This window comes from Phodopus roborovskii, unplaced genomic scaffold, assembly GCF_943737965.1.
Source record: "Phodopus roborovskii unplaced genomic scaffold, PHOROB, whole genome shotgun sequence".
NCBI classification, from domain to species: Eukaryota; Metazoa; Chordata; class Mammalia; order Rodentia; family Cricetidae; genus Phodopus; species Phodopus roborovskii.
This window is the reverse complement of record NW_026126547.1, coordinates 15,995,615-16,067,703: the sequence shown is the minus strand read 5'-3', so window position 1 is coordinate 16,067,703 and position 72,089 is coordinate 15,995,615. Positions and strand designations below refer to the sequence as shown.

The 72,089-nt window shown below is 39.1% G+C and overlaps 1 protein-coding gene across 2 annotated transcripts; it reads left to right on the top strand.

Annotated features, from left to right (window-relative positions):
• The first annotated feature begins 41,773 nt into the window (after positions 1-41,773).
• On the top strand, positions 41,774-71,473 carry Rel (REL proto-oncogene, NF-kB subunit). Of its 2 annotated transcripts, none has more exons than XM_051200592.1 (10): positions 41,774-41,895; positions 52,178-52,320; positions 56,713-56,861; positions 60,860-60,951; positions 64,513-64,653; positions 67,191-67,295; positions 67,400-67,612; positions 68,768-68,836; positions 68,947-69,015; positions 70,353-71,473. In XM_051200592.1, exons 1-10 carry the CDS (start codon positions 41,874-41,876, stop codon positions 71,117-71,119), a joined length of 1,770 nt encoding a protein of 589 aa, XP_051056549.1. In that variant the 5' UTR covers positions 41,774-41,873; the 3' UTR covers positions 71,120-71,473. The 2 variants fall into 2 exon arrangements, with proteins under 2 accessions (XP_051056549.1, XP_051056550.1); XM_051200593.1 differs by having other exon boundaries at positions 41,776-41,883.
• Positions 71,474-72,089: the final 616 nt, after the last annotated feature.

Here is a 72,089-nt window from a genome sequence, read left to right as displayed (position 1 = left end):
CTATGTTGAAATCCAGTTATGCCAACACCATTTATTGAAGATGCTTTCTTTTTTCCATTGTACAATTTTGACTTCTTTGTCAAAAATAAAGTGTTCATAGGTGTGTGGATTAGTATCAGGGTCTTCAATTCTATTCCATTGATCTACATGTCTGTTTTTATGCCAATACCAAGCTGTTTTCATTACTGCAGCTCTATAGTAGAGCTTGAGGTCAGAGATGGTGATGCCTCCAGAAGTTCCTTTATTATACAGGGTTGTTTTGGCTATCCTGGGTTTTTTGTTTTTCCATGTGAAGTTGTGTATTGTTATTTCAATGTCTGTGAAGGATTGTGTTGGGATTTTGATGGGAATTATATTGAGTCTATAGATTGCTTTTGGTAAGATCCTACCTATCAAAGAACACGAGAGATCATTCCATTTTCTGATATCTTCTCCAATTTCTTTCTTTAAAGACTTAAAGTTCTTGTCATACATGTCTTTCAACTCTAAACAAGTTAGAGTTAACCCAACGTATCTTATGTTATTTGTGTTGATATTTCTTTCTCAGCCTATTTATCATCTGTATATAGGAGGGCTACTGATTTTTTTGAGTTAATCTTGTATCTGGCTATATTACTGAAGGTGTTTATTAGCTGTAGAGTTCCCTGGTAGAATTTTTTGGGTCACTTATGTATAGTATCATATCATCTGCAAATAGTGAAAGTTTGACTTCTTCCTTTCCAATTTGCATCCCCTTGATCTCCTTTTGTTGATTTCTTGCTCTAGCTAGAACTTCATGTACTATATTGAATAGATATGAAGAGCATGGACAGCTTTGTCTTGTTCCTGATTTTAGTGGAATCGGTTTGAGTTTCACTTCATTTCATTTGATGTTAGCTGCTGGCTTTCTGTGTATTTTGCTGATGTTTATGATTTAATAAAGATTTCCTGAAGGATCAGAATGCAAAGCCAGCCACACCACAGCCATAGAAGCTGGGCAGTAGTGGTACATACCTTAGTCCCAGGACTCAGGAGACAAAGGCAGATGGATCTCTGTGCATCCAAGACTACAAGACTGAATTAGTCCAAAAAAGTAACAGAGCTCACATCTTTAATCCCAGCACTAGGGAGGTGGAGGCAGGAATTATATGGCTGGGTGGAGAAAGGAATATAAGGTGGGAGGAGATAGGAACTCAGAGCATTTGCCTCTGAGGATTTGTGGAGACAGGATTGCCATTTCAGCTTATAGAGGTATGAGCTACTAACTTGGCTGCTTTGCTTTTCTGACCGTCTGCTTGAACCCCAATATCTGTCTCTAGGTTTTTAATACTCATGCTACAGTATTTTGCCTTTATTATATTTAGCAGTGTTCCTTGTATGGATTTTTCCAAAAACCTTTTCAGCACCTAATGAGATGAGCATGTGTTTTTTTTTTTCCTTTTAGTTTATTTATATAGTGGATTACATTGACAGATTTTCATACGTTGAACCATACCTGCATCTCTGGGATGAAGCCTACTTGATCATAGTGGATGATTTTTTTGATGTGTTCTTGGATCTAGTTTGCCAGTATTTTGTTGAGTATCTTTTCATCAATGATTATGGGGGATACTGGTCCGCAATTCTCTTTCTTAGTTGTGTCTTTGTGTGGCTTGGGTATCAGGGTAACTGTAGCTTCATAAAAAGAGTTTGGCAATGTTCCTTCTGCTTCTATTGTGTGGAACAACTTGAGGAGTAGTATTGGTATTTACTCTTTGAAATTCTGGTAGTATTCTGTGATTAAACCATCTGGCCCTGGGCTTTTTTTGGTTAGGAGACTTTTGATGACTGCTTCTCTTTCTTTGGGGATTATAGGTCTATTTAAATTGTTTATCTGGTCTTGATTTAACTTTGGTATGTGGTACCCATACAGAAAAATTTCCATTTCTTTTAAAGTATCCAATTTTGTGGAGTACAAGTTTTCAAAGTATGACCAGTAATTCTCTGAATTTCCTCATTGTCTGTTGTTATGTTCCCCTTTTCATTTCTGATTTTGTTAATTTGTATATTCTTTCTCTCCCCTTTGGTTAGTTTGGCTAAGGGTTTGTCCATGTTGTTGATTTTCTCAAAGAACCAACTCTTTATTACATTGATTCTTTGTATTGTTCTCTTTGTTTCTCTTTTATTGATTTCAGCCCTCCATTTGATTATTTCCTGATTGATTCTTTTTGTTTTAGGGATTTCAGGTGTGTTGTTAAGTTCTTACTGTGAGATTTCTCCAGGTTATCTATGTAAGCACTTAGTGCCATAAACTTTCCTCTTAGCACTGCTTTCATAGTGTCCAGTAAGTTTAGATACGTTGTGCTTTCATTTTCATTGAATTTTAGGAAATCTTTCGTTTCTTTATTTATTCCTTAACCCAGTGATGACTCAGTTGAACATTATTCAGTTTCCATGAATATAATATAGGCTTTCTGCAATTAGTGTTGTTGCTGAATTCTAACTTTAATCTATGATGACCTGATCAGATATAGGGTGTTATTCCATTTTTTTTAATCTGTTGAGGTTTGCTTTATTACTGAATATGTCGTCAATTTTAGAGAAGATTCCATGAGGTGCTGAGAAAAAGATATATTCTTTTGTTTTTGGGTGTCCTGTCTGATGAATTCATCTGAGTCATAACATCTGTTAGTTCCCCTATTTCTCTGTTAAATTTCCATCTGGCAGACCTATCCAGTGGTGAGAGTAGAGTGTTGAAGTCTCCCACAATTAATGTGTGGAGTTTGATGTGTGATTTAAGCTTTAGTAATGTTTCTTGGAGCATAAATGTTAAGAATTGAGACCTCATCTTGATGTGTTTTCCCTATGATAAATATGGAATGACTTTCTATGTCTCTTTCAATTAATTTATTTTGAAGTCTATTTTTTCTTTTTAGATATTAATATAATACACTAGCCTGTTTCTTATGTCCATTAGATTGGAAAATCTTTCCCAACTCTTTAGTCTGAGGTAACATCTGTCTTTGAGATTGAGGTGTGTTTCTTGTATGCAGCAGAAGGATGGATCTTGTTTTCTGATAGCCTGTGTCTTTTTATAGTTGAATTGAGACCATTAATATTAAGAGATGTTAATGACCAGTGGTTGTTAATTCTTGTTATATTTGGTTTTATTGGTTGTAGTGATAGTGTTTGTGTGTTTCCCTTCTTTGGTGTCTGATGGTGTAAGGTTATCTGTTGCCTGTGTTTTTGTGGATGCAGCTAACTTCCTTTCCCTATAGTAATTTCTGTAGGGCTGGATTTGTGGATAGGTATTGTTTAAATCTGGTTTTATCATGGAATATCTTGTTTTCTTAATCTATGGTGACTTAAAACTTTGCTGGGTAAAATAGACTGGGCTGGCATCTGTGGCCTTGTTTTGTCTGCAGAATGTTTATTCTGGACCGTGTGGCTTTCCATTATTCCCATTGAGAAGTTGAGTATAATTCTAATAAGTCTGCCTTTATATGTTACTTGGCCTTTGTCTTTTGCAGTTGTTATTATATTTTCTTCATTCTGTATGTTTTTATTATTATAATATGGTGAGGGGACTTTTTTTTGGTTCAGTCTATTTGGTGTTCTGTAAGCTTCTTGTATCTTCATAGCATGCCTTTCTTTAGGTTGGAAAATATTTCTTCTATGATTTTGTTGAATATATTTTTGTGCCTTTAAGATGGGCTTCTTCTTCTATCCCTCTTATTCTTAGGTTTAGTCTTTTCATGGTGTCTCAGATTTCCTAGATGTTTTGTGTTAAGAATGTGTTGGACTTAACATTTTATTTGACCAATGAATTTGTTCCCTCTATTGTATCTTCAATGCCTGAGATTCTCTCTTCCATCACTTGCATTCTGTTGGTTATGCTTGCATCTGTATTTCCTGTTCATTTTCTCAGATTTTCCATTTCCAGAATTCCCTCAGTTTGTGTTTTCTTTATTAAACCTATTTCAATTTTCAAGTCTTGGGCTCATTTAATTGTTTTTTCTTGGTTTTCTTTAAGGGATTTATTGATTTAGTCCAATTTCTTGTCTTTTCCTCCATTTCTTTAAGGGAACTTTTCATTTCTTTTTAAGGGCTTCTATCACTTTAATAAAGTTACTTTTAAGATCGTTTCCTTCTGCTTCATCTGTGTTGGGCTGTTCAGGTCTTGCTGCTGTAGAAGCACTGGTTTCTCTTTGTGTTGTTAAATATATTCTTGCACTGTCATCTATCCATCTCTTCCTCCAAACAGTACAGGTGGGGCCTGTAGCTCTGGAGGTCCCTCTTCCTTCATGTGCAGTTGGGGTCTCTTCCTGTGGATACAGTTGAGGACTGTGGCTCTGACAGTCGCTGGTGAGGCTGCACGGGATGATTGGTGGAGCAAGTGCAGATGGTTGCTTGTGAGGCTGTCCATCTCCTTAGACAGAGACAGAAATGAGATAGGTGTAGTACTTTATGGCTATAACAAGGGAAGACTGAATTAGAAGTTCAAGGCTAGCCTCCCTCAAAAACACAAACAACAATTTCAGAATAGTAATAATACATCCCCCACATTCTCAGCTTCCTTTGCAGCTGTGTGATCAAGGCTCAGCTGTAAGATGCCACCTTGATCTTTGAGTCAGGAGCTAGCATTGCACAGATGAAGTTCAATAGAGAATCTTCATGATGGTGAGGATACCTACACAGCTCAGAAGCCAGCAACTGATTCTCCCCAGAACTAGTTCATAGGCCACACCCATTCAAAGTCAGGATTTCCGGTTGTCCCTGTAATTCCTCAACTAACTACCCATTGGGATATGTACAAATTCCTTCTTTGCTTAACTCAGGAATCCTTGGTTTCTGTGGCTCATAACCTAGAATCACAACCAACATAACTGGTTTAACTGCTGTTAACTGAAAGAGTTACACATTTTCTAAGTTTCTTGGGTGTGGGGCTGGCGCTTCAATAATCTTCTGTATCCTGTTAATTCCTTGAGCATGAAAAAGGGAAAGGCTGCCAACTAGACAGTGAAAATGCTTCTTGATTACATGAAATCATCATTTTATACTTAGTTAACAAAACCTTTTATACTTACTTAGCTGTAGATTTTTAAAAGTCATATTGCCCATCTATATCCTTATAAAGAAAAATATATGCAAAATAACAAATTATTAAGAGTTTTCCAAAATCTGAGTCTTCTGAATCATTTTGTTTTCAAAGTTGAAAAAGTTTGTTTTTTGTTTTTTGAAACCAGTTTTCTCTGTGTAGTCCTGGCTGTCCTGGAACTCACTCTGTAGAGCAGGCTGGCCTCAAACTCAGATCCTCCTGCCTCTGACTCCCAATGGGCGGGATTAAAGGTGTGTATTACCATCACCTGGTGAAAAGGAGTTTTGATTATCATTCCCCCCTAAGAGATAGTTTATATACAATAATATATTCCAAATACAGATTTTCTATGTAAAGCCCTAACTTTGACTATTATCCCAAGAAAGCACTTTAAGCTTTTTATATTTAATTAATTTCAGATGTGACTATGTTATAAAAATAGTAAAAAGGTGGAAAGAATACTGTTAAGTACTATACAAGACAGAGACCAAATATCCAGGCAGTACAAAAACAAAATACAAATGCTGAACAAACAGAGGAACCAAAAGCCCTACCTTTAAAATGGCTAACAGAGGAACCTGTCTGGGTAGGACAATGGCCTATGACCTCTGAGAAGTTAGAAGCTTTAAAAAGCCTGGTTCAGGAACAGCTAAATGCTGGACATATTGAGGAATCAACCAGCCCTTGGAATTCTCCTGTATTTGTGATCAAAAAGAAATCTGGTAAATGGAGAATGCTTACAGACCTGAGAGCCATCAATAAAGTTATCCAGCCAATGGGCTCTCTACAGCCTGGAATGCCCTTGCCTTCTTTGATACCCAAAGAATGGCCTATTATAGTTATTGATTTAAAGGATTGCTTCTTCACTATACCTTTACAAGAACAAGACAAAGAGAAATTTGCCTTCACGGTACCTAATTATAATAATTCTCAACCGGTGAAGAGATATCAATGGAAGGTTTTGCCACAGGGAATGATAAATAGCCCCACCCTGTGCCAATATTTCGTACAAAAACCATTAGAAATAATTCGTAAACAGTTTCCACAATCCATAATCTATCATTACATGGATGATATATTGTTAGCTGACTCTAAAGGAGAAATATTAGAAAAAATGTTTGAGAAAGTAAAGGAAGTTTTACCTCGCTGGGGATTACAAATTGCACCTGAAAAAATACAAAAAGAGTCTATCAACTACTTAGGATATAAAATAGGTCTAACACAAAAAGTACAGATCAGAAGAGATCGCTACCAGACTCTTAATGATCTTCAAAAATTACTAGGAGAGATTTCTCAACTGCAAACCATAATTGGAGTAGAAGGGCATGATTTGAAAAACTTAAAAATGGCCCTAAAAGGAGATAAGGACTTGAATAGTCCACGAATACTATCAGCTGAAGCTGAGAAGGAATTAGAATGGGTAGAAAAGAGGATACTAGAAGCACATGTGGACCGTGTGGATCCAAACCTAGACTGTATTCTGGTTATATTACCATCTAGAGAATATCCTTCAGGGATTTTGATGCAGAGAGAAGATATCATATTAGAATGGATATTCCTACCACATAAACAGAATAAAAAACTAAAAACATATATAGAAAAGATCTCTGACTTGATTATAAAAGGTAAATTGAGACTTCGTCAGCTAATAGGAAGGGACCCAGCACAAATTATAGTACCTTTAACTAATGAGGAAATTTCTTCCTTATGGAAAGATAACAAATATTGGCAGAGAGCTTGCAGTAACTTTTTGGGAACAATTAGCAACAACTATCCCAAAACTGAGAGAATCAAATTCATAAAGAAAACGATTTGGATTCTTCCACGCATTGTAAAAAAAACACCTATTTCTGGAGTTCATACATTCTACACTGATGCAAATAAATCAGGTAAGGCAGGATATAAATCAGGAAAAATTAGCAAAGTGGTTCAAAGCCCTTACAATTCTGTACAAAAGGCAGAATTGTATGCCATTCTCATGGTACTTATGGATTTTAAAGAACCCCTCAATATAGTTACTGACTCTCAATACGCAGAGAGAGTCGTTTTACACATTGAGACTGCAGAATTTATTCCTGACAATACAGAATTAACTTCATTGTTTATACAGTTACAAGATACTATCAGAAAGAGGACTCATCCTATATATATAACACACATCAGATCCCATACGGGTCTGCCAGGTCCTCTAGCACAAGGCAATGATGAAATTGATAGTTTATTGATAGGAACTGTGCTAGAAGCCTCAGAGTTTCATAAGAAACACCACGTGAACAGTAAAGGTTTAAAAAAGGATTTTTCTATCACTTGGGAACAAGCCAAGGAAATAGTAAGGAAATGTCCTACTTGCTCATTCTATAACCAAACTTCTTTACCACCAGGCAGTAACCCTAAAGGTATAAATAGGAATGAAATATGGCAAATGGATGTGTTTCATTTTGAAGAATTTGGAAAATTAAAATATGTACATCACACTATAGATACATTTTCAGGGTTTCAATGGGCTACTGCTCTGAGCTCTGAAAAGGCTGATTCTGTTATAACGCACCTTTTAGAGGTAATGGCCATTATGGGCATACCTGCACAAATAAAAACTGACAATGCTCCAGCATATGTCTCCAGCAAATTGAAAGAGTTTTTTGAGTATTACAAGATAAAGCACATAACTGGTATACCACACAATCCTACAGGACAAGCAGTGGTTGAGAGATCCAATCATACTTTAAAAGAAATGCTCCATAAACAGGCAGGAGGAACCAAAACACCCAAACACAGATTACATAATGCTTTATTAACATTAAACTTTCTTAATGCTGATGAAAAAGGAAAAACAGCTGCAGAAAGACACTGGACAATAGAAAAAACTTCTGAACTAAATCAGCCAGTGTATTTCAAGGATGTACTGACCTCAGAATGGAAAGCAGGATATGTGTTACGTTGGGGTAGGGGTTTTGCATTTGTATCTACAGGAGAAGAAAAACTATGGATACCATCTAAGTTAATCAAGATCCGAGTTGAACAAGAGAAACATCTTAATGAAGAGAAATGACAAGTCATCCAACAAACTAGGTCCTATGAGGTGTGTGGAGGCCTCTCAAAGGTAGGGGAAGTGTTCTGTTCTTGTTTTTACAGGAAAACAGAGAAAACCTATCATCAAACAGCCAAAAGACACTGAACATGTAGGTGCCTACAGAAGAGAAGACAGCTCTTCAGAAACAATCACTTAAGGAAGCAGAATCTGATATATGGTAAAAAAAAAAAAAATATTTACTTGTAGTAAACTATTTCTATATAGAAATCTATTTCTCTCTACTATCTAGTATTCCTGAAGTCCCAAATTTTGTAAACCAATTCTGGCTTTGGAGTTGGATTTGGCTTTCCTTCTCTAAATTCAAGCATGTTGTTAAGATTAAATTCATGGTTTCTGCCTTAAATCAAGAAGCCAATTGCTGTAAGGCAGAAGAAAACAAAATCTGGGGACTCATATCTTATATGCAATTTTCTCTCTGAAATCCTAATTTTCTCACTTACTTTTAATGCTTATTGTTGTCTTTTCCTAATGCATACCTTAAAACTTGAAAATTTTACTTTAATATTGATGTGTAACTTTTCCACAAGGAATAATAACGATTCCTAACAACAGTCTTTGAACTTTCCGGAAAGAAGATGGGGCCCCACATCATCGTTTCCACTTGACTCAACCTGATGCATCGGAACTACAAACATCACCCTAAAACCGGTTTGAGACTGTTTTGCTCGAGACAACTCATGACTAGCTAGCTGTAATGGTGCACCTTTTTATTACACCCTGGCCAGTTTCAAATAGAACTACAGTCAAGAATTTTCTGCCACACAGTGACTAACTACATATGTCACAGCCAGTTCTGTTGAAAAATTTGGTTGCTAAAAATTTTCTTCCTACAGGATCCATTGGAGCAATCATCGTCCCATTTCAGCAGGAAGTAATCTTAATATGACTACGCCCCCTTTCCCTACCCTTAGAATTTTGGGATAATAGTCATCGTCTTTGGGTTGGTTTTAGTTATTTGGGATTGGGTGATGCTTACACTCGGGTTTATCTTTTAGACAGGAATAGGGAATGGTTGGTAAAGGTATGGTTTAGATGGGATATAGGTAGATTAGCCTATTTTCTTGAGAATTTGAGTAAAAATGAGATAGTATTTTACAGCTTACATTGTTGTGTATTCTTATGTGGTAAGCTATGTAAAATTAAGTTTATATTTTGTTATATTGTGTTAAATGTTTCCACTTATAATATTTTATGCACATTATTTTTTACCATATTCTATGTATGTATACTTTTCCTGTATTCAAGACATTTTGTATATTGATACAATTTGGGATATTTATCTTGCTGCCCTTTATAGTTCTACCTCTTGTCTTGACACTTATACTCTACCTCTATTTTAGGGATTTACATGTAGGTATATGTAAATAGTTATATTGTTTAAATATTTGTTCCTGCTTTACTCAGGAAAGTTTTAATCAGTCTTTTTAGCTAAGTTCCCGAGTATTACAGATTATCTTCACTCACATTTCCTGTACCTATGAGATTAGTCAGATATAGATGCTTAATCTTCAATCACTTCATAGACATGCAGAACATGGCATTTAAATGTTTTAATATTAGTACTCCATTGACATGAGACACTGTTGCTCCTGACAGCACCGTGCACTTTCCCGAAAATATGTTGGACACTGTTGTTGCTCCTGCTGGAGTTCAATCTCGCCTCAGCTAATGGCCTGTTGGGCCCCCACCTTGACCACTGATTTGGACATGCAGTCCTATGTGCTTGCAGGAGACAAATATAGAAGACTGCTTGACCTTGCCAAGTCAGGGTAAGACAGTCATTCTATTTCCCTGCTGTTGTTGTGGTCTGTCAAGTTCTCTTGGCCTTAGCCAAATCTGGGTGTACCAACGTCACTGTGAGACCTAGGGTGACTGTTCAGGTGGCTTGCTGTTTCTGTCCTTGCTGCACCTTTTGGAAGTTGTCCATCCGCATTTCCTGTCTACTCTAGTATTGTTAATTTCCTTCTCAGGTCTTGATGAGGTTGAAGATTAAACTATCACAACTATTATTCTCTCTTCCTAGTTAGATATATTAGGTACTAGACTTATGTTTTCCAGCTTAGGACAACTCTATTGTAAACTCCATTATGCCCTCACCCTAGGACTAGATATGTAGGTCATTTTGTTCTCAATTTTCCTTTTCTTAGAGCACACTTGTTATTCACTGTTTTGTATATAGTTTTGTATTAAGCCTAAATCTTTTCTTTAGACTAAAAGGGGAATTGTAGTGAGATAGTCCTTCTGTAGCACTGACCATGCCCATTGGGGGGGTGGAGCGATGGGCGGAGGTGACCTGAGGAAGGAGGTCGGAGGGGGCCAGGAAGGCGCTCTCTTTCTGGCGTGACTCAGACAGGAGAGGATCGGGTTGAATTTCCTGGTGTTCATCTGTCTAGGTTGTAAGTTATTTCTCCCTGAATAAACATCTATTCGGCCTATTTGTTTATCCTGATCCTTATTTACCGCAACAGGCAGGCATGATGACATTTATCTGTAAACCAACAGCTTGGGAGGTAGAATTAGGAAAATTATGATTTCAAGGTCATTATTGGCTATATAAGAAGTTAGAGACCAGCCTGAATTACATGAGACCAGTTTTTTTAAAAAAAAAAAAATAGTAACAACACAAAGATTCCAGAACCCATGGTTATTAACAGAAAATCCCAGTGCTGTGTGTGGGATACATCCTCATGAATTGTTGGTCAGGAGGGTGCTGAAGGTAGACATTATTTATCATAAAACAACAAATAGGTTACTGTAGTGCTCTTGACCAACCACTAGAACTGCATAGAAAGACCCTATTGCTGAAGAAAGCACACATATTTTGGTTGCAGGACATAAAAGATTCATGTTGGAACTGAGCTGTCTAGCTTGTGCCAGAAGTTGTTGTGTAGGCTGTCAGAGGAGCAGAGCCATTAGTGGTCTTAAATCGTCTTACCCAGCTGTGGGCCTTTCATACTACAATACCAATAACCGGAAAAGCCTGCCTGTCAGGCCACTGGTGCAATAGTGGTTTGATTGTGGGGATAACCAGCTGCTTTCTAGTAAGATCTGAGACCTACTCCATAGGAGGGAGTTCATATCTTATGCTGTGGACACAATCAAAGCCCAGTGGGTGAAGAAGTCATAGGCCCTAGGGCCAATCCTTTTGTTTTTGTTTTGCTAAATGATCCTGTTATTTTTACAATCAAAGGTAGTTAATGCAAAAGACTCATGGCTGGCCAAAGTACTGAGAATGAGTGACTATTGAGAGGTCATCCCTCAATGGGATGTCCATTTTACTTCCTCCAAAGCTCAGAGAGCATCAGGGAAGAAGGAGTGGGAAGAACATAAGAGCTGGATAATGGGGAGAGAAGTAGATGAGACTGTTTTCTGGGCATACTGTGGCTACTAGTCTCATGTGTAAGGAGTAGGGTTTTTTCGCCCACCCTGGTTTTGACCCGCCGCCGTGCCAGCCCCAATTAATGCACAGAGACTCTGTATTTGATATTATGCTGTTGGCCAGTTACTTGTTTCTTATTGGCTAGCTCTGTCTTGATTATTAACCCATTTTTATGTATTTCCACGTGGTCTTACCAGGGAGAGGCGGCTGGTGGTTCTGCCTCCTCCAGATTCTCCATCTTGACTCCTCCTTTCTACTTTCTCTTCCCTCCTTGTCTCCTAGTCCCTCCTATCTTCCTTTCCTATTGGCCAACAGTGCTTTATTCATTAACCAGTATGAGAAACATATTTACAGAATGACATCTCCCATCTCACAGCAGCTGCAGTTACAAAGCTGGGCCTGTCAACATTCAGTCATAGATGGGAGAGGGGCTTGTGTGGCCTTACCACTCATGAAAAACTACTGACAGGTGATGAGTTCTGGGGGAGAAGAGTCCTTCATTGTCTTCAAAAGTATAATCACTGATAAGTTGCCTATGCCTCCATGCATAGCTCCGTATCCATGCCCACATGGGCAGCCCTGAATAAACTCTGGGTCACAAACAAAAAGACATGAAAGTGGGAAAGAGACTTTCTGGGTAGGGGTAGTGGTTTGAATGTAATTGGCTCCTGTAATCTCTTAGGGAATGACACTATTAGAAGGTGTGGCCTTGTCAGAATAAGTGTGGCCTTTTTGGAGGAAGTGTGTAGTTGACTTCCTGTGGCCTGTATATCAAGTTGTAACTAGCACCACATCTGCCTACACACCACCATGCTTCCTTCCACGATCATAATGGACTGAACCTCTGAAACTGTAAGAAAGCCACCCTAATTACATATTTTCCTTGTAAGAGTCGCACTAAGACAGGGTGGGAGGCAGAGTAAGTGGGGTGGGGTAAGTATGATCAGAGTATATTATATACATGTATAAATTATCAAAGAGAAATTTAAAAATATTTAGGACCAAGAGTTTCTGTGTATGCACACACCACTTAGCTTTCAGAAAGATCTCTGAATTTGAGGCCAGCCTGGTGTACATAGTGAGTCCCAGGCCTGCTAGAGCTACACAGTGAGACCCTGATTTTAAAAAAAAATTGAGGGTCAACAAGATGATACAGTGGATAAAGGTGCTTGCCACCAAGCCTAATGACCTGAGTTTGATCTTTGAGACCCACATGGTGGAAGAAGAGAACTGAGGTACTTTGAATATAATTGGCTCCCATTTTGAGTGTCACTATTAGGAGGTGTGGCTTTGTTGGAGTGGGTGTGTCCTTGTTGGAGGAAGTGGGTCACTGTGGGAATGAACTTTGAGGTTTCCTATGCTCAGGATATACTACCCAGTGTCTCAGTCAATTTCCTGTTGCTGGCAAGATGTAGGACTCTCAACTACTACTCCAGCATCATGTCTGCCTCCATGTCACCATGCTCCCCATCATGATGATAAGGGACTGAACCTCTGAAAATATCAGCAAGCCACCTCTATAAAATGTTTTCTTTATGAGTTGCTGTGATCATGTATCTCTTCGCAGCAATAAAAACCCTAATACAACAAGAACCAATCCCCACACGCTATCTCCTGACTACCTTGACATGTCTACATGTATACACACACAAATAAAATAACAAATAAATAAATCTAAAAAAGTGAGATCTAACTCACAAAATAACTTCATAGTTTTAGTGCACTCACAAAGTTGTGAAACCTTCAATATGACCTATTCCAGAACATTGCTATCAACCTCCAAGAAACCCCATATCCATTAATAGCTGTTCTTGCTCTATATTCTGTAACCTCTACAATCACAAATCAATTTCCTGTCTCTATGATTGAACTTAACTCAAAATGGACTGTGTTTACTTCAGACAGTGTCACTTATTGTATCATCAAAGGCATTGGGGTGCCACCTCTCTTCTGTCTCTAAGACCGTTTTATTCCTGATCCAGTGTGCAAATTTTGATGCACACACACAGACAATGACAACACCATCAGAGTGTCCTTTGGCTGAGATGACAGTTACATTAGCTCCAGTTTCAGAAAAGTTATGATGTGAAAGAAAATAAATCCACATCTTAGTAACAGTGAATACTGTAGTAGAAGGTGATTATTGGGAGTTCTTGGAATTTTATAAAAGATACTATATGATCAGCTGATCTCACTGTGTAACTTCTGATAAGAGAGCTCGACCAATCAACTCGACCAATATGAGACTAGTACATAGGATGGTAAAAAGTTGCCATCTCAAGGTTCAGTGACTATTGGTAATTTAGTTATAGAATCATTCTGCTCCTGTTGCTGAGCCTTCTTGGAGCAAAGACTAAACTACCCATCAGTGATTAGAAGAACTCAAAAGAAGAGGGGTTGGTATGTAGAGGGAATGAAGGCAAACTTCATGAGGTGAGAGCAGCTTGTTCTCAGCTAGCACCTGATGAGAATCAATGTCCAGTTTGCTGACTGTTCTGATGACCCATTCTCCATCCATCCTTCCTTCCCTGTCCTGTGTTGAGCAGCTATAGACACAAAGGCATTTCCTGCTTAGTAGTCTCCTCTGGCTTTTGGAGGGCTTGGTATTTCAGGGAGCTTGGAGGTAGGAAGAGCAAAGATACAAGGCATTTATCTGCTCTCACACAAGTCATCCCTTGCCATCACTCTGCCCAGCAAGGACCAGTTTGGGCACAGGCTTCTTTCTCCTGCCTCTTTCCTGTTAGGCAACGCCTATGCCTTGGCTAAGTTCTGGTAAGAGCTCCCACCTCTTGTTCCTCCCTCCTAGAACTTCCCAGTAACTGATTCCTGGATGCATCTCCTTGTTGGTAGTTTTAGTGTTGTCCACACCTTTGCAAAGAATCCCTTTATAATTCTGTTATGACTCTTAGCCTTTGAGCACACTGTGTGCTTCCTGTTGAGGGTTCCCTCTTACCCTCAGGAGTGACTCATAGTAGCCTGAGCATTTCCTTTCCTCTCTGATCTCCTATATAATGCACTCACACTGAGCCAGGCTGTTTTGCCATAAAAAAGGAAAGTCTGCAATTTTAGACAAATAAGTGAAGTCCAGGGGAAGTTAATAAAAACACAACCTGGTCTACAGATCAAAGTGATGTCTTACAGTGCAATGTCCACTGGCAGAGTTGAGAGTCTGAAAACCCCAAGATCATATTGATTTCTCAGATGGCTTGGAATTCAGAAGGTAAGAGTCATGACTCATTGCTCCCCTCAAACCCCAATGACTACCCCCAGATTTAGATTTCCAACTTCAGGCAATCGTCTTGCCATTTTCAGAGCTTTTCAAATTGAAAACCAAACCCATATTTTTTTCTTTTCCTGCACCCAAACCTGGGTCATTTACAATGTTCCATGTTTCATTTCATTGTGTCATTAGTCACATGGCTGGGCATAGCAGAGACCTAAAAATTGCTCTTTATACTGTCATCTTCACCCTTCTAGAAGAGAATTTTCAAATATTTTATATCTTATCTGTGGACATTATCACTTCCATTTGCTTTCTTTCACCATCATAGCTACAACCTTGTAAAAGCCACCATCAATTCTTGACAAAATGATAAGACCGTTCAGCTACTTGTCTCAGGAACAAGGCAAAATAACTGACAAAAGCATCTTAAGGAAGGAAATGCTTGTCTTAGCTCATAGTCCATGGTAGGAAAGGTATGTGGCAGGAGCCTGAGGTAGCTGGACACAATGCACCCAGAGTCAAGAAGGAAAAAGCAGCAAACAACTATACTCATCTCACTTCCCATATTAATTAACTTATCAATAATCTAGACAATCCCCACAGCTGAGCCCAGAGATTTTTCTTATAGGTGATTGATTCTAGGTTCTGTCAGGCTGACACTCAATATTAACCATCACCATAACCTTTAGAAATAAGGTCTCTCCTACTCTCTAAACCATCTGCCATACAGATTTGTGACAGGTAATCTTCACTGTCAACTTGATTTGATGTAGAATCACCCAAGATAAACCTTTGGGCATGTCTGTGAGGGCATTTCTACAGAGTCAACTGAAGAGAGCAGACTCACACTGCATGTGGGCAGCAGTGTCCCATGGTCTGGGCTTCTGAATTCAACAAAGGATGGGAGAGCAAGCTGAATACCACCATTCACCCCTTCCTGTTTCCTCATTGTATATGCTATGTGTCCAGCTTCCTCAGACTCTTCACCAACTAAACCATTTCCCTAGTTTTCCCACTGGATCACCTCTCCAAGGGGACATCAGTATGCCATTAGGGCTTGATCAGCCCATCCCACATTTCTGGAGACTGGGCACTTCTAGAGAAATAGAGATAATATTTAATTAATAGAGGTTTGGCTACAGATCGTGGGATCAGGGAAATAAAGGAAGGACCACTATCAATTTGAAGAGATTTTTGTTGTTGTTGTTGTTGTTGCTTAGTTTTTTGTTTGTTTGGTTTTCGTTTGGTTTTTTGAGACATGGTTTCTCTGTATTGCTTTGGAGCCTGTCCTGGAACTCGATCTGTAGACCAGGCTAATCTTGAACTCACAGAGATCCTCCTGTCTCTGCCTCACGAGTGCTGGGATTAAAGACATGTGCCACCAATGCCTGACTCCAATTTGAAGAGTTTTGCTTGAGACCAAATCAAGGAATCATGTTAAAGCCCACAACAGATGAATTTACTGTTAATTAAATTAGGGATTGAAGTTCGTCTAAGGCTTCAAGCCATGAAAAGATACTATTTTTGGGCAGAAAAAGTATGACTGCCCTTTATTCTGGTTTTAGCTAGGGATGAGGGTAGGGCTGATTGCTTTGTCTGACATGTTGAAAGCCTAAAGTGGGAGTTAGTGAGCAGACCTTTAAGAACTAAATCATTGTCTCTTTAGGAGAAGTGATGGTGGCCATGGTTGTAGGATTCTGTAAGGAGCTGAAGACCGGCCCCAGGTTTTGTCAGTAGGTCTCATCTCAATAAAGGAAGAGTACACTCAGGCTTCTCTAGGGAAGTCCTCCTAAAGAGTAAATTGTTCCATATACAGACAGGATAAAGGATGCGTGAAATGTTTGTTCATGTCAGTCCACTGAAACTATTAACAAACAACAATCAGAGACCGGTTGTTTAGAATAGCAGGTAAGAACATAATAGAACTCCATATCATGTAGAAATCTTCAAAATTTATCAGAGGTTCTGTGCCACCAATGGTGATATTTACTTGAGAAGTCAGTTGCTACTGAGGGCCTCTTTATTCCAGGAATAAAATTTAGGGATCTGGTGTAAATGTTCTCCACTTGGGGATGTTAGCCCTTCAATGTCCTATCTTGCCATATCGAGGGAAGGGAGTCTTCAGAGAATTCTTAAAATGCAGGCAGTTGTCTTCTACCTGTCTACCAACACATATAGCCTGGAGAAGAGCTGGTGGAAGACCCCACACCACACTGAAAGAAATTCTGTGTGTCTTCTGTTCTCTTTCTAGTGGCTTTGGTCTCCTTTTGTTCCCTCTGGATCTTCCTTAAAGCTCAGTTGTGGAAAGCAAAATTTGCAATATTTAGTAGGCCATCATAGAGTTGGGACTGTCAATGACAATTTTTGTAATTTCCTTCTAATGTCAGGAGCAGATTAAGGATCTGTCCCTGAAAAGGATTTTAGCTCCAGAGAAGACAGTGCATTCTGCATCGCTTTCTGTAGGGCTCTCAGAAGACACTGGGGTTTTTTACTGGGCCCTGGATCAAGAGCTGTCAGCTATTAGTCATTTTCCTTGACATCTAATTGAAATTGTTTGGCTACATTGTTTGTAAAAGGCCAAGTTAATTTCTTCCTCTCTAGAGTTTGGGAATGAAATTCATTTGAATTTGAATGATTGGGGAATCCCTCCCTTTGTCTGGGAGTCTGAGAATTGGGATTATCATGTCCTACCCCATCCTAAAACCTTGGTCAGTGAAAACCAAGTTTCTTGGATGATAGGGGAAAGGTCTAAGTTTCCTCTCCCTCTCTCTCTCTCTCTCTCTCTCTCTCTCTCTCTCTCACTCTCTATTTCTCTCTGTGCTCTCTCTGTCTCTCTGTCTGTCTCTGTGTGTGTGAGAGTGAGAGAGAGAGACAGACAGAGAGACAGAGAGAACACAGAGAAACAGAGAGTGTGTGTGTGAGAGAGAGTGTGTGAGAGAGAGTGTGTGTGTGTGTGTGAGAGAGAGAGAGAGTGTGTGTGTGTGTGTGTGTGTGTGTGTGTGAGAGAGAGAGAGAGAGAGAGAGTGTGTGTGTGTGTGTGCCTGTACTTGAACACACACATACACACATGTGAAGGTATTATTCCACAGAGTCTTTCATTGAGCTGGAGCTCACCAAGTATCTACAACAGCTGACCAGCAAACCAAGGATTCACCTGTGCCCACCTCCTCAGCACTAAGATTACAGTGCGCGCCTCCATGCTCAGCTTTTTTTATGTGGTTCTAGGGGTGAAACTTGCATCCTCATTGATAATTCCTGCATTCAACACCCATGTTACAAATGTGGTTTTTTTTTGTTTGTTTGTTTGTTTTTTGTTTTTTAATAAACCTCAACTCTGCTTCATACTGCTTTGCCCTGAAATTTTGCTTTCTGGGTTAAAGCCGAGAACCTGGCTTGGCCTGAACAGAGGCCCACAGGGAAGAAGGGAACGCTGCAGGCTTCTGCAGGAGGCAGGCAGTGTGGAGAGTGAGTGTGGAGAGTGCTTCCACCCCTGTGGGCTGGTGCTAACAGCCACAGCAGTGGGGCAACCACACTCACCAGCAGGACAGGGAGCCAAACCTGTCTGTCCTCAGCCACATCTGGGCTGCCACATGCTGCCCACTCTTAGGGAGAGATTTCCCCTTCAGTGGATCTTTTCTGGAAATGTCCTCACAGAACAGACCATTCCAGAGGTATATCTCTTAGTTGATACCAGAGCCCATCAAGTTGACCATTAGGATTAACCATCACAGATAGTCACATCTCTCCTTCAGAAGACGACTCTAAATCTGTTCATTCCTTGCATTTGAAGTACTCTTTGATGGCATCTTTGGCCTTAGATTGTCATAGTCCTTAACAAATACACAACTACAAACAAAAACACTTTACATGGGTTCCTCTCTTGATCACTTTTACAGAGGCCTACTCATTCTTCAAGGTTCTTGTTGTCATCAACCTTAATGAGGTTGATTAGAACAAACAACTTCCACAAACTTGACATACATAGGCTCCTCATAGTTGGATGTAACAAAAAGGTAAGCTTGGCCCTTAGCTAAGGCTTTGACAGCTCATAAATTCCACGTACCGGGGCATTGAGGATGAGAGTGGCTTTCAGGCCTCTTTAAAAGAGTGTTAGCATCTCCTCCTCCAGCAGCAGTTTTCCTGCACAATGACTGTGTTAGACGGTCCTCAGCACCTCTTGTGAAGCAGTAATACCCACTACTCCTCTAGCAATGATGCCATCTCCCTCCTTGGCAATGAATTATGGGGAAAGTCTAATTGTGAACTTGTCCAGCTCCTGCCTCTGCCTCTGTCACTGACAGGAGCAGGAGAATGCTGGTTTTTATTTACTTATTTTACTTGTCTTAATTTCCTTCTGTAAATGGAACTGTAAGGTGGTTCTATGAGATGCATTGTTTAGATTTAATGGTGAAAGGAATGAACTAATTATGGTAAAAAAAAAAAGTTCAAGGTTATAAACATTCTGGTTGTGAGTAAGCAGTTTATTTGTTGTCTTTTATGCCCTTGCTTTAAGATGTATTCAGAAAAAGCAGACAGTCTCTTGATGAACCAGCCTCCTCCATCTTGGGCTTGAAAGTCATCTTACAGTAAAGACAAACTATGTTCATTCCTGTTTATGGTAAACCTCTGTTTCTCAAGGGTTAGGCTATGCCCTTCACTAGACATGGCTCTGTACTGCCTGTTTGAGAAATGGCAACCATGCTTTTGTTTCAAAAAGTTATTATGACTACTTTATTATGACCACCTTGCAATTATGTCTTTGTGTTGTGGGATAATCTTTTATACACTGTGAAGATGTGTCTCTGCTAAGGCACCTTCTGATTGGTTTAATAAAGAGCTGAACAACCAATTGCTAGGCAGAAGAGGATAGGCGGGACTTCCAGGGAAAGAGAGAAACTTGGGGGGAAGTATCTGAGAGGCAGGATCCTCCAGTAAGACACAGAGGAAGTTGGACATACAGTTTGGAAGAGAGCTAATAAACCACATGGTAGAATGTAGATTAATATAAAGGGGTTATTTAAGCTTTAAGAGCTAGCTTGGAACAAGCCTAAACTAAGGCCAAGCTTTCATAATTAATTAAAAGTCACTGTGTCATGACTTGGGAGCTTGTGGTCCAAACAAAGACTGTCTACATCTTTGTTTCAAAAGTTTATTATGACCAACTTGTTATGCTTATGTTCTGCTTCTAACCCTACCTATTTGCCTTCCAAACCCTCTATTTAGAAACCCCATGCCCCTGGCCTGATTTTATTCCTTTTGGCCATATCAAGTGACCTTGGCCTGGTTATTAAGTTCAGGTGCTTACAGACATATCCCTTCACAGTGGAAACCCTATGGTCTCCAAAGACATGTGGAAGATGGGAAAAGATGCCTCTACCTGAACTGTAGTAATGCTAACCACTGAGCAAAATTGCCCCATGGCTTGCCTACCACCAGGGCTTTGCTCTAGGTGGGAACACTGCTAGGCTAATTGCCCTACTCTGCTTGGTCAAAGTCAGATAAGTCCCCCAAGTTCCTTCTCCACAGGAAGACCTGGACTGGCAGCCAACAGTCAATGTTGTTCTGTATGGCAGCTCAAGATTAAATGCTGTCCTCTATGACCATTGCCCCAATGAAGCCATCCAGACCATGGGAGCCTAGGGTAACTGTCTAGGTAGTGGGTAAGTCTCTGTCATTTTAATTGATGTCCATTTAGATTGTACCTCCTGCTACAGCTTATCCTTCTCAGATCTCTGATATACAGACTAACTGCAGCTTTGTCCGTTTAACAGCAATGAGCCACCAGCTCTGCCCACAAGGCTATAACTGTCATATGTACTAGTCAGGTCTCAGGCCTTACTGCCCCATAGTACTAGGTCTCCAGCTGAGAAAGACAAACAATTGACTTGGACCAGACTCTGAAAGGAGACTGTTATGTTTCCACCCAAGTCCCCATCCCCCATCTCCCTGAAAACCCTGCTGCATCTCAGAAAGCCCTCCAAATGATGCCCCCCCCCAGAGATACTCAAGACCCACAGGGTATTTAAACTATTCCCCAGGGAACAGACTTGTGATTTTTCTGGTCTTCCTTTCCAGTCTCCTCTCTGGGGGACTGGAAGGCCATCCTGAAGTGTTGTATCCATTAAATGTAAGCACCATAAAGCATGTCAGCTAACTTCTGATTGGTTCCTTACCACATGAGTATCTGACCTCCTTGGGACTAGGAGGAGAGGCAAGTTCAGGCAAGCACATATTGAGTCTCTCTACAGCCTGTCATGGCTGCTAAAGCAGGGGGCTGGTCCCTTCAAACATAGCTAAAACTTTCACCTCTTTTTGTAAACAAACAAACAAACAAACAAAAAATCATGTAAGCTTCAAGGAATCAACTTGGATCCACCTCTCGAAGGTTCCCAGATAAGTATTCTTAAGTTTCCCTACCTGCCTCTTCCTGAGCATGGAATCTCTCCCCCTTTCCCTGATCTTGGGGCTCCTCTCCACCAACTTCCAGGACTGTGGCCTTGAAAGTTTTAAGTGTACACCCAATGTAAAAATGTTCCCCCTAAGCTCCTTAACTTTACTTTCTTTGGACTGCCAGCTCACAAATAACTACACAGAGAATATTTATTAATTTTGAAAGCTCAGCCTCAGCTTAGGCTTGTCCCACTAGCTCTTAAATCAACCTGCTTTTTAAATCTATGTTTTACCATGTTCTTTTACCTTTCTTTAATTCTGTATGTCTGACTCCCTCCATATCCTGTTCATGTTGTCTCCACACCTCATTTATCTCCTCCTCCTTTCTCTCTTTGCCCAGAAGTCCTACCTATACTGCCTATTGGCTATTTAGCTTTTGATTACACCAATCACAGCAATACACCATCACACAGAGTACAAATACCCACAACAAGGGAGGGCCAGCAGAAGACCTAAGTCATTCAGTCTGTCATTGCCACACTCAATAAGGGTTAGGGTCTTAGTCTGGCTAAGTCCAAGGAGAGACTCTGCACCTGGTAATGGGTCATTTGTGAAGGTCAGAAGGCAAGGATGAAAATCAAGCTGGTGAGGCTGGTCTCATCCACAGGAAAGAGTTGGAGAATGGAGTCACAAAAGTCATGAGGGCATAAAGGAGCCATGGGATGATGGGCAGCTCCAAAGGGAAGGTGGGAGAAGAGGGCAGGAAGGGGGTTAATAGCCTTGTTTGTCCTAAGGAAACTACAGGACAGTGGCTCCAAGGGTGAGGGGATGGAGTCAGGTGAAGAGGACCTTAAAGACTGTGGCTGGGGTACCTCCACCTCCAAGAGTACTAGAGTGGTGCTGGACACTCAATGGTCATTTCCTCAGACTCAGAGAAACATTTACACCAACCACAGGGGAAACTTACCTAATTGCCTCTGGTGGATGGGGTGCCAAGCAGTTGGTGAGCCTGTTGTTGGTGGACTGCAAATGAGAGAGGGCCCCAGTGCAGCTTAGACCCTAAGGGGGCCACAGGCATCAGGAGAGCCTATCCAAGTCATAGGGTTACAACAATGGAAGTGTTACAGCTCTGAGGAGAAAAGTACCCTGGCAGTCGGGAGTCAAGGAAAACCACAAAGTCACACAGCACAGAAACGTCACACAAGGTATCTATTGGGAGGGAAGGACCCAGGAGGATGGTTGTCTCTGCTCAGGTGAGAAACAGCACAGAACTGAACAGAAGGCAGCATTTATATAGAGTCTATTGGGGGCCAGAGCTTTCTAGGGTGCAGATTCCAGGGTGAGGATTGGTGGGATATTTGGGGGATAGGATTCGGGTCTAAAGATAAAATTCACTTGTGTTTCATTTTTAGCTTACATACATAGCCTGAAGGTAATTTTATCCAATATTTTTACTGTGCCAGTATTTTTACTGTGACTTTTCACCCTGTAACCATATTAACAGGAACGATGACATTCTAAAGGCACACATGTACTCCTCCCTTTGGCCATAGGACTATTGAAATGGATGCTAAGGGGTTGGAATTTCTCTTAGAGTCTCAAGCTGGGAGAAGAAAAAGACTGAAGTTGGTGCCGGGTTGAGAGGGAGCTCATCTCATAGAAGGAGTCGGCACACCATTCTGACATGTTGGACCACCATGTAGGAAAGGCTGCAGCCCACACAATGATGGTGGGCAAGACTGCACCTTGACTAGAATGGCTTAGTTACAAATACCTCAGACCTCACATTAGAACCCTAAACATGGACTGTGGGAGGAGAGGTTGGTTGTTCTTTTTCCTAATATGGCCACACTGGAAAAAAAAACTGTTTTGCTTTTCACTATTTGTTTATTTATTTGGTCTATTGAAGACAAGTAACCAAGCCTAGGTTTCTGCCAGGGCCCAGGCTGTGACCCTAGTAATTCAACAATACCTGATAGAGAACACTGACAGATAGATAAGGAGATTTCATCCAGATCTAGCTTGTTAGTCAGTGGATTTATTTGGGATACTTACAGGAGTATGGGTGTCTCATGGTATGCAACTGGGAAGTTCCACCCCCCTGCCCAGTCTTACATCTACTACCTACATACCCTAATACTCCATACTATCTACCAAGACCAACTGAGGCAGGAAGCAGTGATTGAAATCTCATGGAAGGATCTTACAACTGTCCTCCCAGGAGGGAATGTTAACAGACATATTACCATTGCCATAGATTAGCTATCAACTATACCGTTCTGCTCATTTTGTTGCCATGACTGTAGGCCAGTTCTGTAGAATTGCAATTCTGCTTTGTGATAGTGATGGCCATGCCACCCATGAAGGAAATAGATACACAACATCAACATTCAAAAGATTTTGGAGCATTTTGGATTTTAGACTTTTGAACTGGTGTTCCCATTCTGTTCATTTAGTTTTGCAACTTTCATCATAATTTTAGAGTACTCTCAGCATCCAATAAAGGAATGCCATATTCATTATATTTGCCAGTAGTCAATTCCTATAAGCCCCAATCCCTAAATAACTACTCATCTACTTTCTGTCTTCATTAACTTGCTACTCCATACATATGAACATGTGAGCATTTCCCATGTCATTTGTCTGCATATGATTTGGTTGGTCTTAATTTTCTTTTCTTTACTCCCATTACATTTATTTATTTGTTGTACATGCGCATATACATGAGAGGGCACAAATGACAGTGTGGTGTGGAGATCAGAGGACAATTGGGGGTGTCAGCTCTCTCCCTCCACCATGTGGATCACGGGACAGAACTCACAGGGTTGGTGTCAGGTGCTTTTAACCACTGGGCTATCTCAGCTGTCTCTTAATTCTCCTTAATGTTCTTTCAGTACTTTGAAACAAGACCAAGAAAATTAATCCAGGAATTTAAAGCCCTTTGACTTCTCTATATCCATCTTACCCACATTGAAATTTAGCTCATAGATATGGCCCAATAGTTTCTTTTCTTTCCTTCTTCTTTTTTTTTCTGGGTTTTCAAGAAAGGGGTTTTCTGTGGCTTTGGAGGCTGTCCTGGAACTAGCTCTTGTAGACCAGGCTGTTCTCGAACTCCCAAGTACTGGGATTAAAGGCGTGTGCCACCACTGCCCAGCCAGCCATTTCTTTTGACTATTCTAAGACCATTAAACTGGTAACTTGTTTATGATATTTTGTTTGTGTTCTCACAAATAAAGCTTACTTGGAGTTAGAGGGCAGAGCTAGCTACTAGTTAACCACAGAGGTTTGGAGAACTATAGACAGAGAGACAGGAAGTGATAAGGTTGGGTGGAGAGAGGACCTCAACCTTTTGGTTGGAAGACCTGGAGAGGTCAGAGGTCTCCGGTGGCTGCTCCTTTGCTTCTCTGATCTTTCAGAGACCTAGGTTTTCATTGATAAGATTAATTAGATTTATGCTTCAGTACCCAGTTTGCAGGGTCCCTAAACTTTCCAGTTTGTGGCTTTTGACTACTAAGTTGTGACATGTTAAGATAACCTGAAATACCTGACACACTTTGTTGATAATATGATAGATAATATGGGAAGACAAAATGACAGAAAGAGAATTATCTATACAACTCCCCCTTGAGAAGTATGGCACACTATGTAAACATTCATTCTATCATTTTTTCCAGAACAATGACTTTTCTTTGGAGTTACTTGGCAACATCAATTATTGGCTTTCATTATTGAAACAGGGCCTGTGACTGGAAACTACCAGTTTGCCTTGCTTGTTGTAGCAATTAGTTATAATGACTTCTAATGAGCCCTTGGTTCTTTCCCTACTTGCTAAAGAACTATAGGATTTAAATCACCTCTTCTATTGTTCTATATCTCTATTGCTGCACAACAAACTACCCCAAAGCTTATTTGCTTAAAACAACAACAGCCATCATGTGATATGCCTTCAGTGGGTCAGGAGTTCAAAAGAGCTCCAGTGCATCGTTTCACTTAGGCTCTGTATCAATTGCTTTTCTTGTTGGGATGAAGGATTTATTCTGGCCCTTGGTCTGAGGCAGTGAGGTACAGTGGTTGGAGGAACAGCTAGAGGCTGTTACTTGTTACCTCCTCACTTTTTAAGGTAACGGGAGCAGAAGGAGGGGGAGAAGCATGACCAAGCTCTAATTCTCAAGCCCTGCCCTCCCCAGACCCACCTCTTCCACATAGGCCCTCCCACCCCCCTAAAACAGCTATGTCAGCTCTGGACCAGAGGTCCAAGTATATGAGCTTTGTGGGGGGCACTTTACATCCAACATAGCAGGACTTGTCATGCAGTCAGACATGGCAGTACATGGAAAAGAAGCACTGGAAAAATGGTTGCTACGGTGACCATCTCTCCTCCTCCACACATGGCTCTCTCCACACGGGTTAGCTGTGTTTCCTTACACACAGCTGAAATAGGTAGTCATACTTCACACACAGGCTTGAGGCTCTCTCTAATGCAGGGCCCAGATGAAGCAGAAAAGAGACAGGGAGATTATGGTAATGTGGGAAGGGAAAGGAGACCCTTATCCTAGAGTCTGGTTGAAGCCTCTTGCCAGCTAGAAGCAAGACTTGCAGCACAATTAACATTAGCTGTGAAGGTTGTTGACATAGAGGCACTATTCCTTTATATACAGATAGCTTATGTCACAACAGTAACAAAGGAGGCTTGAGGCATGGATGCAGGTGATCTTGAGTGAGGCCTCATTCCCCTCACAGACATTTTTTGAGAATCTTAGCCAAGACTTTGATAACAGTGAAGCTACTCACTGCCCTGCTTGGCTGTGTTCTAGGCTGTCACCTCTCAACTGCAAGCAATCCTATCAAGTCTCAGGGACAACCCTGTGATCTCCTTCAGCTTCTCTAGCAGGCCTTTAAAGGAATAGATTGAGAATATGTATTCAACTTTCTGGGTACTGAAGCAGGAAAGAGCCATTTCTGCATTCTAAAACGGTGCAGCCTGTCCTTCCTGAGGGCAGCGACTGTGAAGGCCGGGCTCTCTTTAACTCCATTGACTACTAGCGGAGCAGGAAGCAGACACGACTAGTCACGCACTGTACATCTGGCATATTGGCTGATTTAGAAAAAGTGAATTTAGAAATTTTGTTCTGAGGGAAAGGGTTCTGTAACCTGAAAAAATTCTTTATTTCTTCTGTTTAAAACTATACCACATCATTCTAGAATAGTGTTATTTAATATATAAATTATATTTATATACATAAAATAAATTATGTTTTTTAATTATTTAATAAAGATAATAGTTTCAAACAGGATGGTATTATTGTGAACTTCTTAGAGATGCCCATACCATGCTCTTGGTGTCTCATTTTCTTTTAGAGTGCCTTCTTTCTTTTATCCCTGGTGCATAAAATCTATATTAAAAATATTTTTTTGGTGCCACTTGGCCTTTAAGCCCAACATCTGAGGGCAGAAGCTGATGAATTCAGAGCCATTAGATTTTCATATTAAGTTCCTAGCCAGCCAGTGCTACAGAGTGAGACCCTGTCTCAATAAGTAAATAAATTTAAATGTCTAAATATCTTTTAACAAATTTCAACCCTGCTTCACATTAGATTCTTTTAAAATTACTTTCTGTGTTGAAGCCAAGAATCTGACTTTACCTTAGATAAATCCCTAGAGATTAAAGAGACTCCTCAAGTTACTACAGGTGACAGTATGTGTCTCTACCCCTACTGCCACTGACACACACCACCAGGGAGTGTATAATCTAGCCTGAACCGTGTATAGCATGGCTTATTCTATATTCCAACTGGTCAACCAGTCAATATGATTCAGCCCAGCTTCAAAGAAAGAAGCTATAAGTCTCCTCTTCATGGGAAAATGGTCAAGGAAGTTGCAGAAATATTTTTAAATTATCTTTACTACTACCTCTGCTGACTATGTTCCTTGGCTTGTATAATAATTACTCTGGTAAAAGACCATCTTTCTCTTCCCTGTATTTCCGTATTTTTCCCCACTCCCATGAACTTTTAAATGTTTGAACATTTAAGATTTCAACTTTGAGTATTTTGTTTGGTTCTTACATGTTCTCTACACAGTTCTTATACTAGGTGTGAGTGTTTCCTGCTGTTCTGCCAACTTCCTGTTTGGTTGACTTTTATTTCCGCTACTCTGTCAAAAGGCTTGGTCAAAGTTGTAAACTTCCATTATGACATAGGAACTATGTTCTTTATTCAAATCTGCCAGCAGTCTTGGGCAAGAGCAACTTTTAAACATAATATAGGAAGTGAAAATTTAAATTCTGTCCCTTTTGTTGGCATTGCTTTGTTTGGCTTTGCTTTGTTTTATTTTGTTAATACTCTGTAGCCAAGACTGGCCTGGAATACTGTGCAGCCCCAGCTGGCCTTGAACTCATGGCAATTCTTCTGCTTCAGCTTTCCAACTGCTGGAATTATAGGTGTTAGACACCACCTGGGTCTGTCTTGATATAGATAGAAATTGTCAAGTGTGGTGAATGAGACAGGCTTACAATCTCAGCCCTTGGGATATGGAGGTATGAGGACCTGGAGTTCAGGCCATTCTCAGTCACATAACAAGTCTGAACTAGCTTGTGCTGAGATTCTATCTAAAAAACAAAGCAAAAAATAACAACAACAACAAAAAAAGAAAAGATAGAAAATAGAAAGTGGGGTATGGTAGTACACGCCTTTAATCCCAGCACTCAGGAGGCAAAGGTAGGCAGATCTCCAAGTTCAGGAACAGCCTGGTATACCCTGGTATACAGAGTGAGTTCCAGGACAGTCAGGGATACACAGAGAAACCTTGTCTCAAAAACAAACAAATAAACAAAAAGCAAAAAAAGAAAACAAAAGAAAAAGAAGAAAGAAAGAAAGAAAGAAAGAAAGAAAGAAAGAAAGAAAGAAAGAAAGAAAGAATTTAATGACCAGTGTAAAGAAATATATGTTTTAGAGGAGACCATGTCCTGGGAGTTCAGGGTCTTAGTAAATTACCTGCTCTAGACTATTAGCTAGACCACTGAAGATCCAGCCCAGGTTGTTATCTGACCTCCACATACATGCCATGATATATACATGCATGCAAAATAATAAAGTAAATTTAAATGTAAAAACCCTCAGATTCCTCCCAGATTTTTTTTTCTGCTCTGAAGTTTCAAGCCCACAGGTTTTATTTTTAACTAGTGATCTTAAGATGGCTCTTAGTCTGTGCTGTAATAACAGTATATGAGAATAAGAAATTTAAAAAGAACAAGAAATTGTTTTCTCCCAGTACTGGAGACTGGCCTCTGTGGAGGACTATGTTGTTGTAATCATTGCATGCAGAGGCAGAATGACCTAAGAGAAGCCCCCCTTTAGGCTCAAGCCCTTCCCAAAAGGTTCCAACCCTATCCATGAGAACTTTACCTCATGCCATAATTACCTTTAAAGACCCAACTTGCATTATTTTCATTGCTGTGACAAAATAACTTAACATCAACTTAAGGAATGAAGGCCTTCCTTGGCCCATATGTTGAGGCTAAGGTCCATCATGGCAGTGAGGGTACCAGGGCAGCTGGTCACAGCATCTGTAGTCAGGAAGCAGAGTGAGACAAAGGCTGCTATTTTGCTTGATTTTGCTTTTTCGTTTTATTCAGTCCAGGACCCTGGCCTGCAGAATGGTGCTATTCAGGGTAAATCTTCTCATTTCATTTAAGCCAACCTATTATAGAAACTCCTTCTGTGGAATTGTCTTTCTGTACACTATGAATATGTGTTGCTTATTAGGACCAATTAGAACTCATGCCACAAACTCCCTCACAGACATGCCCAGAGGTAACTTTAGATCCAGTCAAGTCTTAGTATTGTCACATTGGAGATTAGGGTTTTAGCACATTAATTTGGGGGAACACATTTAAACTCGATTCCAAAGTTCCTCATCAAATTTCTCCTGTTGGTGCTGGGCCACAGACAAGACATCTATATCACATCCCTTCTCCAAAGGTTCAGGATGGACTGAAAGGAAACAATGTCTTCTAGACATGGCAGGGCCACTATACTCATGAATTCACAGAAGCTGTGGTTGCCTATAATTTCTGTGCAAAATCGATTCAGTTAACAATTTACTTTGGGGGAGGGAAGCCTCATGAGCCCTCCATCCCTAGCTGGGGAGCTATTAGGAGCTGAGAGCTTCTATGGGTAGAAGAATCCATTTTCTCTCTAAAGGTGTGGCCTCTAGTAGTTTAGCCATGCTCCATGGTCCAGTAGATGGCTTCAGTCATGAGCATATGGGCAGCACAAAGTAGACTTAGTGATATATATAATTTTTTAAGGTCCTGAAGTTGGGTGGGGATGGGGAATGAATCTGGGAGGAGTGAAAAGTGAAAGTGATTAAAAAGCATAATCTGCATGTACAAATTTTTCAATGAATGACTGAAACCATTACATTTAAAAGTCTTCTCATGTTACATTCATTAAAATTTATTATTTGCCCATCCCTAAACCACCCAACCTCTGTATCAACAGTAAGGCTAGCACATGGTAATTGCAATGGGACAAATTACCCAAATGAAATACAGGCTCTTTTAGAAAAGAGGCAGAGAAGAATGGAAGGATGGAAGAGAGCCCTCACATGTCTGGAGGCAATACAGAGGCAGGGCTTCTCTCTCCCAGAATCCTAGACCACCAAATAGTACCAGAGTCAATAAAACTTCTCAAAGAAACCAGAAGTTCACTTTAACATGTCTCCCAAAGTAACAATCTTAACTCAAGAACTTAGTCTCCTAACCCATATGCAGCATGGCTGAAAAGGTAACCAACAGAGTACTTTCACTAGAGTCAGATCCTGAAAAGAATGAAGTTATATGCCATTAGTAGTGCCCATTTTCTCCAACATGAGTGAGCCATGTAGAGAATTCTACAGCTACAGAAGTGTCCAAGAGTTCTTGGTATTAAGAGGCACTGGAGAGTGAGAGAGAGGAAAGTAAGCATACTAGAAGTGCAGTGGTATGCATTGCAACCAGCAGCCCAACCAATGGTCTGGAGCTACAGTGGAGGAAGACACTTGAGCCACAGACTCTAGAAAATGTGTTCACGATGGACTTAGAAAGACTGAGCACAAACAGTACTGTCTGAGATCTACATTATAAAGTGTCATTCACTGTTTGATGGAAGGGAAGGAACTATGCTAAATAAAACAGGAGGAAGACACCATGTTCCACTGCCTTGTGTCCATTCCAGTATTAACCATCTTAGTTGGAATGATACATCCATAATCCTGGTAGAAATAAGATACTTAATGCTGGGACATAATTTCTCTACATGCTCAGCATATGTTTGGTGTGTAGTGGGTCCTTAATCATGGATTGATTTAACAAACATTTGTTTGACTTTCACTTATATTTCATAATCCTATAACCACTTACATAATTAATGTTACTAAGATAAAAATGTATTCATTCCATTCAATAAATCTAGAGATATAAAAGTACACTTTCATCAATTATACTATTACTTTTTTTTCTTTTTCAAGACAGGTTTCTCTGTATAGCTTTGGAGCCTGTCCTGCAACTCACTCTGTAGACCAGGCTGGCGAGGAACTCACAGAGTGCCTGCCACCACGCAATTATACTATTACTTCAAGAAAGCATTAAATAACACTAAAGTATACCTAGGCACAGTGAAACACACAAGTATTTGCAGTACTTAGGAGAACAGAAAGGAGGAGGCAGGATTGAGATTTTGAGGCCAGCTTGAAACACATGAGACACTGGCTTGAATAAATATGTTTACTATGAAAATGAATATACTATCTGGAATATGAAAACATAGATTTTGTTAGATGAAAGTTATACATGACTTCAATTTTAGTTAGATTAGATATCTAAATACAAACTTTTCATTTTTAGCCAGTAATTTAGAAAGCCCAATCTCTAGTTCATGGTTTTCCATTTTTCCAATCTTCTCATTCTGTGGTCATTCAAAATCTTTGACCCAAGAGGACATTCCAGCCTCAGAATATTTCCCAATTTCTAGAAGAGCTACTCTCTAGCCAGCTTCCCTTTTTGAGCTCAGTATAAACTCTCTGTAGCACAACAGCAAGTGTAAAACATAAAATACCATGTGGACAGAATATATACACACTACATTCACAATTATGGTGAACTTTATTATGCAAGTGAACATTATGTTAGAATAATTTTAAATTATTACTTTTGGAAATAATCACCCAGGAATGGGAACAAGGTTGACTCATTTCCTCTGCTCTAATGTTTGATTGGGATCTGGTATCTGAGTTGTATCTGTAGGCCTGGGTGGAAACAGGATATTTTACATTTTGTAAGATTACCAAAAGAAAGATATACTATTGTATTTTCCTTTTTTTTGTCTCTTTATTTTTTTCTTATATGTATGACTGTTTTGTCTGAATGTATATATGTCTATGCACTACTTGTGTGCCTGATGCCCAAGGAAGCCAGAACAAGATGTCAGATTCCCCTGGAACCAGAATTACAGACGTGAGCCACAATGTGGGTGCTAGGAATCAGACCCAGATTCATTGGAAAAGTAGCAAGTGCTACTAACTGCTGAACCATCTCTCCAGAACCACTGCTACCACCTATACCCCACCTTTTTTTTTTCTTTTTGAGACAGGGTCTTGTTTACATAGCCTTGGCATACCTGGATCTCACCACATAGATCAAGCTGGCTTGAGTTTGTAGTTATACACCTGCTTCCGCCTCAATTGGGCTAAGATTAGAGGCAAAAGCCACCAAACCAGGCTATCTGTTCCCTCTCTTAAGAGTCAATCCAAATGGCACTACCAGTCATCTGGACAGGAAAATGCTTCTGAAAAAAAAACCTGTTTGGGTTACTGAGATAGTTCAGTGGGTTAAAGCATGAGGTTAAACCCAGAGACCTGAGTCCCATCCCTGCGAGCTAAACTGTGGAAGGAAGGAAAAGACTCCCAAACGTTGTCTTCTGACCTCCATGTGCACCCTGTAGCATGTATACACCCCTCTCATCCCTACAAAACAAATACACATAATAAAATATTTAAAGTTGGCTGTTCTAGAAACTACAAGAAACATGACACTGAGGCCTGAGAGATGGCTTAACAGCTAAGAGTGCTTACTGTCCTTCAGAGAACCAGGTTTGGTTCCCAGCACCACACAACCACCAGCAACTCCAGTTCTAGGAGACTTAATGCCCTCTTCTGGTCTCTGAAGTCTCCTGTATGCATGTAGCACACACACAGAGTCAGGTTCACACATATAACAAAAAGTAAATAAATCTTAAAAAATTGTGACATATCTGAAACATGTTAAGAACATGGAAAAATAACTACCTCCTTAAGGAGACATATATGTATATATACAGAATCCCCCATGGAGGTCCCATAAAGAAGAAAAGCCATACTTGTGTTAAAGATTCTACCAAAGACTGAATTTAGTAAATGATATCCAGTGAGAATGTTACCAAAAAGAGCCAAGTTATCTTGGAATAATTTTAGTCTTCTTAAAAGATATATTAATTCATTTCCCACACCCGTGTCCAACCTAACATCCTTACAACTATCAAAAATATCAAAATGCATCTTTGGTAGACTTCTAGCTTCTACCAACCCAAAAACTAAGAACTTCATGAGATGGTACCTGACACTTACAAGCTTCCATTCTACAACTAACAGAGTAGATACAGACAAAGCATCTAAAAAGCATGTGTTGTGGGAATTCCAACCTTCAAATTCAATTCTCTTCTATTGACAAATATCAGAGATATTAGTTCTGAAAAAATATTAATTCTAAGTCTAAACATATGACTGGATCTCATGTTTCAGAAACTTCAGATGTTATTCCTGTTACAGAAATCAGCTTAATACCCTGTGCCATACTTGCAAGCAGTGCTATATACACAAAACTGGCTTGATCCTCTAGGACTTACCTACTATAAACACAGGTTGAAAAGGGAGAAGTTTCCAGATGGTTTACGACCGCCTTTGGGAGTTCTCATGTACTCAAGTTTAATTTCTCTGGGACTTAACTAACCTAATGTTTCAGTTCCTTTAACACAGGTGAGTGGAGCAGCTTCCTCTGAGATGCGTCTTACCTTAGGGACTGCCCTTCCCCTACAGTTTATGTTACAATGGTTGTATATGCCCTTCTTGTTGGACAGGAGAAATTACAGACAAAACTGATGGCAGAATTGGGGTGATGCCGCTCTCTGAATTATAATTTTTGAGGTGCATTTTCCTGATGCACCCAGAGCATTTCAGGTTAGAATCCTTGGACTACCGTTCAGTTCCTATCCTTAAATCTCTAAATCCATTTGGTAACCAAGGCGGACAACTTCTTAGAATCTCTCTTAACTATTTTGCTTCCATTTGACTTTGACTTCATCTCCTGGCTGTTTGTGGCTCACTTTGTTTCATGGCACTGACTTTTGAATGGGAACATTTTCTGCTACCTCAGACCCAGCCTCCATTACATCACCCCCTAGTTTAAGAACTTGTCACATTTCTCTCTGTACACAACGTGAACTGTGGGTCTCAACATAAATTTGGCAACAGTAAAAGGTTTCTGAACATGGACCTTCCTAAAATTAATTCAAACAAAACTCATAAAGACTCTGATATGTTTCTGGAGGTACTCACCAGCGTCAGGTCATATGATCTCATTGGAGCCTTGTACCTGGAACACACATGTGCAAGTTTCACTAACACATCCTGTCATACAATGCCAGGCTAAAGTATGCAGCCTGAAATTGTCTCAGATTTGAGATTATTGTGTTTTATAAATTGTGGTATTTTACTTGCACAAATGAGATTTATTGTCTTTATAGAAACAAGGACTTTTAATATTTCCCTAATATCATCCCTCAGCATCTCAGTGTCAAGTTAGTTTATATTTGGAATGTATTGTGCTGGAATGTTTGATTTTTTAGAATGGCTGTTTAACTATACTGGTGGCACATGCCTGTAACTCCAGTCTGTTTAAAAAGTGGAGGCAGGAAGCTCAAGAGCTAAAGGTCACTTTCTGATACTTATTGAGTTTGAGGCCAGTGTGGACTACAAGAACTCTGCTTAAAATCATTTTTATTTTGAGCTGATAACTGGAGTTTCATTTTTAAAGAAGTCATTAAAGTAAGTCTGACCTGGTTTAGGATCAGAATTTCTAACAGTTTATAAAATGGCCCTAAACATGCTTCAGGTATTTTTCTCTCTATGTTTATGGAAAATAGTATTTTCAGCATTAACAACTATAAGAACAAAATGGCTATCAACTTCGAAAAATACTGAAGATATTTTGGTATCAAATACCAATACTTTGCTGTCAAATATTCACCCAAGATTTTTATTTTATCATTTTATTTAGAGACACGGTCTAACACTGTTGCATAGATGGTATGAATTCACTATGTAGCTCACTGTAGCTTCAAACCCTCTGTGCTGAGATTGCAACTGGATAAGAAATAGCTTTATGTAGCAATACAGTCCTCCAGACCTCTATTTAGATAAGGTGGCCTTCAATTATTGAGCCTCCTGCCTCTACCTCCCAAATGCTGAGTATGTGCCACCATGGCAAGCTGCAATTTTTAATACATTATGTGAACATTTAAAAGCCATCTGATATCTCAACAGTATACAAATCTGATTTAATCTTTAGTAAATGGTAAAATTATAAGTATACCAAAAAATTGGTTTATTTGCTTTAGAGACTAAGTCTCATGAAGTCCAAACAACTTCCAGCTCTTTATGTAGCCACAGATGATCTTAGACTCCTGAGCCTCCTGCCTCCACCTCCCAAGTGGTGAGATTACAGATGTGGGCTAACAACAATAGTTAAGGATTATTTTAAAATAAGTTTCCTTGTCATTTGTTGTAAGTAAAATGTTTGATTTATAAACCTCTTTGTATACCTAGAACAATAAGATCCTGTCTTAAAAAGAAAAAAGAAAAGAAAAGAAAAAGAAAGAAAAAGAAAGAAAGGCAGCTCTCCCCTTATGAAACAAACCAAAGTACTCTGTTGTTAATGGATATTTTATCTTCATTTCCCTGATTTTCCTAATATATGCCATAACAATCAATGTCTGCTTGTAGTAGCTTGTTTTGGATTGTCTGGTCTATGCTGTCACTGAGGCCCTCTTTCATCTTGTTTCCCAGCCATGGCCTCTAAGATAATGGAGTTGGAGCTACAACATGGCATCTACATTTTAGCTTATTAGGGTAAAGCAAAACAGAAGCCTATCTGCCATCTAAAAGCCTCTGGCTAAGAGTGTGAAACACATCACTACTGAAGAAATGTTGAATACTTACTTGAGAGGGGAGAGACCATGATGGTGAAGGTGGTTTTCCAGCATTTGACTTTTCCAAATGTGGAAAACTCAGCTGTGCAATTGTTATAGTGAGCAACTGCATTCAAACTTCCCCCTGGTTGATAAAATTAAAATAAAAAGTAAAATGTGAGATACAGAATACAGCAGAGCAACTATCTATTGTTATATGTAGAAATTTTGGAGAATAGAGGGGTTAAGACCTGGTCTCATTATGTAACTCATGATGGCCTCAAACTCACTGTGAAGCCCCATCTGTCCGCAAGGCATGGCAATCCTGCCTAAACCTCTCAAATGCTAGGATTACAAACATGCCACCAGGTCTGGCTTTGAAAAATGGGTTTGGGAACTTGTTAGCATTTCTTCATCCCATTCCACGTGCCAAGCATGTTCCTTAGAGATCTTGTCCAGGTTTCATGGTAAGCCTATGGAGCAGCTTTTATATTACAACCAACCCTGTTTACAGACCCACAGTTAACAATCTCAATCTCACATAGATTCAAAGTGAGTTTGCAAAGCCAGAGCCTTTCATATAGGACAAAGATAACTCAAGAGACCTCTTATCCTCAGCTTCCATTGTGTATTGAATAGTCTTATTTTGCCTGACTTGTATTTACTGAGAAGTGTTGTAACTTATTTGAAAATAATTTGGACCCAGAAAGGAGTGCCTCGGGACTAAGACTAGGACATCAACTACATATTCTGCTCACTTACACACACACACACACACACACACACAGAGAGAGAGAGAGAGAGAGAGAGAGAGAGAGAGAGAGAGAATGAGAGAGAGAGCACTTCTGATCAAACACAAATGCCTTCACCTCTCACCTGATATTGGAAAAGAGATGTTATCTAGTTCAGATGTCAGTATGACCAGAAGTATTTCCTGCTATTTTCTCTCCATTCTTTCATTGGTTTGGACTGTGATAGGCAGCAATTTGCCTGGTGCTCCCCAGTTACCTCCAAGTCCTTTCCCAAACCCCATCTGACCCTACCCTTTCCATTTACCCTCCATTACCACAATTACCAGCTGTGTTTTAAATTTTACGTGCATTCCATACTGGTAAAATAGATAGTATTACTACAATTTTCATTGCTCAAAAAATGTTTGCTTTTGTTTATAATAAAGAGATAGCAAAAAATGTTATTGTCAATACTGCTACTGCAGTTTTTATGGCTTTAAAACATAAAAACACTAATGTTTCTAAACATAAAGATTCTTAGAAGATGGTCTCTGGAGATTTTGCAGAATGACATGTTGACTATTATGCATGCCTCTAGAAGCAAAGCTTCTCAAGGTGAATTCTGAAGGACAAAATTCCTAAGAAGTCAGGAAATGAGCTGTGGACCCTAGGGCTGCTCCCCTATCTACTGACGGAATTTCTGGGAGTGGAAGCAAAGAATCTGTGTGTACAGTAACTTTCCGCAGCGATGTTAAGGACCACCAAAACTGTAAACCAGTTTCAAACCACCGTGGATTATTTGGGAAATCTGTGACCAAGCTGTTGGCTGTCACAGTGGTAAGGGTTATCCTTCCCTTAGAACTGGGGTACCAAAGGCTGCTCTATGCTCTGCAAGGAGCAGTCCAGTGCAGCAAGCACTGTGGAAATCTCCCAACTTTCCAACCTCTTGCCATTCCCGTTCATGAAGGTGGGAAGACTTTTATAACCAAAACAAGCATTGACATAGCCCCCTTTACACACAAAGCAGCATATTTTGTATGTGGGGTTAATATGTATACTGAATTTTCCAGGAATGTGAACACTTCATAAATTGAGGGAGTATTTTTACTTCAGAAAGATTTTTAAGGCATGAAAATTGCAAGTCCAATATAACAACACTCTAATGTCAGGCTGTGATTGCATCAAGGAGGGAGTCACTTGCTTATTTGTGTTGAGACAGGACATCACAATGTAGCCGACCAGCTCAAACTCATGGTGGTAATCCTGCTGAGTGATGGAATTACTGGTGTCAGCCACCATTCCTGACTCAATGTCATTTTTTAATTTATTATTTTTTTTTCCAGACAGGGTTTCTCTGTAGCTTTGGGGTCTGTCCTGGAACTAGCTCTGTAGACCAGACTGGCCTCCAACTCACAGAGATCTGCATACTAAGTGCTGGGATTAAAGGGATGATGCAACCACCATGCCTGCATGCTTGCACAGGTGCGCATGTGCACGCGCACACAGACACATACACACACACCTCATAATTCTTAATAACAGCAGTGAAGACTTTATAATTCAAGAAACTAACAAATCTAAGTAGCAAATGGAGGTCTTTTGGATCTGACTCCAGATAAGATATTAAAAGAATAAAAAGTAAAATTGGTCCATACAATTTTTGTTGAAAGAACAAAAGACATAGCTGCCACCAAACTGAATAGATATATATAGCCACGTTCAGAATAAAATAAATCATAGACACCCATAGGCTCCGAACTGTAGTGCAGACTTTGCTGAAAACAAAAGAGTGTGTGTGTAGGGGTCACAGCTAGGAAGTGATCATTTGGAAATACTGAAATGTCTCTAGAAAGGAGTTATCCAAGAACAAAAGCAGATGCCTAGGAAAAAGCCTTGCTTATACATCTCAGGGGCATAAAGCAGTTCACAGGATAAAATACAAGAAGAGAAGCCAAGGAAGGAGGCAGTGGCTAGATTAGGAAAGAGACTGGAAACTGGGTGTTTGGACCCAACGATGGTTTTAAATCACACATGTGGTGTGACCTGATGTGCATCCACACAGGTGACTCAGGCAGAAATAGATTTGAATAGATTTTTCAAGAGGACAGCCATAAAAATACTTAGAACATTCCAGTTGTTCAGCTGAGACATCACAAAGACTTCCCAATGACGGTGGCAGTCAAAATGAAGAAAAGGGCTACAGCCATAGGTCAGTGGCACACTTGACATTCTTAGCATGTTTCCAGGTGGATCTAACCTAAAGTTCATGGATCACAGGTGCCCCAGGATAGCTATGGTGCAACCAAACACAAAATAATCACGATCACTTAAAACAGTACGAGGTTTTTGTTTGTTTTTCAAGTTTTTTTCTTTGCAACTTAACTATGCTGTTCTCAAGTGTGAACTTTCTATGTGACAATGTGTTATAACAATGTCAAAAGACTGAACATTCCTGCAGGCCTTAAGTGTAATCCCTATCACAGAAGGAAAATACAATGCATCGGATTAGGCTATATGGTGAGTGGATGTTGGACGGTAGGCTGGAGGTGACAGTGAGTCAAACATGGCTCCCAGGCTGAATAGACATGTCAGTGAGTCAAGTGATGACCAAACAAGAATAAGGAGCTGAGTCTAGACCCCCTAAGAACCCATATAAAGGCAGATGTGGTAGTGAAGTCTGAAACTACAGGGCTCCTGGGTGACTTGGCCCTGTGCCTTCAGCCAGAGTAAAGGAACAGACCCCAAACAAAGCTAAGACACCAGTCTTTCATCCTACCTTTAAAGCAGTCATTCTCAACCTGTGGAGCTCAACTCCCTTGGAGTCGCATACCAGATATTGACATTATGATTCCAGATATTTATTCATATCACAGTTATGATTCATAACTGTAGCAAAATAACAGTGAAAATGATGTTATGGTTGGGGTCTCAGTGTTAGGAAGGGTGAGAACCACTGGTCTAAAGCCTTGAGAACCAAGTGAGAGGTCAGTGCTTTCTAGCAAAGGCAGCTCCAAGTCCCTTCCCCATTTCAGCGGAGGTCTGCCTGTCCAGCACCACCGTTACCACCAACCTCCTTCAATGCCCAGTCCACCCTTACATTGAACGATGTCAGGGGAAGAAAATTTCCAGGCCAGAGCCTGACAGAACTTACTGACATCTACTTTCTGTTTGTCTCTCTCTTCCTTTCCTTCACTGTTACTCTGTAGCACAGACTGCCCTCCAATCCACAACCACCCTTCTGTTTCATTCTCCTAAGCATTAGGATTATAGCAATTAGCCCATACTGGTTCTCATTTTCCTTTACCAATATCTGTTTCCTAATTTCTCTGGAATCTAAGATAGTGTGTACTGTACTTGTGTGCAAAATAGGAAGGCAGACTGTGCAGGCCCACATAAATCTTTCTCTTGTGACCCTCATCTCTCCCCTTGCAAGGCAACCTTAAAAGTGTTACATATTTGTTATGGGCATGAATGTCAGAAACATGGACAGATATGTCTGTGTCTTTCTATAATATCAGAATACTTTGAGTACAAATAAATTCACAGCCTACATCAATTTTGTTGGCTACGGTTTCCTAAGTAGTTTCCACCTGCTGGTTGGAGACCAGTTCTTTTAACTTCAGTTATTAGCATCAGCTCTCAAGTCAGGTAACACAATACACACACATACATGAATATATGGTTAAACAATGTAACAGGCTACAGAATTCAGAGGTGTTCCTGAAGTCAGAGGCAGGAAGCATACACAGGCACAAGGAAGAGGATGGCAGATTGGGCAAGAAGTCCAACACACTGCAGGCATTCAGCTGTTCAGACACAGAGCTGTTTAGGTGCAGACAGTCAATGTCAGTCCAGGTGACAGGACATTTCTGGGGTCAGTTTGATGTGAGCTCATCCTAGCTTCAAAGTTTGAATTTCCTGCCTTGAACTCCGGGGTGCTGGACATAAATCACCCTAATTGCTTTTTTGTTGTTGTTGTTGTTGTCTTATCTTTGTGGTTTGCCTATGATTGTGTTTAAGCAAGAAAACAACAACTGCTATTTATAACTTTTGTGAAGACACTTTTGAATTGACAGATTTTAATTATTTCCCTAGGAGTGTCCTTCACTTTGGGATACTTGTATGATAGAATGGTTTCTCTCTCTTTTTTAATGACAGGATAGCATATATTTTAATTATCTAATTAACATTTTTTGGCGTCCTTCCAAGTGCATGCGTTCGGGCACAGGCAGGGTGTGTGTGTGTGTGTGTGTGTGTGTGTGTGTGTGTGAGAGAGAGAACAACTTTTGGAAGTTGGTCCTCTTCCTTTCCCCTGAACTCAGGTTGTCAGGCTTGGTGGCAAGCGCAGTTACCCCCTAAGCCATCTTGTCAGCATTCAGGATGCCATTTTTTATTTGCCCTATACTTGTTTTAGTCAGTAAGTCACTGGAGAGCACAGAAGGCAGAACCAGATAACCCTGGTTAGTTTTGTTGTTGAGACAATCCTCCTGCCTCAGCCTCTCGAGTGCTAGGAGTGCATTAAACTGGGCTGGGTAATCTTCAACTTAAATAGTGCTTTTCCTTTCTAGCAGTCTTAAGTACCTACAAGCTACTTCTCCAGACCTCAGTCAACTCGTGTTTGACATACCAAGAGACCAGGTACCCATGAGCAACCGAGGCAAACCAAGATTCCGCCAGGCCTGTCAACGAGTACAAGTTCGGTCTCGGCCTTAGGTGGTGGGTATCGCGGTCAAATCTCTGGACGTCGTGTTCACATCCAGCGACTGCGGCAGCGGCCTCGCCGCGCAGCCCTGCGGAGCTGAGAACGCCTGGTACGCAAACGACGGAAGGTCGATACAGAGAGAAAATCAGACTGCGGGGGTCCCCGTATGCAAATCCACGCCTAGCAGCCCAACGCAGGCGCCGGCGCTTCCGCACTTCCTCCGAGGGCTCCCGGGCGGACGGCCGCGCTCCGGCGCGGGGGCGGAGATTTGCATGTGCGAAATAGGGAAGAGGGGGAACCACCGCTCCGAAAACCCCGGGCGGGCCTCGGCCCCGCCCCCGGCCGACGTCACGGACACGCCCCTCGGCCCCGGGCTTCAAGCCGCGTTCTGAAGGCCACCGGGGGAGGGGGATTTCTCCGGGGCCCGCGGCTGGCCGCGCGCGCGCGCGGGGCCGTCACCACGCGCCCCCGGCCGCTCCTCGCGCGAGCGCGCAGGCCGCGTAGCTCTGGAGGCGGGCGCGAGCGCGCGGCCGCCCCGAGGCTCCGCCCCCCGCCCCGGGTAGGCGGTGGCGCGAGTGACGCAAGGCGCGGGAAATCCCCGTTCCGCCAGGCGGTGCGCCCCGCCCCCTGGTCCTGCCTCGGCATCCTGGCAGGGCGACGCCAGGACACCAGTGACCCGAGCCTGCAGATTCAGGGGAGGGAAGGTGTGAGCCGCAAACCCACCGGGGGCGGGAAAGGAGAGGAGGCCCGGGGGTGGTCAGAGGACTGGGGTCGGGCTGCAGCGGCTGCTCGGCCTCCTGCCTGACTGGCCTGCTGGCTCCTTCCTAGGCGGACTTGCCGGCTGGCGGGCTGACTGGCTGACTGACTGGCGGGCTGACTGGCTGGCGGGCTGACTGGCTGACTGGACCGCCCGGCTGACTGACCGCCCGGCTGACTGACCGCCCGGCTGGCTGACCGCCCGGCTGACTGACCGCCCGGCTGACTGGCTAGCAGCCTCTGGCCGGACGCTGGGAGCTGAGGCGGGCGGCGCGCGGAGCCGAGCCATGGCCTCGGGTGAGTACCCAGGTGAGCACGGAGGCGAGCGCCGGGGTGAGCACCTGCGAGTCCTGGGAAGGAGCTGACAGAGGCTCGGTTTGGGGTTGGGACATTCTTCCTTTCAAATCGTCTCCTCTGGCAAATTGTCAGCCATTTAAAAAGTTACCTGCTTCGGGGTTTGCGTGCGAAATCAAAGCGGCGCACTGTAATCTGATCTCCTTGTAATAATAGCCAGAACCTTCGAAATTCCCACCGAAGTGGTCTAAGGATTAGAGGGGTGAGTGAGCTCGGTAAAGGACCGCAGGAGTCTAGCGCTTAAAGATTGGCATTGAGACGCCGGTTTACATTTTCGAACAAAAGGAGGAACCTCAGGACCTCGGGCGAGCTTTCTGTTTTAAATACAAACGTTCCGGTAGCTAATCGCTCCTGGACTGACAGCTGTACAGAATGTGGCGCAACAGTTAGAGCCCTCGGTGGCGTTTTAACTCGTCCCAAGTGAAAACACTAGCTCTTTCCTCCTTAGAGCTGTAGGGATTCCATGTGTAGTGTGCCGCGCAGAGACGTCGACCCCCCTGCTCCCAGCCTGCACGAACGTTTTGTTAGCAAGAGGGCGAGAGAGTTCTCGATTGTGCTTTAAAATACCTAGTGGGGGGAAAATAAAATAACGAGTGGGAATGAGAAGTGTGATCACTTGATATAAATGTTTCTTTGAGGGGAGCGTGTTTACTTGCTCGTTTCCCTTATAGCTAGGGCTGTCATGTTAGGCAAGTTCATCCAGCAGCCCCAGGTGGTGGTGGGCGCTTTCCTGGCCCTGGGAACTGAAGCCACACCTTCAGTCTAGTGGGATATTGACCCTTATCTTCCCAGTGACCCTGATGGTCACCGAGGAGAAGGCAGCCGACTTCTGGCAGAGAAGAGGAAGTAGAAAGCTTAATGAACTCGTTTAAGAGTTGAACAGAACAATGCCATAACTCCTACTGTAGGCCGTAAAGGAAACTGGGGTGTTTCACATGACACTTGATTTCAGTTTGTCTGTGGTTTTCATGAGAAAACAAGTGTAGTTTAAAATATTTCAACTTTCTCTTTACCCATTTAAATGAACCCAGACGTTCAGATAATCTTGTAAATTTGTAAATGTAACTCATGCTCAGATTAAAAGTACAAAGAAGACTTCGAATATTTCATTAACTCACTGTAACCAGAAAGAGATGTTGCATTAAAGTTGTAGAGTGGCAGGCTTTGTTAAATAAAATAGCTCTTCCCTTGTCTACTTAACAGGATTTTAATATTGTACATGAATGTACTACTTGAACTTTTTTCAAGAGAAAATCGTTTATTACATAAAGTACTGTAAGACAGCTATGATTTTAAAGTGTCATACAATTGAAATTTGTCTAAGGACACATATTTTGTGCTGTTATACAAATGTTTCCCAACACTAAACGGGGGAATCTTTAAAGAAATGGCAAGAATTTCAAAATTGTGTTCGGGTTGTAGGTCTTGAGAGTGGGCTTGCTAGCTTCTCTGAAGTCCTGGATTCCATTCTCAGTCCTGTCAGGGGGGAAAAAAACCAACAAACAAAAGAACATAAATCTATAAGTTGTACTGTCATTGTCTTCTTGCTTTTTTCTTAATCAAGGGCTGCACTAATTAGACTAAATTAGTTTAAAGGAGTCTGGGTACATTATCAGTTATAAAGACCATATAGAGAAAAAATTGTGAAATACAAGTAAAATCCCCATTCCATTTGGAATAGTAAGTTAAGAGCAACAACATTTGCTCAATTTATTACTAATTTAGATCCGTTTTGTAATATGGCATTGAAACCTTGAAAAGTATCCTTACTGATTATTAAGCATTTAAGACCATTTGTTCATTTCTCTCCGGATGTCATATGTAAATAGGTATATGTAATTGAATAGGTGGTGCCTATAATGTAAAAGTATCATAGATCACAATCATATAAGCAGAATCATATACATGCCACAAGTAAACATGATTTTATATGATTATTCTAATTATTATTCAGGCAAATTAGCAAAATATGACTTTCTGTCTAGCCATTAAGCTATTTTCCATTGCCCTTTTAAAAATACTTTGCTTTGATTCTAGCCTTTTGATATAATTAATTGTAATTGGAAAAAATCATTATTCTTGTGATTCTGTTCTACTTAGTCTTAGATGCTTTATGACCATATTAAAAGCTTCTCATTATTTCTTAAAATGAACAAAGTGAGGGGGGCACAGTTACCTTGTGTGGCACATATTGTGGTTATTAATGATTGATACGCATGTCTTTGGTGAAATGTGCTTTAAATTTTAGAAAGTTTGTGTTTTGTCACATTTTTTTCTTTAGTATTATTCTGCTGTATCATATAACAGGAAGTACAGAAATTATTTTTGTAGACCATACTACTCCCCAACTTTCTGTATATGAATTTCAAGATAACCTTTTTCTCTTAATAAAAGTGGATGTAAGTGAGAGACTGCTTTCACTTTAATAATAGAGCTGGAGGTTATGAGTGGTTAGCTAAAACAAATGACTTCCTTTTAAAAAAAAACTAAGACTGCTCACACATATTTCAGAAATGAAACATATGAAAAAGAGATAAAAGTGTTATCAAAATAAGTGATGTGTAATAAAGAGAATTAGTGGAGAAAATGACGGGCAAAATCATAATTAGGAACACAGGGTGTGTGTGGTCTTTTTATCAGAAACAATTTAAGGGACTCAGAATACTTTTGTCTCAGTTTTCTCCCCTCTGTGTTCTCTGAATAAACACATGATCTGAATATTGCAAAGGAGAATACATTTATCCATCAGTAATTGTTAATGCGAAATTTGTATTTAACTGAATCTCTTGCATTTTAAAGTTTGAAACCCTAATAGAGATGATTTGATGCTGCCATGTATTTTTTATTATAGGAAAGATTTTAAACATTACTTTGTCATTCTAGCAGGTAAAAACATTAGGACTTGGTTTTTTCCTGTACCTACAGCAGTAAAATCTTACTGCAAAGTGTTTCCTACCCTTTGATTTGCCTTGGGGTATATACATCAGTTGAATGCCTCCTGCCTGAATTTCTTATATATACATACACACATGTACGTGTGTGTGTGTGTGTGTGTGTGTGTGTGTGTGTGTGTGTGTGTGTGTGTGTGTGTTCTCACATAGGGTCTCATGTAACTTGGGACAGCTATGTAACTATGATGACCTTAAACTCCTGGTTCTCCTGCCTCACACTCCTGAGTGCTAGAACTTCAGGTGTGAGTGACCAGGTCTGGCTTGAATTAGGTTTTGATGGACCTGTCTGGAGGAAAAAAGGATAATTTTTAATTACTTTTTTCAAGAATTAAGAGAGATGCTATTTGGAAATGTATGATATATTAGCTGTTTGCTCCTTTGGGTCCCAGGCAATGTCTGTTACATAGGATTTCTATAAGAGAGAGGCACTCTGATCGGCTGTTCTCAATTCTGGTTAGTATGACCATCATTTGTGTGCTATAGTGTAAATAATAAGGGAGTTCAAAATAATACTTTGTTAAAGAAAGCAATCAAAATCTAGCTTTAGAATGTTTTCTACATTGCACTTGAATAAATTTTCTTTCTCTCTCCTTCCTTCCTCCCTCCTCTCTCCCCCCTCTCTTTTGTGAGTGGAACAGAAAAAGGAATGACGACTAGCCCTGATTGTTTTGCCTGCTTTATCCATAATCTCCTCTATACTTGGATCTGACTTTAGGTTGATTGCCTGAATAACTTAATTGTTTTTACTTCCTTGTGTTTTAGAGAATTTTGTCTTTAGAGTATTTAGATTAAGTTGGAAGGCTTTTTCAGAAATCTATCTGGCCTTTTTTCTTGAAGAGCTTTGTTTCTCTTCAGATCTCTGTGAGGTTTGGGTATGGTTTACAGTTTGGAAAAGCTACCTAGGTGGTTTCTGAAGTACAGCCCCAGGACAAACTTTATTCCAGGGACTACTATGTATCTAAATATTTGCCTTGTGTTCTTCAGGTAGCATACAGATTTTAGATTACAGGTTATAGCCATATCTGCTGTTGTTATTTTATGCTTAACTGCTTTTTTTGTTATATAAATAAAGTAATTGATTTTATTCAAAACCTTGGTTGTAATTACATCTCTTTAGTTTAATGGCTCCTATGACTTTTGTTCTTTCAACAGAAACATCTCATGGAACAATTTCACTCTTCATTGTTCTTTTCATATCTTGTCTGTGGTCTTAGACCCAGAAGACATCCATTTGGTAGTCAAATTTGTTAGTTTGTTGGATTATGACTTCTTCACTTGTACATTATTAAAAATTGTTACATTCCTTTAATCCCAGCACTTGGGAGGCAAAGGCAGGCGGATCTCTGAATTCAAGGCCAGTCTGGTCTACTAAGCAAGTTTCAGGCCATTGAAACTGTCTCAAAAGATAAACAAACAAAAAAGAATAGAATAATAATGGTATTTTTCTCAAAAAAGTTTAGTTTTATAATCTCTAAAATGGGAAAATAATAATACCAGTTCTCTTTATGAAGATTAAAGTCAAGAGGATCAGTGAAAAATACCTATGTGTACATTTTAATTAGTATATGTGCACTTAATTCTGACTTCTAATTCTAGCAATAACATTCTATTGGGTATGCCTATTTTATATATAATTCTGACACTTGATCTATTTCTAACATTTCAGTGTAATTTCTCATACTTGAATTAGCAAATAGAAATTAGTACATGAGTAAATAGTAAATATTAATTAGTAAATAGAAGGAAATATAAATAATTAGTAAATAGAAAAAAAGAAAATTAAATTTGCTTAATGTTTTCAAAGAGCATTCTTTTTTGCCTAAGTGCACATGAAATCTTAAGTATATTTCAAGCTGTAATTCAAAGGTTATTCTAGCCAGTATTAGCATTTACAATGCAATTCAAAATATAGGGTTCAATCCTTACTGTCCTAGTTAAAGAAAATTAAATTGGTTAGAAATTATTTTGAAAACATTTCTGTGCTGTAAAAAACTGTAGCAACTTTCAGTAATCTTGGTTAAGAGTATTTATTTTCCCCAAGGTTCCCTGATTTATAATTTTCCCTGCTTCCTCTCCATTGAGAACTGCATTTTTGCATTTTTCCATCTTCAAGAAGAGGAATAGCATTGCAAAACAGTACTGAAGAAGAACACGATTGGCTTATTGTACTGATATATAATACAAATGATTTCATACAGTTAAGATATGAACAGATAGGAGAAAGCATGAAGGTGTAGTTCCATTTCCTACAAAGCAATATTTTTTTCAGTTATAGAAGAATCTAATAAGGAGGAACAGATTAATCATCTATACAGTACTTTAATTTTTGAATAACTGATACAAAAGAGCTTTGAGATTTTAATCTCTCAACAGTTGTTAATTTAAGGCATTAATAAATAATACAATTTCTGCCATAGGTAACTTGAAGAAGTAAAACATGTAGCATTAGTTTAATAACAAAGAAATCTGTAATCCTAGTACTTGAAAGGTGGAGTCTAAAAGACAGAAGTTCAAGGAAAGCATCAAGGCCTAGGTTACTTGAGATCATGTCTAAAAAAAAAAAAAAAAGGAGGATGTAGCTTCATTGGTAGAGTAGCTGCCCGGTATTTGAATGCCCTGGATTTGATCCCCAGCACTGTACAAAGCCCTATTATAGTGGAACCTGTAATTTCAACACTTGTTCAAAGGCTAGCCTAGGCTACAGAACAACTTAGAGGTCTGCTCTAAGATGAGATCCTGTCTCAAAAACAAAAAACAAAAAAACATGATAGTTAATCTTCCTTAAACTAATGTTCTTTGGAATAATTCTTTAAGCAAAAATACTATGTTGGTTTTCAGCATTGTTTCTCATTCTGTGGGGCCACATATTAGATATCCTGCATGCCAGATATTTACATTATGATTCATAATTGTAGAAAAATTACAGTTATGAAGTAGCAAAAAAAAAATAATGTTATGGTTGGGGGGTCAGCACAACATGAGGAACTGTGTTAAAGGATCACAGCATTAGGAAGTTTGAGAACCACTGATTTACAGAAGGGAAAGTTATTTCAAACTGGGGGAATGTATATAAATCAGACTATAAATTCTGAAACTTGGTTTTTAGTGAGGCTTGTTATCAATGAAGAGTTTCTTTTTAGTTTGGGTTTTTTTTTTTTTTTTTTTTTTTTTTTTTTTTTTGAGACAGGGTTTCTCTGTGTAGCCCTGGCTCTCTTGGAACTCAACTCTGTAGACCTGGCTGGCCTGAAACTCATATCCACCTACCTCTGTGATGGAATTAAAGGAGTACACCACCACCACCCAGCTCAATGAAGAGTTTATATAAGAGGAAAACTAAATATAAATGCATGATATTATATAACAATACTTAGGTAATTCAATAACTAATTTTGTATTCCTTTGTATTTCATAATTTCATAGATATACTCATTGTTTTAATGAAATATGTAACTTGCTTTGAATGCCCCTACTGTGTTTTTTATACTCCTTCAAAAAAGTTAACAGCTACTCTTAATGGTGTCATTCTATATCAATTTTCCACAAAAATGGATGGGGTGGAATTTATTTAAAAAGTAGTGGGGTGGGATTTATTTGACATTATAGTTCAACCACATAAATTCCTTAAGCTGCCACTGAAAAAAAATCATGTTAAATTTAACAGAATTGAAAAGAAATATACATTCTTTTAAATAGTTTTACAAGAATACAAGATATAGCTGGGCAGTAGTGACATATACCTTTAATTCCAGCACTCAGGAGGCAGAGGCAAGCGAATCTCTATGAGTTCAAGGCCAGCCTGGTCTACAATGTGAGTTCCAGGATAGCCAGGGCTGTTAACACAGAGAAACCCTATCTGGGAAAACAAAAACAAACAAACAAGGTATGAATACTTAAAATTGAGATGTAAAGTTTACATATATGATGATTTATAAATTGTGAAATATTCATTGCTTATCTTTTTAGTAATTATTATGAACTTGGTTGAATTAAAATCAAGTTTCTCCCACAGTTGGTTTTTTTTTTGTTTGTTTGTGTTGAGCCTGTTTTCTGTAATTGAATAAGCAAATGAGTGATAGATTTAGAACAAGAGGTCTGAATAAAATTAAAGGTAGTGATAATTTATTGAGTAACTCAAAGTAGAAACCACATAGCACAAGTGATTGTGTGTGTGTGTGCGCACACACATGTTTATGCATAGGGGTGTGTATATGTTCAAGTATGCATGTGTGCACCAGAGATTAACCTTGGGTTGAAGGTGGACTTTTCTTTCCTGTCCGTCTGTTCCTAAATAACTGGCATGAAGACTTAATATAAATTATAAATTCTTGGCCAATAGCTCAGGCTTATTACTGATTAGCTTTTACAACTTCTATTAATCCAAATTTCTTATCTAAGTTCTACCAAGTACCTCGTGGTTTGTTACCTCATTTTGTACATGTCTTGCTTCCTACTGGCTGCTTACTACTGAGACTCTGCCCTTCTTCCCAGGGAACTCCTAGTCTGGTCCTTCCACCCAGTCTCTTCCTGCCCAGCTATAGGCCTGTCATGTCTTTATTAGCCAATGAGAATAACACATATTACAATGTACAAAGATTGTTCCACAGCACTGAGTGTTAATTAACCTTGGTTCTCCAGGAGTTGTCACTTTGTTTTTTGAGACAGGGTATTCACCGGTACCTAGTACTCAACCATTAGGCTAAGCTGCCTAGCCAATGAACACCAAGATTCCTCCTGTCTCCTCCTACTCCACATTGGGCTTACAGGTATAGGCTACCATGCCTGACTTTTTTATGTGGATGCTGGAGATTGAATTTAGGATCTTGTCCTTGAATGGCAAGCACTTTTCTGACTGTCTCCCCAGCCCCTAGCCACCCGTGATTAATTACCAAACTACTGCCAGTTTTGTTTTTTTAAAATGATATTTTTATTCTTACAATAGCCATATTTGAGGCATACCCACATTGTTTCTTCATATGGCAGTAGTATATACTTATCTATGGATTCATTTTCCTTAGTTCATTGTTATTAACTATAGTATAAAATATTAAAAAGAAAATTCAATAAATAAAAACCTTTAAGTAACTCATCATAGTAGTTTGTCACAATTGCTCTATTTTTTACTGGTAATCTCTTATATGTATGCATTTATAGGAGAAAATCATATATATGTGTAAATGTAAGTAATTTTTAAATTGATAATTTTCTCGCTTTTCTTCAGTCTACTACCGTCAGAATTCTTATTCTAGACTACTAATCTGATGTTGTGATTCCCCTGAATAAAAGCATTGATTCCTTTCCACATATAGAATGAAACCCATATTACTGAATGTGTTTGGATTTTCTGTACTCTTTCTAAGAGTGGAATTGTACTCAGCTTCCATTAGTGATTAATGCACCTTGTATAGACAATTACTTCCCTTTTTTCTAGAATGTCTTTTCACTCTTATTTTGTTATATTTTCCCCTCTTAAACTGTTAGATTCCTCTTTTGTTCTTATTATAATTTTCCTCAGAATTTTGTTAGTACTCTCCTCCCCTTTTTGTGTTCTAATAATTGTGATGTCTGTCTCACTGTTGAATATAAGGTCCTTTAGAGTAGCAGTTGTGATGATGATGATGTGATAGTGATGTCACTGTCTTCAAGACAGCATCTGAAGTAATAGTAGTACCATTTATTGACTACTGCTTGTCTGTGTGGCACTTGGTAAGGATTTAACACATATTTTACAGAGTATATTAACAATAAGATATAATTAACTGGCATCTTGCCAGAATCTTGCTGGGTCTTTGTTTTGAGACTAGCACTTAAGAGACAGAAGCAGCCTCCTACAAGTTCATGGTCAGTTGGATCTACACAGTAAATTCTAGAAGGAAAAGGCTGGGTGATTCAGCCTTGTCTCACTGTATTTAAAAGATCCATTGTTTCACCATATCTTAAGATTGTTTGCATTCTAACAGGATAAAACTTAGTGAAATGGAATTGTGATTTGGGGAATTTATACTCTTAAAATAAAATACATAGCTACGTACCCTAGCTTGTAAACATAGTTGGTTTTTTTTTTTTTTTTGAACTTGGCTAATAAAAAGGGTGAAGATGCATATTTTTTAAAGCTTTATTGATATTCAATTAATTAATTGTAAGGTAATAATTATATATAAACTTTTTTGATTTTTAGTTTTAAGACAAGATTTCTTTATGACCAAGACTGATTAATGATTGTTATTCTCTATTTAAATCTGAACTTCATATTAGGACCCTGAAGATGGACTTTGGAGGTAGTCACTTGATCTTTTTGTCTCCTCTGACTGGCCTGGAACTCACTATATAGATCATGCTGGTCTTGAACTCACAGACATCAGCCTGTCTTTGCTTTTGAGATAGCTAATATTAAAGTCCTGGCCCACCACACCTGGGAATAAATAAATAAATGTGTTTGTGTATGTACATATACAAACATACACACATATATATGTATGTACCTTAACACAATAAAAATAAACATAAACATGTCCACCATCCTCCAAACTTTCTCATCTACTGGCTTTAAACAAATAGTCATCACCTTTATTTAATTATAGATTGGCTTATGTATTCTAGAGTTTCATATAAATGGATCTTATAGTATGTGCTGTTTTAGATTAGCTTCTTACACTATATACACTTACTTGATAGTTGTATGTATCAGATTTTACCCTGAGGGTGCATATTTTGAATTACACTTGTTATGGAAGGTAAATTATTTTATTTTATCCACATTATATGTTACATTTTGGAGGAGATTCAGATGGAACTGATGTGAAAATTTAGTTGAGCTTGTTTTAGTACAATGTGTACCAATCCTTTGGTATTCCAGACTTATGTATACAAGGATTTAAGTATATTCAATTTTTAATGAATATCTTATTATGAACTTAGAGTCTAGTTTAAAATAAAGCAGTGAAGTATATTTTACTCAGTTTTGGAGTATAATGTACTTCTGGGTATGATTTTTTTCACCTTTCTTGGGAAATGTTGGGAGAAAACCCTTCTAATTGGCTTCATGTGGTTATCTCAGAACTTAATACTGTAGTTAGCTATAGCTATTAAGCAAAGGCACTAATCAGTTGTGTACTAATACTACATAGGAGTTCAGTTTGTATGAGGGAAAAGGTATCTTCCTTATCTAGTGTTTGATGACTACATTTGAACTTTGCTTTGGTGTGTTGTTTTTTTTAAAAACCCAAGCCATTAAAATCCATTATATTGCTATTCTAATCTCATTGCCCTATCCCTTTTAAAATTTTCAGGTGGATATAATCCCTATGTAGAAATAATTGAACAGCCAAGACAGAGAGGAATGCGGTTTAGATACAAATGTGAAGGGCGTTCAGCAGGCAGCATTCCTGGGGAGCACAGCGCAGACAACAATCGAACATATCCGTCCATCCAGGTAACAGGCCTGTCTTCAGGGTCTCACTTTTAGTGGTTCATATTTCACTATGGCAGTTCCATTAAAGGCTCAGTCTCTTTTTTGTTTTGAGACAGGGTTTCTCTGTGTGGTCCTGACTGTCCTGGAACTCATTCTGTAAACCAGGTTGGCCTCAAATTCAAGAGATTGACTTGCTTCTGCCTCTTAAGGCTGGGATTAAAGGGGTGCACCACCACCGCCTAGTGGAAGGCTCAGTTTCTTCCACAGTCTTTTGCTCCCCTCCCTTTTTTTTTTTGTTTTTTGTTTTTTGTTTTTTCTTTTCTTTGAACTTGCTTTGAATTACCCAGATGTGTAGGGAGATCTAAAAATGTAGAATCTTTCCTGCTATAGTTGATGTATTATTGTGACTGCAGTGATTCACAGTGCTTACTGTACACTGACAGCCTTGGGTCTGATCACTTTTGTAAACAAAGCTTTTAGTGAGTAGAAAAACATTCTCTGTATAGTGGTGAGGAGTAATTATTGTATATGTTAAACAAGGATTTGGAAACTCTAATTTTTTTTCCAATCTTTCAGTCCCCCCTCCTTTTTCCTTACCTGTATTGCATATCTCCAATACTCTTACTGATGTCATCTAAATTATCAATGTTTTCTCTGTGTGTCTAAGGTGTGTGTATGTAAGGGGTGAGGCGCTCTTGTACGTCAATGCCCATGTGGACGTCAGGACAGCTGTAGGTGGGTTGAGGCTTTCCTTCCACCTTTCTGAGGCAGGGTGTCTCTGTTGTTTTGTCATTTCATATGCCAGGCTGCCTTGTCCACTAGCTTCCAGAGTCCTCCTGTTTCTGCTTCCCATCTCCTGATAGCAGAATTGGTATCACATGTGCTCAAACTACTGGTCTTTCTACATCGTTTTTGACAGACAGTATTAGGGACTGAACCTAGACTCTTAGGAACGCTAAGATACCACTTGAGATATATCCCTAGCCTGTGAAAGTAGTTTTTGATTGAAAATGAATTTGGCAAATGTACCATATTTATAATGTATGTTTATGTCATATGTATAATTTGCTTTTTAATTTTTATAATTTATTTGTTCATGTTTGGTGTTTTGAAACAAAATTTTACTAGACTAGGCTAACCCCAAACTTGTAGTGATATTCCCTCTTACCTCTGCTTCCTTTATACTGGGACTATAGGCATGTGCAATCATGCCTGGCTGATTTTTATCATTTAAATGCCAATTAAAACGCTTAATAGTGAGTTGGTATGATAGCACATGCCAGTTATCCAAGCATTTGGGAGGTAAAGACAGGCAGATCTTGAGCTTGAGAACTGCCTGGACTACATAAAAAGTTCCAGGCCAATCTGGATTTTAAAGCAAGACCTTGTCTCAACAAATAAATGAAAACAAAGTAAAAAATTAGTCAGGGGGGGCATACAGTGGTGGCTCACACCTTTAATCCCAGTACTTGGGAGGAAGAGGCAGGTGAATCTCAGTGAGACTGAGATCAAGACTGGTCTACAGAGTGAGTTACAGGACAGCCAGTACGGTTACACAGAGAAACCCTGTCTCAAAAAAATGAAAAACAACAACAAAAACTAGTCTGAGCAGTATTACCCACTGAAATCTCATCTAGCTGGCAGGCTGTGGTAGAAGGATTATTTGGGTACAGAAACCAGTGTGGAATGTGAAAAATGGTTCTTTATCTTTCATCATTAGATCTGAAATTACTGCTTTGTAACTAGCAAACTTTATTTTATTGAACCTAAGGAGAATCTAAAGTTAAAACTTAAGTCAATTACTAAGTTATATATTTATTTCCAAATTTCTCTTTTTGTTTTAACTGATATATAGATGCTCAAATTATACATGTTAATGGGATGTCATGTAATGTTTGATACATATATACATCATGCAATTCTTAAATCAGTTAAACATACTTAGCTCCTCAAACATTTATCATTACTATGGAAACATTCAAACTCCTCCTAGATATTTGAGATATACAGTATATTTGTACTGTCACCTAGAGTTTTTTGTCCCATCTACTGTAAAAATTGAATTTTTAAAAAGATTTTATTTTTATACATGTATGTGTATATCTGTAAAAATGCACATTCAGGGGTGGGGGCCCACACAGGCCAGAAGAGGGTATTGGGTCCCCTGAAGCTGAAGTTGTGAACTGCCTGATATGAATGCTGAGATCTGAACTCTGGTCCTATGGAAGGCCATGAAGTGCTCTTCGTTGTCAGTTTATCATTCCAGCCCCATAACTTCATGCTTTTAAGTCACACTTTTTGGCAACAGTATCGATTAGGGTTTTCTAAGTTAAGTATTCAAATGGAAGACATACATTGAAAAGTTAATTTAAAAATTCTATTCTTCCAATCTTGTGAGTCAATTTATCTCCTCCTTTAAAAAATGTTTCTAAATTTTATTTATAAATTTATACAAAGCATTGCAGACCAATGTGCCTTGACCCTCATGCCTTGCTCCTCTTCTCTCTAGTTACCCTGGGAGTAGTGCAGGCATTTCCGAGCTCTGTCTTGCTATTGGCATCCATATACAACCAGAATCACAGCTAGTCCTGAAGACTGCTCTCCTCCAGACATTTTTTGATGAGACAGTTCCAATGTCTTTTGGAAGAAGGTTCCTTGGAGGAGACAGTGATCTTGCTGCTGCTCCTTTTGAAGATCACAACACTCCACCAAGATTCCCAGCTTTTCCCCTCATCTTCAATCTCTCTGAGGGACTGCTGGAAACTAGTAGCATCAGCCATGTGCAGTCAAGGGTGAATTTCAAAACCTGATTTTCTCACAAGCTTTTTCCATTGGCTGTGTGTCCTCAGAGGACTGTTTTTGTTGTTGTTGTTGTTTTTTAACTTTTGAACAGTTTTAGACTTTCTCCCTCTACCCCACCCGTGTGTGTGTGTGTGTGTGTGTGTGTGTGTGTGTGCGTGTGCACGCACGCACAAGTAGAGGGCAGAGGGCAACTTGCAGGGCAGTTCTCTCTGTGTACTTCTTGGAGGCAGTACCATCTCAGCAGCCCTTAATTCTTCTTAAATCGTATTAATTTATGCATCAAAATTATATGTATGACTTGTATCCTTTCTGATCCAACAGGTCCTAAACACTTTACAGCTTGGATTCTTTTGCTAGCAGTCTATTTTGTAGTCTTTATCTCTCTTTCATCTAGAAAGATAGTAAATATTTGATTACTATTTGATTTAAAAAAGAGGGAAGTAGCAGTGGGTAGATATGATCAGTATACATTGTATAAATACATATGTAACTTTCAAAGAATAAAATACAAAACATCTAGGTGCAGTGTGCATGTCTTATCTCAGAATTTAGGAGGCAGAGGCAGGTGGGTCTTATTTGTTTGCTATTATTTCCAGTGTGGCCTAAATATGTTTTTTTTTTCAAAGCATACTTATGGTATGACACTGTAACTAAGAGCAAAACACTTGAAAGCCTAACTTCTAAGTATTTCCTTGTGCTCTGTGATTAAAATAGAGTGTATCAATTTCCCAAGCAATGTTGACACACACATTTAATCCCAGCATTCAGGAGGCAGAGGCAGGCAGATCTCTGAGTTGGAGGCCAGCCTGTCTACAGAGTAATTTCCAGGGTTACACAGAGAAACCTTGTCTAGAAAAAATAAATAAATAAATGTATCAACTTTATGTGTTTAGTATTTTTAGACAGGATCTCATATAGCTCAAGTGAACCTCAAACTCACCATGTAGCTGAGGAGGACTCTGAACTTCTGAAAATTGCTGCCTCTATCCTTGAGTATGGTTAATATGGTACTGGAAATCAAACCCAGGGCCTTGTGCATGATAGGCAAGCATTCTGCCCACTGAGCTACATCCTTAGCCTGTTTTGCATTTGAGTTTTTGAGACAGGTTTCTCTGTGTAGCCCTGGCTGTTCTGGAACTTGCTCTGTAGACCAAGTTAGCCTTGAATTTACAGAGATCTGCCTGCCTCTGACTCCAATTGCTGGGGAATAAAGCACACCACAATGCCTAGCATGCTTACTTGTTTTAAAAGGAAAATAAATAAGCAGATGATAAAGCTAGATGAAATTGGGGGGCGTGCATTTCAGGAGTTCAGAGATTAAGTTTTTCTCTGAGAACTTTAATTTCAAGTAAGCTGTTGAATATTTGAACTTTAGTCAGTGCCAACTTCATTATATAAATTGAACTTGAATTTAGTGGATAAGTTCTTTATATTTGTTTGCTTTTAAAACAGGGTATTATTGTATGTAGTCCTGACTGGCATTGAACTTGTACCAATCCTGTTTTAACCTTCCAAATGCTGGGACTACAGGTATATGTCACAATACCCATGTAGTAGATCTGTTCTTAACAAGATATATTTATGGATTGCATACTTAATTTCCCCTTTCAGGTTATGAACTATTATGGAAAAGGAAAAGTGAGAATTACATTAGTAACAAAAAATGACCCATATAAACCTCATCCTCATGATTTAGTTGGAAAAGACTGCAGAGATGGCTACTATGAAGCAGAATTTGGACCAGAGCGCAGACCTCTGTTGTAAGTATACAGTCACAGAAATCTTTGGCAATAGAACAAAGAAATAATTTTAGTTTTTAGCAAAATTAATTTCATATTTAATTTACTATATGTATTTAAATTTTTAATTTTGTTTTTCATCTGTTAGGGACACACATGTGCCTAACACATGTTAGGGGTGCGTGTGGAGGTCTGAGTTGGTTTTTTCCTCCACCATGTGGACTCTCAGGATTGAACTTGGGTCACTAGGTGTGACTGTAAAGATTCAGGCATTATGCTGGCCTGCCCCTGTCACAAAAATGCATACAGGCCCTACCCTGTCAGCCCAGCGTTCCATGGTTGTGTAGTCTGCACACAGGTGCTAAGGACTATTTAAAAGAAAGACCCTGCCCACTTGTACTCTCTTTGCTGCTCTCTTTCCCTCTCTTTTCTCTGCTGTAGCCCTGTGTCTCCCTTCTGTCTTCTGTCCTCTCTCTGTGTCTCTTTACCTCCTTTCTCTATCCCCCCCCCTTTCCCTTTCTAGTAAAATTTCTCATTAAGCTCTGTCTGCCAGGCATGTTTGTCCCTCCACCTTGGTCACCCTTGCCTGCCATGTAATCTGCCAAGGTCCTTCACTCAAGATCCCCCTCAACCTTTATCATAACAGTGATGGCAGATGCCTTTACCGCCTGAACCATCTCAGCAACCTGATGTTTACATTTTTGTTTTTTTACTATTGGCTTTAGAGCTGTTCTTTCCTTTTTTATTAATAGCACCACATATGATAGTCCGTAGAAGTACTTCCTTAATAATTGGAGATTTAGATAGCTCATGTAGCCTAAGCTGGATTCAAACTTGCTATGTAAAGTGAGTTTGAACTTATCTTCATGCCTCCACCTCCCAAATCCTGAGACTGCAGGTAACACCACCATGTCTGGTTCAGCAGGAGTACTTGTTTTTTGTTTTTGTTTTTGTTTTAAATATATGCTCTTATTTTTTCTTAAGACAGGGTTTATATAGGCCTGAGTGGCCTTTCAGAGGACCCAGATAATGAGAGTACAGGTATGAGGTTATATCCATAAGGCACCACCTTAGTTTATGCAGACAGAACTCAAGACAGATTACATCATGTTAGGTCATGTTAGGCCAGCAATCTGACAGATGAGCTATGTCTACCACTTCTTATCTTCTAAGTTTGGGCTGTTTTGAGACAGAATTTCACTGTGTTGCTCAGCCTAGCTTCCAACTTGTAGTGATCCTCCTGTCTCAGCCTCCAATTTACTGGGATTATAAGTAAGCATGCATTACCCTATATGGATAGGAGTACTTCTTTATAATTATTGAAAGTAAAGAAAACACATTTTATGTTATGATTTATCTCTCCATCTATGAAAAATTTTGAGGCCAGACTGGAGTACACAGCAAGACATTGTCTCAAAAAAGTTTCTCTTACTAATAGTAATAACACAAAACACAAAAAGCCCTACAAATGCACATTTGACAAGAAGTATTACTTCCTGCATTACTTGAACTTCCACCAGTGTTTTAAACTCTCAAGCACTCATGTCTTAAAATACTCTTCTTGATTTCTGTGAAGATAAACTTGTTTTAATTCATAGTTTTCTGGCCATTCTTCCATATGGCCCCTGTGTTTTCATCTCTGTCACCTCTTTTTTTTTTTTTTTTTCAAGACAGGATTTCACTGTGTAGCCCTGGCTGCCCTTGAACTCGGAGATCCACTTGCTTCTGCCTCTTGAGTACTGGGACCAAAGGTGTGATTCTCTAACCTTACATTGCAGTAAGAAGAGTATCCTTTAGTTTCCTCTGCTGTTTCATAGGGCTGTTTCATCTTTTCCTTCCATCTTCCTAATTCAGTTCATATTATCACTCCCTACAGGAAGCCTGCCTACCCACCTTGAATTGATCCAATTATATGCTCCTTCCCATAAAGTATGTTTACCTTCATAAAGGTTGTTATGATTCAAGTGAGTGTTTTTGCCTATGATTATTTGGAGCTAGCAGGTTTTCCTGTAAATGGCCAGTAGTATCGTAGGCTTTATAAGCCTTTTGGACTCTGTGTCCTACTTAACTCCGCTGTTGCTGCGGGAAAGTGGCCACAAATAATATGTGAGTGTATGGACGTGTTTGTGTTTTAATGCAAACTTTATTTGCAAGAAGAGCAGTATGCTGAATTTGGCCCATGAATTAGAGTTTGCCAATCCCCATTCCAGACATTGAGGTTCCATGTAGGGAGAAATTGTATATCTCTATTCCTTTCTAGAATTTTAATGCACAGTTGGAATTCCAAAATGTGTATGATTATGAATAAATAAATGGGAGAATGAACCAAATAGCCTAATGCTTCTTGGTTTCCTTAAGTCAGATTTTTTTCCCTCATTCCCTTCTTTTCTCTTTCTTCTAGTGTTGAGTGTCATGAGTGCTGGACAAGTACTATACTACTGAGTTAATGATATCCTTGCTCTTGGAATTTTGAAATTCCCCATTACTTTTAATATTCTATGCATAACAGATGGGGCTATTCAGATGAAACAAAACTAAGTAGTGTATATTAGGTTAAGAAGTCTTTAAAACCTTTTATTAGAGAAAAACTAAAAACCACACTAAGGATCTTTCAAGAAAGAACTATTCTGTTAAAGGATTTCAAGTAAGGATTAAGAATTCATAACATATTTATTTTTGTTATTGGAGGTGGAGGAAGGAAATGGCAAAGTTATTTAGGTGCTTATAAAGTCACAGGTGTGAGTGTCAAGCATGAAGCATGAACATAAAGGCAGCATGAATGTGGAGTAAGGTGACCCAGGCAGCCTCTGGCTGCAAGTGCCAAATGAAATGTGAAGAAATAGTGATGTTCTTATCACTGAGTTTTGCTTCCTTATTCACACCCACCCATCTCGAATGATGTCATGGATTTTCCATGTGGGAACAAGTATGACTGGGTGGTGGTAGGGGAGTTCCCCCCACCATCATCTGTATTACACATATGCAAATGAATAATATTTGTAGCTATTGAGAAGTTTTCCATAAATGACCTTTTGAAACTTGCTAAGTATTGTTAGTATTAAACCTCTCTAATTAAAAATTACTTTGCTCCTTTCATTGTAATCCTATAACATGGCATAAAGTGTATTTTATAATCTATGAAAAACTGGAGGCCAGCCTAGAGTACACAGCAAGACAGTATAGCTGCTCACTGGGATTTGATGTATTTGATGATACACTTTTCAGTGATGAGCTAGGGAGGCAGCATAAATGAACAGAGGAATCAAGTATAAGGCTAACCAGGTCCTTCATCAAAGTGGAGAAACTACATAAATGAGGCCACAGGTGTCTCTGTGCCCAAGTGCTGTCAACCTCTAAAATGTTCATGAAGCCAGGAGTACCGATGTTCATCTTTAATTACTTGACTTTTAAGTTCCTTAATGTATACAGATTTTTAAGTGTAGTTACCATTCCTATACAGTTTTTTTTTAAAAAAAAATATAGGTTAACATTGCTATAGGAGCAAGACATACTGTCTTTGCACCTCTTGATACACAAATTTTAGTTAATTGAGCATGAATTTGTTTGGAAGGTGAAATTTTGCTTTTTGGTGGTTTTTGTTTTTTAATGTTTATCTACTTGGTATACTTGACTAAGCATATTGGTAATATATAATTATAAAATAGTGTATTTGAAAGTGATATGGTACTGTATATACTTTTTTTGGGTTTGGTCTTTTGAAACAGGGTTTTCCATAGTCTCAAACTTGCTCAGTAACTGAGGATGGTCTACTTGCTCCCATCTCCCTAGTGCTGGAATTAAAGGCATGTGCCACCATGTGCTCTATTTTTCTATTGACAATTCTCTTAGACATTCCTACATTTTATTACTCTTATATCTATCACAATTAGAGTAGGATTCGTGATCTAATGGCTGGATTTCACAGGAAGGTGACTTCCCAGTGTTGAATATGTTTGATTTCTGTCATATTTTTGTTTAATTATGATATGATTTTGAAAGTTTCATTTTTTTGCTTTTAGTTTTCAAAATTTGGGTATTCGGTGTGTAAAGAAAAAAGAAGTGAAAGAAGCTGTTATTTTAAGAATAAGTGCAGGAATCAATCCTTTCAATGGTAAGTATTTTGTTATAATTTCTCCTATAATTTGGATATTAATGGACTGTGATTTCTATTTGTAATTCTACTTGTTGACCTATATGTGTTCCTGAGGAATCAAGTGTATTTAAGTAGACAGGTGCCTTTGTTTTCTTTGAGGAAGCCTCCCCTTCTCCTTTCTTAATGATTATTTTGACATAAAAGTCTTCCTTTGTATCTCTGACTGGTCTGTTGCTACATATCGCAGACCGACCTTGAACTCCCAGCAATCTTTCCTTATCCTCCTCCCAAGTGCTTGGATTGTAGGTGTGAGCCACCATGTCTGGTAAAATAAACAAATGAAAAACTAAATCCTTTTCCAGGTGTTTTGATTGTTTTTGAATATGATTTTTCCTTGTGCTACTCATCCAACAAACAGTATTCACTTTTCTTTCTGAGTGCTGAATATGCACCATGTTGTAATATACTTTCCTCCCTCACCCCCACAGTTGTTTTTTTTAAATAGAAATCTCACATAGCCCACTTGAACTGCTGTTTTATTGAAGCTGGTCTTGTCCCTGCCTCTGCCTCCCAAGTTCTGCCATTACAGACAGGCGTGCAACACCATACCTGGCCATTCAAAATATGTTTTTAGACTTGTTTAGGTCTTGTATGTATATGAACCACATGTGTACCTGGTACCCTTGAAGGTCAGAAGAGGGCATCAGAACCCCTGGAACTTGAGTTACAGATGGTGATGAGTCACCATGTGGGTTCTTGGAATCAAATCCATGTCCTGTAGAAGAGCAACAAAAGTGCTCTTAAACACTGAGGCCTCTCTCTAGCCCTTCAGAATTTTTTGTAGTATGTTTTTGTATTGGCAAAATATGTCTTGCTATTTAGTACATTCTATTGGTAATAGCACTTACCAATCATTTTACTTTTATTGTTTTGGGGAACAGGGTCTTATCATATAATACAGGCTGACTTCAGATTGCATATCCTCCTCTTACCATGCCCAGTTTAAGCATTTGGTTTTTGTTTGTTTGTTTTTTTTTTAAGACAGGGCCTAATGTATTTTGGACAGGCCTCAAACTCACTGTATAGCCAAGAGTGACTCGAATTTTCTGATCCTCCTGTTTCCACCTCCCAGTACTGGGATCATTATCACACTTGGTTATGCACTGCTGGGGATTGAACTCAAGGTTTCTTTGAGTGCTAAACAAGCACTCTGCCAACTGAGCTGCTTCCCTGACCCCTAAACATTTCTTCTTTACCACACTATCTGGGTATGGCATCTGGTATCTTTTAGCATCCTTTATTGCTAAATAGATAAATGGTTGCTGAAGTGGATGCAGTTATCCTTACTTTAAAATGTCTTTATTCTAAAGTCCTGTGTAGCTACTTAAATAGTTTTGTTGATCTAGGCATGGTAGAGCACACATGTAATTCAAGCTACTTGAGATTGCATCCTCAAACTCACTATGTAGCCAAGGATAACCTTGAATCTATCTGTGCCTTTAGTCACCCTTTAATTGAGGAAATTTAATAAATGCCCATTATAATTAAATGTCAATGTTTAATGAAAATTCAAAGATGCGACAGACACACCCATTCTGAGCTCATAGGACTTTGCCTAATAGGACAGAAGCGGTACATATTAATGGTGATCATGTAAGATAAAACCTAAGTACAGATATAGTGCTGCTCTGACATAGAGAGAAGAGGGTTTTCTTCCAGTCCAGAACAAGGCTTAGACTTTGTAGAAAAGGAGTTCAGGGCTGTAAGTACTCACTGAATAAGCATGAAGCCCCAAGTTTACTCCCCAGTACCCATTTAAAAAAAGCTAGGCATTCCCACACTGGGGAGGTGGCCACAGGGGCATTTCTATGGTAGGAAGTTCAGTGAAGGACCCCATCTCAAAAAATAAAGTGAAGACAAATAAGTAAGACACATAGTATTGGTCTCTGTCCTCCACATGTATGCTTTTTACACACACCTGTGTATACAAATAAAGTAGTTATTAGTTGAGTTTTCAGCCTTCACTCTGTATCCAGATATCACCTATGATTCCTGGCTGTCAGTAGTTTTTAATCATGTTGTGCCAGAGATGGGAAACATGGTTAAAAACCATATAGTATTATGTAACTGTTCTGCAATCTAAAAATAACTTTTTCTTAAATGTAGGTATGAGGTTAGAGGACTGCCTCAGATGTTTCTCCTTAGGCATGTCTTCTCTGAAGCAGGGTTCTCACTGCTTAGAACCTGACAAGTCTGCTGGGTTCATTGTCAGCCTTCCAGCACTGGTATTACAAGCCTCATTACTGAACCTGGCTTTTTGACATGGGTTTGGGAGTTGAACTCAGGATCTTGTGCTTGCAAGGCAGGCACTTTACCAACAGCCACACTTTGATCTTTCTAGTTGTACAGGAATGCTTTTATAGACTCAAATGTTAGGCTTAAGAATGCTGGTACTGAGCTGGGCATTGGTGGTGCACACCTTTAGTCCCAGCACTCAGGAGGCAGAGGCAGGCAAATCTCTGTGAGTTCAAGGCCAGCCTGGTCTACAGAGCTAGCTCCAGGACAGCCTCCAAAATAATACAGAGAAACCCTGTCTCGAAAAACCAAGGGGGGGGGGGAAGAATGATGGTACTAGAATAAATTTCAATGTCAGGGTAACTCCTGAGACTGATTGACTGCCATTGTGTAACATATGTTTTTTTTACTGGTTGTTTTTTGTAAGACTGGGCAATTTGGTTGTTTTTCACATTTAGTATTTTAATTTTAATACCATCTACTTCCCAAGTAAATTTTTCATGTAACTTAACAAATTTAATGCTATTTTAAAATATGGCAGATATTAGTAAACAATTTATTACTATAGGCCTATATCATTTCAAAGGCAGCAATATTTTGTCTTAGAAATGGGTTTCTTTTCAAAAATCCGTGTAAATAAAGTCTTCTTTTACTGTATTCTGTGACAATTTTTTATCTTTTTCAGAACTATAAAAATGCCCACTGTACAGTTTGTTGTTTTCAAGCAAACTTGACTCTTAAGTAAGCTTAAGCCATCTGGTGTCTGCCTCACATTTTACCTCTAAAGTGTTGGTGCAGTTAGTATGGCCTTTGTCTCAAATGTCCTTTCTACTGTTTAGCTGTGAAACTTGGGACAAATAATTGGGACACATTTCCTTTAAAATCAATGTCTTACCTGTGAAAACAGGAATGGCAGTGATTCTCGCTAGATTTAGAAAGTAATTACAGACTGGGCCAAATACTGTATTAAATGAGCAGAGCCTATTTCCTGTTGTCTATAACTTGGACCCAGAATTAAGATTTTTGACTTGTGGTTGTTTGTGGATCTGCTCATAAGTTTCAGGTTCTTGGCATAGTTCCTCCCTGAATATGACTATAATGTATCGTATACTGATAGATAATGACTATGTGGTATGAAAAGCTATTCTTGAGTGTACCATCCTTGTTTTGTGCAGATTTTTAGGTGCTGCTTGAGGTTATTGGGTGTTGTGGGCAGAGAGAAAGACAGCATGATTTTGCATTATGTAACTGTTCTATGTTCTAAAACCATGTTGTACTGTTCAGTCCCTGAACAGCAGCTGCTGGACATTGAAGACTGCGACCTAAATGTGGTGAGGCTGTGTTTTCAAGTTTTCCTTCCTGATGAACATGGCAACTTGACAACTGCTCTTCCTCCCGTCGTTTCTAACCCAATTTATGATAACCGTGAGTGCTTTAATTTTCTTATGTCTGTACTCTTAGCTTGTTTTATTTCTTTAATTGTTAAAATATTCTAAGAATTTTCTTAATTTGAAAAGGAGTGTGTTAAGTGGGTATAGTGGCTCATGTATGTAATTGTAGCAGCCAGAAGGCTGAGGCAGGAGGATAAAGTCTGAAGGCATTTTGGGTTACACAGTGAGACCTGTCTCAAGAAACAAAATGAAGCCAGGTGTGGTAGCACACACCTTTAATCCCAGCACTCAGGAGGCAGAGACAGGCAGATCTCTATGAGTTTCAGAACAGCCTGGTCTTCATAGTACTAGAGCTAATATAGAGAGGCCCTGTGTCAAATAAATGAATAAACAACAAAAAGAAGCAGTGTTCGTTACAGGAAAAATTCAAACATATATACATACATAAATAAGAAGAGCAGGTCACTGTTAATCCCTCCAGAAATGACCACTGTCCCCTCAAGCACACACCTAAAAAAAGGATCACTCATCTTTTCTAAAACTTTTTTCAAGTCAGTAGTGGTGATTATAGTGCAAGCCTATAGTTATAGCACTTGGGAAGTAGAGGCAGGAAGGTCAGGGGTTCAAAGTTATCCGTGGCTGTGTTTAAGAATCCTGAATTCAAGACCATCCTGGATTACGTGAGACACTGTTTGAAAAGACAAAAATCAAAACTCCACAACTTTCTCTCAGTGGTGGTTCAAAGTTATCCGTGGCTGTGTTTAAGAATCCTGAATTCAAGACCATCCTGGATTACATGAGACACTGTTTGAAAAGACAAAAATCAAAACTCCACAACTTTCTCTCAGTGGTGTACTTGAACCTTTCTCGGTCACATTTTCCCTTTTTGTTTTTCTTTTGAAACAGTGCTGGCAATTGAATGCAGGACATTGGACATGTTGGGCAAGTGCGTAACACTGGACTATACTCCAAGCCCCACTTACGTTTCTAATAACTGCAAATTCTCCTTTTTGTTTTGTTTTGTGTTTTTCAAGACAGGGTTTCTCTATGTAACAACTCAGGCTGTCCTAGAACCCACTTTATAGACCAGGCTGGCCTCAAACTCACCAAGACTGCCTGCCTCTGCCCAAAAAGTGCTGGGATCAAAAGCGTGTGCCACTCTTCCCAGCACATATTTTTATATGACTATATATTAATTTTAAGAAATAATTACCCAGTTAGAGGGTATTTGGTTCATTTCCTTCTTGTTTTCTGTTTGTAAACAAATTATACTAAAATAAATATATGTATGTGTGCATTTTAAAGACATATATCTGTCTTTATGTGGCGGGAGGGTCAGAAGACAACTTGTAGGACTTGGCTGTCTCCTTCCACCATGCATTTCCCTAGGCTTAAACTCATGATGTCAGTCTTGGCAGCAGGCACCTTTACCCACTTAAATATCTCACTGGTCCCTGAATGTCCATATCTTAGGCAAATATTTCTGGCATTTATTTTCAGAAGCATAAATTTTGACCAATACTATATTGGAGGATATAGAAGTTTATTTGAAAAGATTGTAAAAATGTCCTCCAAAACATTTTGGCACACACACTCACCAGGTGTGGGCTACTCCTGTTTTGCATGTAGAATACTGGTCCATAGGAGTATAGAGGTATTCTTATCAGAGAGCCTTGGGTGCCTTGGAAGACTATCATAATAATATTGGGCAGATAAAAGAAAATTGCATTGTCCTAGGGATATAGCTAAAGATATAAAAAGATTAGTCACAATGTGACCTTGCAAGAATTGGGAGGCAGAGACAAGAGAATCGTATATATTCAAAGGCCAGCTAGCCTGGTGTACATAGCAGCAAAAAAACAAAGAGACTGTCTCAAAAGAGGTAGAAATTGAGGGCTAGCAAGTACCTAAGATTGCCCTCTGACCTTCACATATATATCATGATACATGCGTACCTGTGCTTTCACACACTCTCAGATACACCTCAACATACACAAAATATTTACACAAAAATATTTAGTTTCTTTTATCTGTACATTAAAAATTTTCATCTATTCTCTAAGTTATTTTCCTCAAATTCTACCCCTTACAAAATAAAAAAAAATACTTGTACTGGCTAGTTTTATGTCAACCTGACACAAGCTAGGATTTCTCTAGACACAGATAGAGCCTCAATGAGAAATTGTCTCCAGGAGCTCTGGATGTAGACAGGCCTGTAGGGCATTTTCTTAATTAATAATTCATGGGGGAGAGCCCAGGCCATGAGTAAGCCAACCCTGGGCTGGAAGTTCTGGGTTCTATAAGAAAGGCTGAGCAAGCCATGAGGAACACGCCAGTAGTCAGCACTCCTACATGGCCTCTGCATAAGCGCCTGCCTCTAGGTTCCTGCCATGCATGAGTTCCTGTCCTCATTGCTTTTGATGATGAATTCTTACATGGAACTGTGAGTGAAATGAACCCTTTCCTACCCAAGTTGCTTTTGGTCATGGCATTTCATCACAGCAATAATAATAATAATAATAATAATTAAGACAATACTGAGACCCATTTTTTTTAATTCTTTGTATTTAGGTGCCCCAAATACTGCAGAATTAAGGATTTGCCGTGTAAACAAGAACTGTGGAAGTGTCAGGGGAGGAGATGAAATATTTCTACTTTGTGACAAAGTTCAGAAAGGTATTTATCAATTTTGTTTCATTGAATCAGTAATATATTTTTTTAATATATGTATTTTACCTTGTTTCCCCATTGTTACAATTCTTTGGCATCTTATTCACTAGATGATATAGAGGTTCGTTTTGTGTTGAATGACTGGGAAGCTAAAGGTATTTTTTCACAAGCTGATGTACACCGCCAAGTAGCCATTGTTTTCAAGACCCCTCCATATTGTAAAGCCATATTGGAGCCTGTGACAGTGAAGATGCAGCTGCGGAGGCCTTCTGACCAGGAAGTCAGTGAGTCTATGGATTTCAGGTACCTGCCAGATGAGAAAGGTATGGCACCTGGGTAGTGATGTCTATATAAACATATGTAATTGTGTAAGTGCATGCGTGTGCGTGTGTGTGTATGTTTGAAATGGAAACAAAGTCTTAGGTATCCCATGCTGTCTCTGAATTCCTGGCATAGCTAAGGATGAATGGTCCTCCTACCTCCACCTTCTGACTATTGGGAGGACAAACATGTGCTGCTCTGCCCCCCACCCCATCATTTTAAATGGGATGCTAGAGATTTGACTCAGGATTTTATACATATTAGAAGTGCTGAACCAACCGAGCTACATTCTCAGCTCAAGAGTAGATCATTTTCTTAAGCTGATCAGCCTAGTAACATTGTAAAATAAACATCTGAGTGTAGTTTTATATATTCTTATTTTCTTTTCCTAGAAATTTTCAGTTGTGTGTCATTGTCTTTTTTTTTCATGTTCTTTTCATTTCTTAGAATGTTCGAATAATTTGAGAGTTCTTGAACTGTTGGATCATATTTTACATGTATTTTTGGATTTACTTTTTGTACTTATTGTGTGCCCTTTTATAGGTGGAAAGATTGTTAATTAGAAAGTGGTATCTGTTTGATCTATATATTATCAGACCTTATTTTATTAGTTCATTGTGGTGATATCTTTCTTGCACAAATAAAGCCTGTCTGGGGGTCAGAGAATGGAGCTTGCCACTAGCTAACCATGGAGGTCTGGAGGTCTGTACAGACAAATAGGAAGTGATGTGATGTAGCTGGTAGAAACAGGATATAAACAGGGACAAACAGGTAGTCGCTCTCTTCTCTGCGGAGATGCTTAGGAGGTAAGGTGTGGCTGTGGTTTGCTCCTTCTTTCTGATCTCTCAGCATTTCCCATTATATCTGACTCTAGCTTTTATTATCTAGACCAATTAAGAACTCCATTTACAGTTCATGTATTTTTAGGGTAAAAAATGACTATTTTAAGCTCCTTCTTTATTAAAAGAAAAGTGTCCTTACAGCTGGTATAGGATATATTATACAATAATTTACAAATCTATGGTATTCATATATATATGTATATACATATATATATGAATATGAAGCATTTCCATATGCTGATAATGTATATACTCATGGTGGAGGGGGCAGAACCCATGATGATTTACTATTTTTCTGCTTTCCTTTTTAATCAGATGCATATGGCAATAAATCAAAGAGACAAAAAACAACTCTACTTTTTCAGAAACTGCTACAAGATTGTGGTAAGAATATTTTGGATTGATTTATTTACTTGCTTTATTCTGTTTTAAATTTAATTATAAGTTATTTTTTCAAATTACATTTAATAATAGAAAAACTTTATTAAATGCAGCTAACTTTCCAGAGAAACCAAGAACTGCCCCCCTGGGGTCAATTGCAGAAGGACGATTCATTAAAAAAGGTATTTTATCCCTATTAAATACCGTCATTCCACTTTTTAGAAATACGTGCTTTTTAAATATTTTTATTTTCTACAAAATTTCTCATGCTTTCAATATTGAATTGAGCTGGTCTATGCCTCTGAATGTTGGGTGGGAAACTGGTTATATTTATTGTTCAAGAAATTTAGTTCATACACTGGTGTCTGAGCTAGGGCTTCTATTGCTATGAAGAGACACCATGATAATGGCATCTTTAATAAAGGAAAGCATTTAATTTCAGAACTCTGGTCCATTATCTTCATGGTGGTATGCAGGCAGCCACAGTGCTAGAGATAGACCTGAGAACTCTGCATCCAGGCAGCCACAGTGCTAGAGATAGACCTGAGAACTCTACATCTTGATCTGCAGGCAGCAGATCACTGGGCGTAGCTTGAGCATATGAGATTTCAAAGCCTACTCCCACTCCAGCAAAGCCACACTCTTAATAGTACCTCTCCCACGTATTCAAAACATACGAGTCTATGAGGCCATACCAATTCAAACCACCACAACTGGTAATTGTCCTAACTGCACTGTGTCATGGAAGAAATGATGTGGATATAGTAGGCATTTGTTGTTGCCTTTTTAAAATGGTGCTGCAGTAGGACCTCAGGCATGCTGACCACTTGCTGTCACACACAGTGCACTCCAGACCTAGACTCCCTGTTTTTCTTCTACTACAGCAACAGAGTTGAGTAGTCCAACAAAGGCTGCTCACCCCACAGATCTTAAAACTATTGGCTTTTGATAGAAGATATTTTATGAGCCCCTGATAAATTTTCCATCTTCTTTCCTTAAATTGTCCTGGTTTATACAGTACTTGTGTAATATGTCAAAAATATAACTTTCTGTGATAGGGAATTTTATAGTACTTTAGGGTTATATCTTAATTAGTCTTAATAACTGTATTTTTCAGTTTTTCCTAATGAATGTATTCTCTTTCTCTCCATTTTCTCTTAGAAGTAGAGACTATAACATGATGTTGGATACCTGTTTACTGGAATTCCAATATTTATCTTCTATGTTTTAAAATGTACCTACATGGCTCAAGAAGCTAGATTTTCATATTTAACTGGAAGAATATTACATACACCAAGATAACTTTTAAAAATCATTTTCATGTATTTATAAAGCAATTTACATGTTTTGAATTTAGTTTTGAATTCATGTAATAATTTTTGTGCTTTAAATTTTTTTTAATTTGAAATATATCAGTTCCCAGGAAAGTTTTTAGTGTTTTTTTATAATCTCAATTCAGAAATGATGCTTTACATTAATTTGTTCATCTTAATTTATAAAATACATTTTTGTTCTACAGAATCAAATTTGTTTTCTCATGGTACATCTATGCCAGAAATGCCCAGGTCTTCAGGAGTTTCAAGTCCAGCTGAACCCTACTATTCTTCATCTGTGCCCATATCAAGTGGATTGCCACATCACCCACCAGCCATAGCCTCAGTGGTCTCTCCGCCTACAAGCTGGTCATCAGTGAGCCACCCCACCTCACGCTCAGCCAGTACAAATACATTGAGTAGTTTCTCAGCAGGAACACTTCCCTCTAATTCACAGAGTATCCTTCCATTCCTAGAAGGGTCTAGTCTGAGCGATTTAAGTGCTTCTAATGCTTGCCTTTATACTGATGACCTAGCTAGAATGGAAGCGTTATCCATGTCACCAGCTGACTTATATAGTATTTCTGATGTCAACATGTTATCTAGTCGCCCTGTGAATGTGATGACAACAAACAATGATAACATGGGGGACACTGATAATCCAAGACTTATGAGCATCAATCTTGAAAACCCCTCATGTAATTCAAGGTTAGACCAAAGAAACCTGAGACAACTACATCAGATGTCTTCTGCCAGTATGTCAGCAGGCACCAGTTCTGATTCTGTTTTTGTTTCACAATCAGATGCATTTGATAGATCAAACTTCAATTGTGTAGAAAATGGCCTTATAAGTGAGCCTGGACCATCAAATGATGCAAATAGTCATAATTTTGTTCAGAATAGTCAATATTCAAGTATTGACACTCTGCAAAGTGAGCAATTGAATGATTCCTTTGCATATGGTTTTCTTTAAATGTAACTTGTAGGACTTAAATCTAAAAGACTATTAAAAACTTTAGGTGTATAGAATTTAAAGAGGACATTCAAAAATAGAAACTTAAAAGAGCTGTACTGTTTCTTACTTTGAAAGATGCCTAAAGTACACATGCTTGATGTGAATTGTTCTTTCATATTTCCTCAAGACAAGCTATGTGTCTTTTGTAATGTATTAATGTACTAGTTAAATGAATTGATATTTGCTTTCAAGCAGATTTAAGGTAAAACATGTAATGGCTATGCCATTGGGAAATAAACTCATTATTATTATTGTTGAGGCCCATAGGCCAAAGTGACCCCTGTGGGGTTTTCTGGGGTTTCTTGCTATTTTTAGGTAGGTGTGAGTGTGTGTGTGTGTGTGTGTGTGTGTGTGTGTGTGTGTGTGTGTGTGTAAGAGAGAGAAAACACTGAAGTGAGCTTTCAAGGGATGAAAGTTTTTTTGCTATTTTATATTATTTAGACTCATACCTCTAAAGTTACTTATGAAATTAGCTGTATATTTGTATTTTCAAGAAAAAGACATTTTCTTGAGCCTTTATTAGATTCCCTCATTCTCTTTAATCTCATAAAACCTGTCTATTTCTCTATCAAGAATCTAGCCAGAAGTTCTGGCACATGCCTATAATCTCCCTGCTTAATAATACAAGTTCAAGGCCTGCCTGGGATACATAATCAGTTCAATACCAGCTTGGGCAGCTTATGAAAATTTTGTCTCAAAAATAAAACAGCTAAGGTTGTGACTCAGTGGTAGAGTTTGCTTAACGTTTCTAAGACCTTGTGTTCAAGCCCCTATAGAGGGAAAAAGTAAAAAATAACAAAATTTAAGTTTTTAACTTTTCCCCCAGACTTGCTTGTCCTTCAGTCTCACCAGCCCTGGAAATTGTCATGCTGTGATTCTAGTTGCTTAGGCAAAAACCTTGATGTCACCCTTGATTCATCTCCTAAAT

What these genes read in the sequence shown, in the direction of transcription:
- Rel (XM_051200592.1), top strand. Translation starts at nt 41,874, where the DNA reads ATGGCCTCGGGTGAGTACCCAG. An exon ending in GAACATATCCGTCCATCCAG is followed by an intron (nt 52,321 to 56,712) that starts GTAACAGGCCTG and finishes TTCCCCTTTCAG; the next exon opens with GTTATGAACTATTATGGAAA. An exon ending in GTACCTGCCAGATGAGAAAG is followed by an intron (nt 67,613 to 68,767) that starts GTATGGCACCTG and finishes CTTTTTAATCAG; the next exon opens with ATGCATATGGCAATAAATCA.